Consider the following 60,948-nt stretch of genomic DNA (forward strand, 5'->3'; position numbering starts at 1 on the left):
GGCGTCGATGACGTCACGGAATCATACACACACACGGTGTGTGTGTGTATGTGTGTCGGATTTCCGACACTGGCTGCCTGTCCCCGACACAATGAATTATTATTATTGTTAATTATACTTGTCTTTCGACAGGTGGCCGGTCGACCTTCCTCCCGTACGTTCTCGCCTGTCTTATAATAAACCTGTACCATCTGTGTGTGTGTGTGAGGGCCTGCAGCCACATGTACCACCTGTGTGTGAGGCCTTCAGCCATCTATATATGACGCCTGTCGGTAAGCAATTATTTTAGATGTGCTGAACATGTCTCTTACTCCAAGTTATGCATAGACCCCAATCACTACGAGGGACTTTCAACTAGGAACCATCATCGCTACCAGGGACATCCACTGCTTGAAGGAACCACTGTCACTACCAGGGACCCCAGTGCTAGCAGGAACTACTGTTACTACCAGGGACCCCCAGCACTAGCAGGAACCACTGTCGCTACCAGGGACCCCCAGTGCTAGCAGGAACCACTGTCACTACCAGGGACCCCAAGCGCTAGCAGGAACCACTGTCACTACCAGGTACCCCCGCCGCTAGCTGGAACCACTGTCGCTACCAGGGACCCTCAGCGCTAGCTGGAACCACTGTCACTACCAGGGACCCCCCAGTGCTAGCAGGAACCACTATCGCTACCAGGGACCCCCAGCGCTAGCAGGAACCACTGTCACTACCAAGGAACCCCAGCGCTAGCAGGAACCACTTTCACTACCAGGGACCCCCAGCGCTAGCAGGAACTACTGTCACTACCAGGGACCCCCAGTGCTAGCAGGAACCACTGTCACTAACAGGGACCCCCATCGCTAGCAGGAACCACTGTCACTCCCAGGGACCCCCAGCACTAGCAGGAACCACTGTCACTACCAGGGACCCCCAGCACTAGCAGGAACCACTGTCACTACCAGGGACCCCCAGTACTAGCAGGAACCACTGTCACTACCAGGGACCACCAGCACTAGCTGGAACCACTGTCACTACCAGGGACCCCCAGCACTAGCTGGAACCACTGTCGCTACCAGGGACCCCCCCCCAGTGCTAGCAGGAACCACTATCGCTACCAGGGGACCCCCAGCACTAGCAGGAACCACTGTCACTACCAGGGACCCCCATCGCTAGCAGGAACCACTGTCACTACCAGGGACCCCCAGTGCTAGCAGGAACCACTGTCACTACCAGGGACCCCCAGCGCTAGTAGGAACCACTGTCACTACCAGGGACCCCCAGCACTAGCAGGAACCACTGTCACTTCCAGGGACCCCCAGCGCTAGCAGGAACTACTGTCACTACCAGGGACCCCCAGTGCTAGCAGGAACCACTGTCACTACCAGGGACCCCCAGTGCTAGCAGGAACCACTGTCGCTACAAGGGACCCCCAGCACTAGCAGGAACCAGTATCGCTACCAGGGACCCCCGGTGCTAGCTGGAACCACTGTCACTACCAGGGACCCCCAGCGCTAGCAGGAACCACTGTCACTACCAGGGACCCCCAGCACTAGCAGGAACCAGTGTCGCTACCAGGGACCCCCAGTGCTAGCTGGAACCACTGTCACTACCAGGGACCCCCAGCGCTAACAGGAACCACTGTCACTACCAGGGACCCCCAGCGCTAGCAGGAACCACTGTCACTACCAGAGACCCTCGCCGCTAGCATGAACCACTGTCGCTACCAGGGACCCCCAGCGCTAGCAGGAACCACTGTCACTACCAGGGACCCGTAGCGCTAGCAGGAACCATTGTCGCTACCAGGGACCCGCAGCGCTAGCAGGAACCACTGTCACTACCAGGGACCCGTAGCGCTAGCAGGAACCACTGTCACTACCAGGGACCCCCAGCGCTAGCAGGAACCACTGTCGCTACCAGGGACCCCCAGCACTAGCAGGAACCAGTGTCGCTACCAGGGACCCCCAGTGCTAGCTGGAACCACTGTCGCTACCAGGGACCCCCAGCACTAGCAGGAACCAGTGTCGCTACCAGGGACCCCCAGTGCTAGCTGGAACCACTGTCACTACCAGGGACCCCCAGCACTAGCAGGAACCAGTGTCGCTACCAGGGACCCCCAGTGCTAGCTGGAACCACTGTCACTACCAGGGACCCCCAGCGCTAACAGGAACCACTGTCACTACCAGGGACCCCCAGCGCTAGCAGGAACCACTGTCACTACCAGGGACCCGTAGCGCTAGCAGGAACCATTGTCGCTACCAGGGACCCGTAGCGCTAGCAGGTACCACTGTCACTACCAGGGACCCCCAGCGCTAGTAGGAACCACTGTCACTACCAGGGACCCCCAATGCTAGCAGGAACCACTGTCACTACCAGGGACCCCCAATGCTAGCAGGAACCACTGTCACTACCAGGGACCCCCAGCGCTAGCAGGAACCACTGTCACTACCAGGGACCCCCAGCGCTAGCAGGAACCACTGTCACTACCAGGGACCCCCAGCGCTAGCAGGAACCACTGTCACTACCATCAGAAGCTAGAACAGTTTACACAATTATGCATTCTGTGTAGAACAGTCGCCAGGCCCCCCCCCCCTCACCACACACTATTTTAACGAGTTGTTAAAATAAACAAGACGCGTTAGAACATAAAGAACAAAGTGTACAAAATGGTATTTAACATGATGCTATAGCCATAAATATTCATATTAGGAAGCTGATCACTCTATAAATCGGCTTGTGATGTGAAAGTAAAAATATATTGAGTGAATAGTTTTACATCAGTATATTATAGATATTATAGATATTATAACCCCTGATTAAGGCAGGTATTTTATAACCAACCTGACTAGTCACTTAATACAATGTGCATTATAAGTCACCAGCATTTTGAATTTACCTTGAATTTTCTCGTGTATGTATATTTATAGTATATATATATAATATATAAGAATGTGTGTGTGTGTGTCTGTCAGAGATTGGAGACCAAACCCGTAGGGTTAGCCTCGCCCAATATTTAACAGTAATTGCTTTTGGAAACATGGCCAACATGGCCGGCGTCAATGTTGGCATCAGTGAGAAGAGTGCCCCATGACACAGCACCAAGACTATCCCCACTTCTCCCCACCTCCACTAAACTTTAGGTATAATAATGATTCGACTTAAAAAATATTATTTTTGAACATTTTCTTACCATATTGCAAAACATTACACGTTGATGTCAATAAAATTAAAAAAAAAATTATATCATTCCTTGCTTGTAATTAGGTGTAAAATGTGACTGCTGGCGGGTGAGACGTGGGAGGCCATCAAGGGCAGGTTAGTCACAATATAGCTGTATCACCGCGCACCTTCACTACTAGAGTGGATATGCTGCACAATATATTAACTCCTTGACATATATCCCTACATTCAGACATACACACACAATTTAAAGTAGGTCTTTCTGTGCCAGATTAACATCTGTGATATAAGGTCAAGTTCAGAGGGATCTTGACAGTGCGTGCGTGTGCACGCGCATCAACCTCTGCTACTCTGCCGGCCGTCTTGGGCATAACGCGTGTTCACTCACCTTTGTCCTGCACTCTTACTAATAAATTTGTTTGGCAAGTGCTTTTTTTGTCATTTACTCCTTTTAGAAACACATACACACACACACCAGGGGTGTGGTAGCCTGGTGGATAGCGCGCAGGATTCGTAATTCTGTGGCGCGGGTTCGATTCCCGCACGAGGCAGAAACAAATGGGCAAAGTTTCTTTCACCCTGAATGCCCCTGTTACCTAGCAGTAAATAGGTACCTGGGAGTTAGTCAGCTGTCACGGGCTGCTTCCTGGGGTGTGTGTGTGTGTGTGGTGTGGAAAAAAAATAGTTATTAAACAGTTGATTGACAGTTGAGAGGCGGGCCGAAAGAGCAAAGCTCAACCCCCGTAAAACACAACTAGTAAACACACACACACACACACACACACACACACACACACACACACACACACACACACACACACACACACACACACACACACACAGGTATCACTTGGGAGATGAAATACTTCAAGAGTCCGAGAGAGAGAGAGACCTGGGGGTTGATATCACGCCAGACCTGTCCCCTGAAGCTCATATCAAGAGGATAACAGCAGCAGCATATGCCAGGTTGGCTAACATAAGAACGGCCTTTAGAAACTTGTGTAAGGAATCTTTCAGAACTTTGTATACCACATATGTCAGACCAATCCTGGTGTATGCGGCACCAGCATGGAGTCCATATCTAGTCAAGCATAAGACTAAAATGGAAAAGGTTCAAAGGTTTGCCACCAGACTAGTACCCAAGCTGAGAGGTATGAGCTACGAGGAGAGACTACGGGAATTAAACCTCACTTCGTTGGAAGACAGAGGAGTTAGGGGGGACATAATCACCACAATCAAGATCCTCAAGGGAATCGACAGGATTGATAAAGACAGGCTGTTTAACACAAGGGGCGCATGCACAAGGGGACACAGGTGGAAACTGAGTGCCCAAATGAGCCACAGAGATATTAGAAAGAACTTTTTTAGTGTCAGAGTGGTTGACAAATGGAATGCATTAGGAAGTGATGTGGTGGAGGCTGACTCCATACACAGTTTCAAGTGTAGATATGATAGAGCCCAATAGGCTCAGGAATCTGTACACCTGTTGATTGACAGTTGAGAGCCGGGACCAAAGAGCCAGAGCTCAACCCCCGCAAGCACAACTAGGTGAGTACACACGCCACCTTCCCCGGAGGCCGCCATCGTCACGGTGGTCCTTTAAACTCCTGTACATGTTCTATGCCAACTGCTGCTGATGTGTCGACGTTCCTTTGTCATTGTGGACGACTGGCAGTGTCCCCCCCCCCCCCTCCCGTGGGTCTGGAGTCATGGAAAACTCTCTGCACCCTGGAGTGGTCAAAATCCAATACTGGCTGTTTATTATACAACAACAATACAATAAGATACAGCATAAAATACCCGTTGGGTGAGGTTGAAGTAGATACAGCTGAAGAGAAGTCGGCGTGAGGAAGCTCTGAAGTTGAAGAAAAACTATGGATACACCGAGCTGCAGAGTTGGGAGCGTTATGATGCTGAATGTGAGAGTTATTGGTGTTTGGACACTAATACAAATGTCCTCAGTCAGAAAGGACTGTGCCAGCCAGGACGTGAAATGGCGGGTGTGCAGCTTATACTTTAAAACTGCAATAAACGGCGGGAACCACCGCCAGAGTTCCTAAACAATGGGACCCTTATCCACTAAGTCGTTAAGCTCCTCAAATGCTTAGGGCAATCTTAAGGGTGCTCACGGGTTCTCACACCAAGTTTGATTTGATGTGTGCGGCTATGAATCTGGTTCGGATCCAGAAGAAGGCCTTCATTAAATATTACAAGAAAAGAACAGTTCAATATGTTGCAGCCTGGGTGGGACAATAATATTGGAAAGTATTGGCATAAAGACAATTTTCTTTTAGCAACAATTTATTCATAAAGAACTAAATTTAATACAAGGCACAAGAATCTTAACGTTACGTTAATGTCCTTAAGCGATATTAAAGACGGCTCTCCAGACAGCAGTATAGCACAGAATCCGATCTGTGCCACTTCAGGCTGATATAGTGAACTAGACTGAACATTACGGGTGCTCACTTACCAGAACCAGCTGTGGCTAGGCTACATACCAACCACACAACAGTACCAGCTGTGGCTAAGCTACATACCAACTACACAACAGTACCAGCTGTGGCTAGGCTGCGTGAGTCTTTTTTTTCTTCCCAATATCTCTGAGTCACGTTATTTTTCCCGGATAAAGTCCTTGGTTAAGCCAATGTCTTTTGTCGTGTGTATTTTTGCTCTCGTATTTACATACTGAGGGATATTTAAGACCTTTTGTTTATACAGTGACACAGACGGTGCTAAATAGTCTTTTCGGCTTGGTGCCTTTTTTATATTTACTTATTTGTGCACTCTGTGTTGACCAGGAGTAAGTGTTCTGTCACTCTTGGGCTTGATGTTAAGCGGCCAGATCTGTCCTGGGTAAGACGTTAAAAGGCCCCGTCAGTCCTGGGCAAGACGTTATATAAAAGGTCCCGTCTGTCCTGGGCAAGACGTTAAAAGGTCCCGTCTGTCCTGGGTAAGACGTTAAAAGGCCCCGTCAGTCCTGGGGTAAGACGTTAAAAGGTCCCGTCTGTCCTGGGCAAGACGGTAAAACGTCCCGTCTGTCCTGGGCAAGACGTTAAAAGGCGCCGTCTGTCCTGGACAAGACGTTAAAAGGCCTCGTCTGTCCTAGACAAGTCGTTAAAAGGCCTCGTCTGTCCTAGGCAAGACGTTAAAAGGCCTCGTCTATCCTGGGTAAGACGTTAAAAGATCCCGTCTGTCCTGGGTAAGACGTTAAAAGGCCCCGTCTGTCCTGGGTAAGACGTTAAAAGGCCTCGTCTGTCCTGGGGTAAGACGTTAAAAGGCCTCGTCTGTCCTGGGCAAGACGTTAAAAGGCCTCGTCTGTCCTGGGCAAGACGTTAAAAGGCCCCGTCTGTCCTGGGCAAGAAATTAAAAGGCCTTGTCTGTGCTGGACATGACATTAAAAGGCCTCGTCTGTCCTGGACAAGACGTTAAAAGGCCTCGTCTGTCCTGGACAAGACGTTAAAAGGTCCCGTCTGTCCTGGGGAAAGACGTTAAAAGGCCTTGTCTGTCCTTTTAAAAGGAATGCAAGACCTTGATTGTCCTGGGAAGAGCAAAAAGGCCACGTCAATCCTGGGCAAGATATCAGGATTTACCAGCTACGGACAATATAAAAGTTTAAGAACTCTTGAAAAGATCCTTTACCAGTTCTGGATACCAGCTGCATCACTCCTGGACATAGTAAAAGATCTCACCAATATTGGTTTAGAACATAAGACCCCAACAGGGCCAGATTCACGAAGCAGTTACACAAGCACTTACGAACCTGTCCATCTTTTCTCAGTCTTTGGCGGCTTTGCCCCTCCGTGGTGCCTCCTTGCCGTGGTGAGGGGCTCACGTACACCTCCCTGGGACCGGTGTGGGTTGCCTGTGCCCCCTCTCCTGCCGCCTCTTTGGGTGGTGTACGTGCTGAAGGGCACCACGTAGGGGCGTTGTGAGCCATCAGACCACCCGCTGGAGGGGTCGCCTGTGAGGGGCCGCCCTGAGGGGATGGTTGGGTGTCCTGGTTGGGGCAATAGGGGGAATAAGGTCTTAGCACCAGTATGGGAGAATGGACGATGTAGTAGGACTCCCCTGTTGAAAAGGGGGAGCACCGCTGAGGACGACGCACCCTTCCTGCACTGACCCACGCTCGGCCTCCCTGGCTACCCTGGTAGGTGGTAGCCCTTGGTTCCAGGTCCCATTCTTTGGACCAAGTTAAATTTTGCTGCATGGATGACGACACGACTTCTCTTACTCAGGCTCATGGGGTGGGCGACCAGGCCCCTGAATCGGACCGTCCTGGAAGGCCGGGATCTGTAGCCCCCACTACTGGGGCCCGGATTAGGCCCAGACCGGACTCTTTCTCCCTGCTCCCCTCCCTCCTCTGTGGTTGGGTCGAGCCCCAAGCCTGCTGTGGTGACCGTCTCGTCCCCTTGCACGGCTCCGTCTCTTATTGTGACTACTGCGCCTTTTGACCCGTCTCTCTCTAAAGGTTCTCATCACCGTCCCCGCCACGGCCGCTCTCGTATGCTCCCTTCCCATACTAATTCATACCATGCTTTGTTTGGTCCTGCTACGTGGACTAAGTACTTTGACCTCCATCCTTTAGATTCAACTCCTCCTGACGATTTTCCCCTTCATAGGCATCTTGTTGATTCCGTAGATGCCTCTGTCACCTTCAACTCCACCCGTCTTGGTACCCGTGTCGTTGCTGCAGCTCCTCAGGATGCGACCACCCACTTGGCCGCCTTATCCTGCCTTGGCGAAACCCCTGTTCGGGTCTCAACGAACGCTCGGTTGAATGCCAGTGTTGGCACTGTTCTCCTCCCGCACCATGTTGCGACTGGTGTTAGGAATCTAAAGGACTGCCACGAGGATATCAAGCATATCCTCAAGGCCCAGGGTCATTCTGTCCTCCAGGTGGATACGTTTACTCGTCCCCCCGTGGTCATCGCCGTCTGCCCCTTCGGGTTGTGAAGATTACCTTTGATGGTAGGACCCTTCCATCCTCTGTCATTCTTGCTGGTGCCAAATGTTCCGTTCAGGAATATATTCCCTCTCCGAGGCTCTGCGGTAAGTGCTGGAGGTTTGGTCATGGTGCCCTCAAATGCTCTAATCCTGTCTCTCTCTGTCCCATGTGTGGAGGCGAGGGGTCACTCTAAGTTGGAGTGCACTTCTCCCCAGGCCCGCTGCCTCAATTGCAGTGAGGCCCACCTTACCTTCTCCCGGGCGTGTATACATTACAAACTTGAGGCGGCTGTCCTCAACTTGAAGCACCGGGATCGTTTGTCTTTTCCTGAGGCTCGGCGCCAAGTTCATCATCTCCCATCTTTTGCTGGCGTCTCCTATGCCCGCGTGGTGCACACTTCCTCTCCTCGTACTTCCCACTTTCCTCAGTCTCACAACCGTTTCCAAGCCTTAGACCTGGACACGCCCACCACCACCTCCCGTTTCCCTCCATTCTGTCCCAGAGGGTCCCCCTCCTGGTTCTCTGTCTAGGGCTCCCCTTCTTTCTACCCAGTCTGTCATGTCTCCTGTATCTTCTTTCTCCTCTCCCTCTGGTCCTCCTTCCCGTCATTCTCCTCCGTCTCTTGGCTCTCCACGCTGCCTGACTGTGCGGGCCAATGTCCATCGCGCTCCTGGTAGTCATGTTGTTCGCTCTCGCTCTTCTTCTCCTATCGAGACGCTGGAGTCTGTTGCCCAGTACATTGCTGCTGAGACGCCTGTCTCTGAGTCAGAAGCGGAAACCTGGCTGGCTCTTCTCCTTCCTCCTCCCCGGTCGGTAAGAAGGCTTCGCTTTCTTCTTCGCCCCCTATCTCTGATTCTATCGTTCCTTCCCCTCCCGCTTCGGTGGTGGAGCCCCCTGTTCCTACTGTGGGGGTTTCTTTTGCCCCCGGTTCCATCTCGGTTACTACCCTTGCTGAGGTGCGCTCCCCTCTTTCTGCCCCTCCTCCTCTTCCAGACCCTGCTTATCCACCTCTGGTCTGTCCTCCCGCTTCTTTCCCTCCTTCTTTACTTAGTTTACCCATGCCCCCTAACCCTGACTTCACTGATGCTGACCCTGATCCTGACCCTGTGCTTCTTTAACGTGCTGTGTTCCTTTTTCACCTTTGTTTCTTCTTTGCTCTCTGTTGCTCTCCTCTCTCTTTTTGCCCATGTCTATTCTTCAATAGAACATCCGTGGATATTACGCCAATTTCCTTGACCTCCAACTTCTAATTTCACAATTTTCTCCCCTTTGTGTCTGTGTCCAGGAGCCGATGCTTGGTCCTCGTCCTGGTATCTTCCTCGTCCTGGTATTCTTTTCTCCCCTCCCCCAGCTGTTGCTGGGGGAGGGGAGAGAACTTTTAAGAGAAGAGAGAACTTTAACTTTTACCCCTGTAGCTCCAGTTCCTCTTCATCGTCTCCCTCTTTCTGTTCGGTTATCTCGCTTACAGGATTCTCTTTCTGTTCATATTTCTAATGTTTCTCCTCGTATTGTTCCTTCCTTGCCTCCGTGGAGGCAAGGAAGGAACAAACTTCTCGATAACTTTTGACTATGTAATGCATTCGTTATATAATGTATGTGATGTAACTATAACTCGTCCGTGGAGATTCCCCCTTCGCAAGTTTTGTACGTCCTTGACTCATATCACTAAAGCCTTTACCCCTCCTATGATTCTGAAACGCCTCTTCCTTGAGCACTTTTCTTCGCACTCCCACTCTATTTCCGTCATCACCGATGGGTCTAAGTCTGCGGACAGTGTGGGCTACTCTGTTGTGTTGCCTCCCTTCGGAGGCTAGTGTCTTCACTGCAGAACTTTATGCTATTCTCTATGCTCTCCGTCTCTTGTTTTCTCATTGTCATTTCTCCTTTGTGGTTGTAGTTGACTCTCGTAGTGCCCTCATGGCTCTAGGGTCCTTTAATCCTGTCCATCCGGTGGTCGTCAAGATTCAATGTTGGCTGTTTCTTATTTCTAGTAAATTTAAATCAGTAGAGTTTTCCTGGGTTCCCAGCCATATTGGTGTTTCTTTAAATGAGCGCGCGGATGCTGCCGCTAAGGAAGCTATCCACTCGTCCCATCTCCCGTAAAGGTATTCCTTATTCCGACTTTTATCCCTTTATTCATTCCTCTATCTTTGCCCGTTGGCAGGGTTGTTGGTCCTCTTTAGTTAGTATCAAGCTGCGTACTCTCAAACGTAGTGTGTCCCCGAAGCCTTCCTCCTACCACCGTGACCGGTGGTGGGAAACTGCTTTGGCAAGGCTGCGGATTGGCCATACTCGCTTAATCCACGGTCACTTAATGGATCGCGACCCTGTTCCTTTTTGTCCAAATTGCGTTGTCCCTCTTACAGTTGTGCATATCCTAGTTGAATGTCCTGACTTCCAGAACGAGCGTGTCTTGCTTTCCGACCATCCCTCGCGGTCACTTGACCCTCGATAGAATTATAGGTGAATCGCATACTTTTGATATCGTTCGCTTATGCGTTTTTGTTCTCGTATTGGCATTCTTGGTGATATTTAGCGCCCTCTGATTAATTCGCACTTTGATGGTGCTACATAGCCTTCCCGGTTTGGTGCCTTCTTTTGATAATTACCTTACCTCTGGCGGCTTTGTTTACAATTATTAAACAGTTAATGACCTCCGAAGCACCAGGAGGCTGTTTATAACAATAACAACAGTTGAATGGGAAGTTTTCATGCTTCAAAACTGTTTAATAAATGAGCCAAAGCCGTCAAAGATTGAGGAAAGATGTACACGTTCGTAAGTGCTTGCATAACTGCTTCGTGAATCTGGCCCCCGGGTAAGACAACAGAAGGTTCTGTCCTGATCACATATGGCAGACGACCCCATCATTCCCTCAAGAACAATTCCTCAGACACGAGCAAGACGTTATATCCGGCTCAGGGTGACGAGACTCCATCAGGACAACGGCAAGGTGCGACAACAATTTAACTTCACAAAGCTCCTTAAATATGGTGAGTGTCACTGAATCCTCAACTGTGCCTTTTCTGTTGTAGATAAAGAATGTTGATAAGTGTTGTAAAGTCATGACTAAGTCTCCCCTTCTTGTTTAGTTTTAAAGTCCCACTCATATGTATTCTTTGGATCTGTGTTGTAGATTTTCACAGTAAAGAATTACTATAGTTTAGACTTGTTCTTTTGCCTGAGGATATTATAGGAAATTTGTCTTATTAACTTTGTCTTAGACGGACCATCTGTGAGACGACCAACGCCAGCAGCCGCCACAGCGCGTTGTACCAACACCAGTGCAACTACCCTCGTTTGTGCAACCACCCCACAGCCTAACACCAATTACGGGCAGCCGCCACAGCCGCCGCCGCCCACACAGCAGCAGACGCCGCCCACTCAGCAGCAGACGCCGCCCACTCAGCAGCAGACGCCGCCCACTCAGCAGCAGACGCCGCCCACTCAGCAGCAGACGCCGCCCACTCAGCAGCAGACGCCGCCCACTCAGCAGCAGACGGCGCCCCTCAGCAGCAGACGCCGCCGCCACAGCAGAAGCAGCAGCAGCATGAAGAGACTCCAGCCATAACCATTGGAGCCAAATATCAAATATTGTAAACAACGAGCTCTTGGGCGCGTTGGGAGGGCCACTTGTGATGGAAGATGCCTTGTTGCTGCCTGGAGTCTCCTCCTCCTGCTGCTGCTCTTACTCATAACATTACTACTAGTACAAGTACTACTATCAGTAATACTAGCACCACTGGCAGTAGTAGCAGTTTTAATTATTAATAATAATAATAATAAATAATAATAATAATAATAATGATAGACTGGCGGTGAGTGTATTTTACAATCTCCTAAAAAGACACGCCACAAACTGTTCTTTACAGTTCCTTTAAAGAACAGACCCGAGTTCTTTCTACAGTTTCTTCCCTCATCAGTAGGACACAACACAAGGGTCCACCTGTGCGCCAGGCATTGTTCCTTTTGCATGTAGGTTTGTTGCACGTATTATCCAAACTGCGAACAGTTATGGAGCGTGTTGCTGCGCCAGTTTGGCAACCAAAATGTTCAGTCACTCTTAGTTAACTGAACATCTTGTAAATTTATTACTAATAACACAATAGTTTTCAATAAATTGCAAGTATCCCCGCACTACTACACATAATGTAATAGTCGATATATGTGAGGTATTAATATGTAGCCTGATCCTTGGGTGGTGTACACGCCGCCTCCTCGAGAGGGACCTCACACAACGCACATATTGGGTCTCGATAACTTCCCAACGCGCCGTGATTTTGAAAGTTTTAGTAATGTGATTTGCGTTCTGTGTGGTCTCTCTTGGAAAGATAATCGTCCAATCATTTGCATAGATCCGTGGCTCTAGAATTGTCTTCAAGATGGCGTTGAAGTCACCTTCCCCCCCCCCCCCTTTCCCATATGGCAAATATGGGTATGTTTGGGACAAAGGAATGTTCCAAGCAGAGTGTTGTAGTCTAAAGCTTCCATGCTATGATCAGCAGATCTTGAAGAACCTCACATTTACATAACGCCTGTTTTGACACACCAAGACATTAAGTTGATAGCTGTACACATGTCAGTTGATAGCTGTACACATGTCAGTTGATAGCTGTACACATGTCAGTTGATAGCTGTACACATGTCAGTTGATGGCTGTACACATGTCAGTTGATAGCTGTACACATGTCAGTTGATAGCTGTACACATGTCAGTTGATATCTGTACACATGTCAGTTGATGGCTGTACACATGTCAGTTGATGGCTGTACACATGTCAGTTGATGGCTGTACACATGTCAGTTGATGGCTGTACACATGTCAGTTGATGGCTGTACACATGTCAGTTGATGGCTGTACACATGTCAGTTGATGGCTGTACACATGTCAGTTGATAGCTGTACACATGTCAGTTGATAGCTGTACATATGTCAATTGATGGCTGTACACATGTCAGTTGATAGCTGTACACATGTCAGTTGATAGCTGTACACATGTCAGTTGATAGCTGTACACATGTCAGTTGATAGCTGTACACATGTCAGTTGATAGCTGTACACATGTCAGTTGATAGCTGTACACATGTCAGTTGATAGCTGTACACATGTCAGTTGATGGCTGTACACATGTCAGTTGATGGCTGTACACATGTCAGTTGATGGCTGTACACATGTCAGTTGATGGCTGTACACATGTCAGTTGATGGCTGTACACATGTCAGTTGATGGCTGTACACATGTCAGTTGATGGCTGTACACATGTCAGTTGATGGCTGTACACATGTCAGTTGATGGCTGTACACATGTCAGTTGATGGCTGTACACATGTCAGTTGATGGCTGTACACATGTCAGTTGATAGCTGACCCTCAGCTATCAAGTACATTTAGCTATCAAATATTCCTTCATTGACTGTCACCAGAGTAATGAAAAAACACTTTTGTATTCCCTTTTCAACATAATGTTCAACGTATATATATATATTTCCTATAACTTCTTAGATTTAAAATCAGATTTTTTTGTATACAGTAAATATGTTGGGATATTTATACATATTGTGTATTACGTGACATATGTCACTAAGACCCGCACAGATAACAGTCCCTTCAATTGTCCGGACAATACCACCTAAGTGTCCAGTTCTTCCCCTCGAATATCTGGCCCACTGGTCCGGTTCTTGACGGTGGTACAGTGGTAGAGTATACAGCGGGCAATGTCTTGGTCGCGGGTTCGAGTAGCCTCACTGCCCCAGTGGATTTTCTCATTGATGTATATCGCGTTAGTGTGATTTTCTCTATTATTATTATTATTATTATTATTATTATTATTATTAAACTTTAAATATTTTTAACTAAATGACCAGCAAGAGCAATGCCAGTCACAAGTGGTTCACACAATTATTGTTACTAGGGTGTGTGTGTGTGTGTGTGTGTCTGTGTGTGTGAATGTATGCGTGTGTGTGTGAAAATGAGGACCACACAGAGGACGATTTGCTAATTCTAATATGTTTATATTTCTGCTACCTTCCCTGCCCCGGCCTGGCCCTACTGCCACCCCCACAGATCCCAACGCCCCGCTGCCGTCCACGGAGGCGCCCTTCACCTTCCCGGACGCCGACGTCCTCAGTGAGTACCGCCGCCACCTCCACTACCTATAATAACAATCCCAATAATGACAATATTTTATTTGTAATAAATCTTTAATATGTGATTCTCAATAATACGGCCGGCCCGTTCAAACATACTACCATGCACACACACACTGCTGTACTGTAGTCTGGTAGAGCGGCTATGGCTAGTCTCCTCCAGGGTGCCGCGGCCAGGTTACAGTGGAACCCAGTGTGGCTCGGCTCCGTTCATATCCGCTCCTCATGAGGCGGCTTGGCACTAGTCTCAGGGCGAAGCCTGGCGCTCGTACAAAATGGCGACAACCAAAGCTAGCGTCTCTGTCCCTCACTGGGGCCGAAATTTCCACGAATTTCAAGGGGAAACCTGCCCTGAACACTGGCAAGATATTCCCAGGTCTCTTCACTGCTAAGTGACGCTAGCAGGAGCTTGGACGAGGGTGTGAGTGATGGCTGGAGACGGGGATGCAAAACTGTCCATTACTCCTGCATGTGTGTTTACCCACTTTTCACTTCCAGTTATATACACTTCTCAGAATACCCACAAATTTGACGAATTCCTGGATTCTGCAACCTTCCCTACGGACACGTCGAAGTTGCGAGTATATGAAGACGTACAAGAAGCCACTAGAGACATAGAGACAGTAGTTTCACTTGGCTGGCCGACGAATTGAAGTCCACGCCCGACAATGATAGTACCAGGGTAGAGCGGCGTCCTGATTCCCGGGCCGGCAAGGTGCCTTCTTCACCGGTCCTCCTCAAACTAGCCAATCAGAGAGACACGCACTTAGGGCCTATACCCCTTGGCCAATCACAGTCTACTTGCTTGGAGCGCAAAATGGCGTCCCCAAGGCATCTTAGCCTTGGTGGCTATCGGAACGGCTCGGTGGTGGCTGGTCCCTCTCAGCTTCCCTGCCGCTCCTCTCTCGCTTCTCTGTCTCCCTCAATCTCTTGCAGTTGTAATCTGCTACACGCTCGGTTTCCACAACATTTGTGTACCTATTTGGCTTCTCTGTCTGCTGCCTCCCTCACTCTTGTACAGATAAAGCTGCTCCTCGCTCGAACTCTTTCCACAACTGTGCTACAACGGCCATTGTAACATATTTGGAATGCTGATGACCCAGACTATTCAACGAGCCTAAACACTTGATGTCTCGTGCACGGGTTAGCAAATCTAGTCCGAGTGCACGGCCATTTACATGCCCGGTGCACGCCGAGCCTCACGTGCCCGGTGCACGGCCAGCAACACGTGCCCGGTGCACGGCCAGCCACACGTGCCCGGTGCACGGCGAGCCTCACGTGCCTGGTGCACGGCGAGCCTCACGTGCCTGGTGCACGGCGAGCCTCACGTGCCTGGTGCACGGCGAGCCTCACGTGCCTGGTGCACGGCGAGCCTCACGTGCCTGGTGCACGGCGAGCCTCACGTGCCTGGTGCACGGCGAGCCTCACGTGCCTGGTGCACGGCGAGCCTCACGTGCCTGGTGCACGGCGAGCCTCACGTGCCTGGTGCACGGCGAGCCTCACGTGCCTGGTGCACGGCGAGCCTCACGTGCCTGGTGCACGGCGAGCCTCACGTGCCTGGTGCACGGCGAGCCTCACGTGCCTGGTGCACGGCGAGCCTCACGTGCCCGGTGCACGGCGAGCCTCACGTGCCCGGTGCACGCCGAGCCTCACGTGCCCGGTGCACGCCGAGCCTCACGTGCCTGGTGCACCCCGAGCCTCACGTGCCCGGTGCACGGCGAGCCTCACGTGCCTGGTGCACCCCGAGCCTCACGTGCCCGGTGCACGGCGAGCCTCACGTGCCTGGTGCACGGCGAGCCTCACGTGCCCGGTGCACGCCGAGCCTCACGTGCCCGGTGCACGCCGAGCCTCACGTGCCCGGTGCACGCCGAGCCTCACGTGCCTGGTGCACCCCGAGCCTCACGTGCCCGGTGCACGGCGAGCCTCACGTGCCCGGTGCACGCCGAGCCTCACGTGCCTGGTGCACCCCGAGCCTCACGTGCCCGGTGCACGGCGAGCCTCACGTGCCCGGTGCACGCCGAGCCTCACGTGCCTGGTGCACCCCGAGCCTCACGTGCCCGGTGCACGGCGAGCCTCACGTGCACTCGACACTAGTAGAAGTATGGTTTAGGTTTAGGGTTTTCACCAGGTTTAGCTGGTGAAAACCCATAACCCTATTCATTTATATCTATCCACCCATGTATCTATCCTTCTGTTCATCCATCTATCCATCTAATTCTAATGTTCACATTATCTAAAATATATTCAGTAACAGAGGCAATATCCAGAAGCAGTGGTAATCACATATGGACGCCTTTCTGTTTTGAATTCTTCATTCCACCCTTTTGCTGTGTCTGCGCACACGCACACGCGCACACAGGCACACACACAAAGGAATTGGATATAATTAAGTGAGCTTCAAGGTAATGTACTCAAACATCGATGGGGTTACCAACAAAGCAAGTGAACTGGCAGAAAGGGCGCAGGAAGAAAACCCAGATGTAATAGGACTCACAAAAACAAAATTGTCAGGAGTCATAACAAATGCTGTGTTTCCAAAGGACTTTTATATAGTAAGGAAAGAAAGAGACGGGAGAGGAGGAGGAGGAGTGGCTCTGCTGATAAGGAAGGACTGGAGCTTTGAAGAGATGGAAATTCCGGGCTGCGACGGATTCAGAGATTACATAACAGGAACTATGACAATGGGTTGACCTAAGATAATAGTGGCAGTCATTTACAACTCTCCATTAAATGACAGAAGACCCAGACAAGAGTTCGACAGAAACAACATGGCTACCATTAACATAATAGAGAGAGCAGCTTCAGTTGCCTACAGGAATGGATCCAGACTCTTAATCATGGGCGATTTCAACCATGGAAAGATAGACTGGGAGAATGGGCACCCACATGGAGGTGAAGACACATGGAGATCTAAACTTTTGGAAGTGAGTACAAGGAACTTTCTGAGCCAACATGTCAAGGGGCCCACAAGAATGAGAGGAAATGATGAACCAGCTGGACTCGACCTGATTTTCACCTTAAATGACTCAGAAATAAGGGAAGTCAAATATGAAGCCCCCATAGGAATGAGTGACCACAGTACGTTGATATTTGAGTATCTGGTAAAAGTAGGGATAACCTATCCAAGGATGGGATTAGAAGGAAAAAGACTAAATTACCGAAGAGGAAAATATGACGAGATGAAGAACTTCCTAATGGGAATACCATGGGAAACAGAACTCAGAGAAAAGACTGTACAGGATATGATGGTTTATGTCACTCAGAAGTGTCAGGAAGCTGCAGACAGGTTTATCCCAGTCCAAAAAGTGAAAAATGAAAGTAACAGAAGAATCCGTGGTTCAACCAGGAATGTGCGGCAGCGAAGCAATTGAGTAAAAGAACATGGCGGAACTACGGGAACAACAGAACACCAGAGAGCAGGGAGAGATACCAGAGGGCCAGAAATGAGTACATCAGAGTGAGGAGAGAAGCAGAGAGGCAGTATGAAAATGACATCGCGAGTAAAGCTAAGACCCAACTAAAACTGCTCCACAGCCACATCAGGAGGAAAACAGCAGTGAAGGAACAAGTGATGAAACTGAGAAAAGGGGAGAACAGATACACAGAGAACGACAAGGAGGTGTGTGAAGAACTCAACAAGATATTCCAGGAGGTCTTCACAATAGAACAAGGAAAGGTCCCTGCACTAAATGAGGAGGCAAACCGAACAACCTTGGAGGAATTTGACCTCACCAGTCATGAGGTCAAAAGGAATCTGTTGGAGCTGAATGTGTCAAAGGCTGTTGGGTCTGACAGAATATCACCGTAGATTCTAAAAGAAGGTGCAGAAGCACTAAGTGTGCCACTCTCTATGGTGTATAACAGGTCACTGGAAACTGGAAACCTTCCAGAAAGCTGGAAGACAGCTAATGTAGTCCCAATTTACAAAAAGGGTGACAGGCAAGAGGCAGTGAACCTCACTAAGGGCCAGTTTCCCTGACTTGTATACCATGCAAGGTGATAGAGAAGATTGTGAGGAAAAGGCTCGTAGAGCATCTGGAGGGAAACAGCTTTGTAACACACCACCAGCATGGGTTCAGAGATGGTAAATCGTGCCTCACAGGCCTAATAGAATTCTATGACCACGCAACATAAATTAGGCAGGAAAAAGAAGGGTGGGCAAACTGCATTTTCTTGGACCGTCAGAAAGCCTTTGATACAGTACCTCACAAAAGGCTGTTACAAAAGTTGGAGCAACAGGCAGGAGTTAAAGGTAAGGTGCTCCAGTGGATAAGGGAGTATCTAAGCAATAGGAAACAGCGAGTAACTGTGAGGGGGGAGACATCAGAGTGGCGAGATGTCACCAGCGGAGTCCCACAGGGCTCAGTACTTGGACCCAGACTGTTTCTAGTATATGTAAACGGCCTTCCGGAGGGTATAGACTTATTCCTCTCAATGTTTGCTGATGATGCAAAAATTATGAGAAGAATCAAAACAGATGAAGATAGACAGAGACTACAGGACGACCTGAACAAACTGGAGGAATGGTCTAGAAAATGGATGCTGAAGTTCAACTCAGGAAAGTGTAAAGTAATGAAATTAGGCGAAGGAAGCAGGAGGCTGAACACAAGGTACCATCTGGGAGGTGAAATCCTGTAAGAGTCAAATAGAGAGAAAGATCTGGGGGTCGATATCACACCGAACCTGTCCCCAGAGGCCCACATCAAAAGGATATCATCAGCGGCATATGCTAAACTGGCCAATATAAGAACTGCCTTTAGAAACTTGTGTAAGGAATCGTTCAGGACCCTGTATACCACTTATGTAAGACCAATCCTGGAGTATGCAGCTCCAGCCTGGAGTCCATACCTAGTTAAACACAAGACGAAGTTAGAGAAGATTCAGAGGTATGCCACCAGACTGGTCCCGGAACTGAGAGGAATGAGTTACGAGGAAAGGCTATGGGAGCTGAACCTCACATCCCTGGAAAACAGAGGAGTAAGAGGAGACATGATAACCACCTACAAAATTCTCAGGGGAATTGACAGGGTGGACAAAGACAAACTCTAGCACGGGTGGGACACGAACAAGGGGACACAGGTGGAAATTTAGTACCCAGATGAGCCACAGAGACGTTAGAAAGAATTTTTTCAGTGTCAGAGTAGTTAACAAATGGAATGCATTAAGTAGTGTTGTGGTGGAGGCTGATTCCATACACAGTTTCAAATATAGATATGATAGAGCCCATGTAGGCTCAGGAATCTGTACACCAGTATATTGACAGTTGAGAGGCGGGACCAAAGAGCCAGAGCTCAACCCCTGCAAACACAACTAGGTAAGTACAACTAGGTGAGTACACACAAACACACACACACACACACACACACACACACACACACACACACACACACACACACATAGTCCCGATATACAAGAAAGGGGATAGACAGGAGGCACTGAATTACAGGCCAGTGTCCCTAACCTGCATACCATGCAAGCTGATGGAGAAGATTGTGCGAAGAAAGCTAGTGGAGCACCTGGAGCGAAAGAACTTTGTAACACAGCATCAACATGGGTTCAGGGATGGCAGGTCCTGCCTCACAGGGTTACTTGAATTCTACGACCAGGCAACAAAAATAAGGCAAGAAAGAGAAGGGTGGGCAGACTACATATTTTTGGATTGTCAGAAAGCCTTTGATACAGTGCCACACAAGAGGCTAGTGAAAAAGCTGGAGATGCAGGCTGGAGTGAAAGGGAAGGTACTCCATTGGATAAATGAGTACCTAAGTAACAGGAGACAACGAGTCAGTGTGAGGGGTGAGGTCTCAGATTGGCGAGACGTTACGAGTGGAGTTCCGCAGGGGTCAGTCCTTGGACCTATACTGTTTCTGGTATATGTAAATGATCTCCCAGAGGGTATAAAATCGTTTCTCTCAATGTTTGCCGATGATGCAAAAATTATGAGGAGGATTGAAACTGAGGACGATAGTAGGAGGCTACAAGATGACCTAGACAGACTGAGTGAATGGTCCAACAAATGGCTGTTGATGTTCAACCCGAGTAAATGCAAAGTAATGAAACTAGGCAGTGGAAACAGGAGGCCAGACACAGGATACAGAATAGGAGATGAAGTACTTAATGAAACAGACAGAGAGAAAGATCTAGGGGTTGATATCACACCAAACCTGTCTCCTGAAGCCCACATAAAAGAATAACGTCTGCGGCATATGCGAGGCTGGATATCATCAGAACAGCGTTCAGGAACCTGTGTAAGGAATCATTCAGAATCTTGTACACCACATATGTAAGACCAATCCTGGAGTATGCGGCCCCAGCATGGAGCCCGTACCTTGTCAAGCACAAGACGAAGCTGGAAAAAGTTCAAAGGTATGCCACTAGACTAGTCCCAGAACTAAGAGGCATGAGTTACGAGGAAAGGCTGCGGGAAATGCACCTTACGACACTAAAGACAGAAGCGTAAGGGGAGACATGATCACAACCTACAAAATCCTCAGAGGAATCGACCAGGTAAACAAGGATAAACTATTTAACACTGGTGGGACGCAAACAAGGGGACACAGGTGGAAACTGAGTACCCACATGAGCCACAGAGACGTTAGAAGGAACTTTTTCAGTGTCAGAGTAGTTAACGGATGGAATGCATTAGGCAGTGATGTGGTGGAGGCTGACTCCATACACAGTTTCATATGTATATATGATAGAGCCCAGTAGGCTCAGGAATCTGTATACCAGTTGATTGACAGTTGAGAGGCGGGACCAAAGAGCCAAAGCTCAACCCCTGCAAGCACAAATAGATGAGTACAAATTGGTGAGTATACACACACTCACACACTCACACACTCACACACACACACACACACACACACACACACACACACACACACACACACACACACACACACACAGTGGTGACACGAACAAGACATGTAGTAGTGTGGAGGAGTGTGGTAATCATGTAACGTGGTGTGGTTGGGTCGGCAGCTCAGGCCTATGTCAACACCACCAACTTCCACGTGGGGGAGATGGCGGCCCTGATGACCAGCGTCAGCGGCGCCGAGAACAACTTCGAGCGCGTCTCTGGACCCTTCAGCTTTGCCTACGGCGTCAGGTTGAACGCCAATAATAAACAGGTATTTCCTTGTATATTTTTTGTGTACTCGCCTAGTTGTTGATGCGGGGGTTGAGCTCTGGCTCTTAAGTCTCGCCTTTCGACCCTCATTAGTTCAATTCCGTGATTTTTTTCACTTTTTTTTCTTATATTTACATTTAAAACTGCGCATCGAATTAACTAAAGCAACTTCCTCATCTAGTCCGTTCAACTTGCTTCTATATCAACTTTTTTAATCCCCTCATGTACTCACCTGTGTGTGTGTGTGTGTGTGTGTGTGTGTGTGTGTGTGTGTGTGTGTGTGTGTGTGTGTGTGTGTGTGTGTGTGTGTGTGTGTATGTGCGTGCGTGCGCGCGCGCACAAATATTACCATACAATATAGTATAAATAACAAGGCATTGAAATTCTCACAGGCAATATTACTAATAATAGCAACTTTACTCCATGTATTATTACTATTTATTATTATAATTACGTTCTCATTTTTCTTTTCCCTGACCTGGTCTGTCCCTCTTCCTGTCCTGGCCTGTCCATCTGTCCTGTACCCATGCCGGGCTGTCTCCTGTGGTTACTCAGTGCCTGTCTATGGTGAACTTCGTGAGCAACACCTCCTGCATATACGACCCCAGCAAGTGCACGCAAGGCCTCAGCTTCAGCATCTGGGAGAGGAAAAACTTTTCTCTACAAGAGTTCCTGGGCGCCCGCAACTACTTGTCGTACCCCATGCAGTACCTCCTGTCCACCGGTACGTCCACCAACACTTGTTTTGATGATCTGATGTTCGTCTTTCGGATGCGTAGATGATCTTGACTACAATATATCAGTTCGAAGGTTGATGGCTGTGTGTCAGATGGAGGATGAGACCAGTCTTTGTCCGGAAGGCTCCCCCGCACACCGACACGTGTGGGTGGCGGCTACTGCAGAGGTGGAGGTTGCTCTAGCTTTGCACGCGGGGCATTTCCTCTGGACCTCTGCAGTCCCTCTATTTTCTGCCGGATGATCCCTGTAGGACTTTACTTTTCCAAGTTGGACGATCCTGAGCAAGTGACTCCCAAGTATTGATGTTAATGTCCAGGTCTTTGAGGGTCACCTTGAGGCAGACCTTGAATCGTTTCTTTTGCCCCTCAACAGAACGAGTGCCCTGGTATAATTCTCCATACAGCATTTAGGCAGTCGGCTGTCAGTCATTCTGACAACGGGGCCTGCCCATCCGGCCTGAGTTTTCTGTAGGAGGGTGTAGATGCTGGGAATAGCGGCCCCTTTCAGGACCTCCGTGTCCGGGATTTTGTCCTGCCACTTGATGTGGAGGCAGCTCAAGTGAAAGTGATTTAGTTGTTTGGTGTGTGCTTTCGACAGTTCAGGTCTCGCTGGCGTAGAGAAGGGTGGTGAGTACCACTGCAGGGTAGACCTTCAGTTTGGTGGCAAGGCTGAGGCCCCTCCTTTGCCAGATATTCTCACGGAATCTTCCAAAGGCGGCACTGGTCTTGGCGATCCAGTTGTTGACTTCTGCATCAATGTTCTCTTGAGAGAATGGGGCCAAGATATGTGAAGTTGTCAACTGCCTACAGGTTCTGCCTCTTGACAGTAATGTGCGGTTCTTGGTAGGGTATTCTGGTGTGGATTGGTACATGACTTTAGTCTTTTTGGTGCTGATGATGAGACCAAAGTTGTCGCAGGCTTGTGAGAAGCAGTCCGTTTCGTTCTACATCATTTACTCTGGGCTGGCGTTGAGGGTGCAGTCATCAGCAAACAGGTTTCCTTGACCTTTGTAATGGCCTGTAGGTGCCTGAGGTTGAACAGCTCACCGTCAGTCCTGTATCTGATGGATATTCCATCCTGGTAATCATGGAAGGCGTTAGTGAGCATGGCCGAGAACTTGCCAATCACAGTGAACTTGCCGGGACAGCCAAACTTCTCTTATTTTCCACAAGCCATCTCTGCTAACCGTATCGAAGGCCTTGGTTAGGTCGACGAAGGTCACGAAGAGGTTGTTATGTTGCTCTTGGGATATTTCTTGGAACTTGCGTGCAGCAAATATCATATCGACAGTTCCCCGTTCTGCGCTGAAGCCGCACTAGCTTTCTGGAAGGAGACCCTGCTCAAGGGGTTGATGGAGACTGTTGAGCAGGATATGAGCCATGATCTTCTCGGCGATGGACAGGAGTGAAATTCCCAGTGATTATCGCAAGACTGTCGGTTGCCTTTCCTCTTATAGATGTGAACCATGCTGGCATCTTTAACTGTTGTGGGACCTACCCTTCATTCCACATGGACTGGAAGAGCTATGTCAGTTTCTCCATCATGGCCGGGCCTCCTGTTGTGTATACTTCAGCAAGGATTGCATCTGATCCTGGCGCCTTGCCACAGGAAAGCTGCTTGATGGCCTTCCTGACTTCTTCTGTGGGAGGCTTATTAGGGTCCAGGTTGATCTCTACTTGAGGTAGGCGAGCAATGACCTCATCGTTGAGGCAGGGTGGTTAAGGACTTGATCAACTTGTTCAACCCATCTGTCCAAGATCAGCTTTTTCTTTGTCAACAGTTGAGTCTCGTCTGCACTGAGGAGAGATGTGGAGCCAGAGGGCTGTGGTTCAGTTACAGCCTTCAGAGCGTCATAGAAACGCTTGGTGTCGTGACTGTCTGCATAACCTTGGATTTCATCGGCCTTCTTGCTAAACCATGCATCCTGCATCTCACGGAGTTTCCTTTGCACCATTCTTTGGGCACTGGCAAAGGCATCTTTTTTCCCTTGTGATGTAGGGTCTTTCTTTGGTGCATCGAACAGTGAGTTTTTTTATAGCAATACCTGTATCTCATAGTTTTCGTCGAACCAGTCCTGGTTTCTGTGGGTTGCTGGTCCGAGGTACTCGAGGGCAGTAGAGTAGACGGCATCTCTGAATAAATAATATTTCTGAATATAATGACTCTGCATCTCTGAATATAATGAATATATACTAAACGAGGCTAAATGTGTGAAGGTAATTGGTGTTCTCAATGTGAAGAGAATGTGATGCGACAGGTCAGCTAGAGAGCATAGTGTCAAGTATAGGTTGTACCGTGAAGTATACTGAATGTGGTGTGTTCGGGTGTAGGTGGGGACACCGACGGGCACCCTGGCGTGGCACTATACAACCAGGGCCTCTTCCTTGTGGCACTGGTGTCAACCGGCAACATGTACTGGAAGGAGAAGGTGGTGGGGTCAGTGGGCAACTTCACCTGGACCAACATTGGCATACGATGGGATCCCACTAACGGTATCGAGGTCAGTCTTCCTTCATTCTAAACATATCTTTTATCTCTTTTTCTTGAATGTGAGCATAATGGCAGAAGGAAAACTTTCACTTTAAAGGTTTTCTTGTCCTATCATTCTACCACTGGCAAGTGTGAAGTCTCAATTCCGAGGCTTATAAATCCTTAATGATCATTTTAAATCCCATTACCACTTGACTACATCAGAAATCTTCTGCAACATGTAACTTGCATCCTACATTCTATTATAACTGTATTTGTGTAGTATAGTCAGTGTCGTTGTCCATCATAACCGCCCACAACACTCCCCCTCTCACCCACAGGGCTTCATCAACGACAGAAGTGTGTTCTTCAAGAAGACTGGCGTGGCCAGCACCGGACAGACGACCCTCAATCCTCCAGAAGTGATGATCGGGTGCCACAAGGATGCCACCAACCTCGACTACCGCTACTATGACACTGGAGACTTGGACGAACTGGCCTTCTGGGAGAGACGCCTCGCAGACAACGAGACCGTCTATTTCCTGGGCGGCTACGGTCAGATCTGCCTGCCTGACTCTTCCTTGTATACATATTCTTTCCTCAGATTATGATGGCTTAAATTTTAGAAAAGCTTAACATGTCAGGGCTTTTAAGTCGTGTCCCTTTACTAATTACTAGTTCACAGTCAGGCATTTAACTGTCACTCGATCAGATAGTTCTTGACACCTCAAGCGTTAAATTGTTCCTTCGTCAAGTAGTTCCTCACACTCAGGTGTTTGACTGGACCTCTGTCAGGTAGTTCCTCACACTCAGGTGTTTGACCGGACCTCCGTCAAGTAGTTCCTCACACTCAGGTGTTTGACTGGACCTCTATCAAGTAGTTCCTCACACCCAGGTGTTTGACCGGACCTCCGTCAAGTAGTTCCTCACACTCAGGTGTTTGACTGGACCTCCGTCAAGTAGTTCCTCACACTCAGGTGTTTGACCGGACCTCCGTCAAGTAGTTCCTCACGCTAAAGTTACTGTCTGCCCCACAGAGGGAGAGCAACAAAACATGTCGCCCGAAGAGTTTAGCAAGCTGCTGGACTCGCCGGACTCCATAGACCTGAGTGACCCGGTGCAGCAGCAGGAGGCGGTGGGCGCCCTGGAGGCCATGACCGACCCCGACTACAACCCTCCCGTCGTCCTCACCAACAATACTCAAGGTACCAACACCACCGCACAACACCGCAACTTGTCCACAACCGAATTCCCTTAATTATGATATTTTGTCGATAATTGTTATCTGACGCACTGATAGTTACGTTCAGCTTAACTGTTATGGCATACATTTTGTATATTTTAAGTCAAGCCTAACTTAGCAACGTGACCTAAACTAAATAAGCCTATTTTCCTATAGGCTTGTGCAATATGAACCTAATTTAGTAAATATATTTACTACCCTAGATGTAAAGAGTCAGATGTGTCTCATAACTTCTCTGGGAGTGTGCAGCTTTAGGAGTAGAGAAAGTGGTGGGTTTTTAGCAGATCACTACACATCCCTCCCTAGTGACCGCTGTCCTGCTGCCCCGGGGGGGGGGGGGGGGGCGGCTTGGTGACACATCCCTCCCTAGTGACCCCCGGGGGGGGGGGAGGTGCTTGGTGACACACCCCCTCCCTAGTGACCGTTGTCCTGCTGTCCCCCGCGGGGGGGAGGGGCGCGGTGATACACATCATGCGGATCTTGCAACACGATTTCCTATTTATTTTTTTTACATGCAAGCATGCGTATAAATACAATAAAACGAGAACAAAACAAACAGAACACAAATCACAAAGCAGAAAAGTACAAACTTACCAAGACACTAAATACCGCCCTGACGGACCAGCAACAATACCGGCCTGACGGACCAACAACAATACCGGCCTGACGGACCAACAACAATACCGGCCTGACGGACCAACAACAATACCGGCCTGACGGACCAACAACAATACCGGCCTGACGGACCAACAACAATACCGCCCTGACGGACCAACAACAATACCGGCCTGACGGACCAACAACAAAATCCAACAAAAAAAGTACAAACATAATGCAAGACATTACAGAAATAACAACAGGAAAATCCATAGTACCCAAACCCGCTCCCAACAACCCAACAACCCAACCATCGAAACACAATACAAAAGGAGCCTACCGGCCCAGGGAACCACACACGGAGAGGCACAAGACATAATGACAATAAGAAGAAAGGAAACATAAAAATAAAACACATAAACAAACAGAAATTAACATCGGCAATTCATGATAATGGGAACAAAAACAGTCACGGCCACACAAGCAGCCCGAAGGACACGCAACCACTCCACAAATAAGCGCACACCGGAACTCACAGATGCCGAAGAAATATAAGAAAATTCACTTTTGCAAACAGAGTGGTAGACGGTTGGAACAAGTTAGGTGAGAAGGTGATGGAGGCCAAGACCGTCAGTAGTTTCAAAGCGTTATATGACAAAGAGTGCTGGGAAGACGGGACACCACGAGCGTAGCTCTCATCCTGTAACTACACTTAGGTAATTACAGGAACCGGAAAGATCGAACACGCAAGAACCAGGAAAACAAACCTGGCTTACACACACACACACACACACACACACAGGACACAGGATTAGTGGGGGATGAGTTAGTGAGTGTGGTTGGGATGGGGAATCTCCAGGGGACGGGCTACCAGCATGACAGTGAATTACTAAAGAGAAGGACCATTATAATACTATGAATGTAACAACTCTTGTATATATCTAAAAAAAAATACATGGATTATTCAAATCTGGGGCACCAACAAAACAAGAAAAGATAGAGACGGAATAATATGAATTGCATGAGATACTGAGATGTATTGGAGCATTAATGGCAGGAAACGAGGTGGACATCAGCCGCCGGGTTGTACCTTACAATTGTACCAAGAATAGACCTGTTCTGGTGCAATTCTCCAATGAGGAGGCTGTGGAGTACATAATGAGGAACAAGCATTTACTCAGAGGAAGTGAAACCCATTACAATGTGTTTATTGAAAAGTTTGTGGCGAAAGATGAGCAAATAGCCCACAAGAATAGATGGCAAGCACGACACCGTACCCCTAGCCTCTCAGGTAGCCTCACCTCCCAGGTCACATCCTCCCCAACTCAGCCCTCCTATACCTCCCACCTGCCTCAGCCCCCCAAAACCCCCCCTGCCCCTTCCACATTTGCACCTCCCCAACGATTCCCCTGCCCCTGCTACATCACACCTGTCAACGACCCCAGTGGGTCAAGCCATGCCCTCCCCAAACTCACCTTCCCATCCCCCCTCCCCTACTATCCCTTCCTACTCCCCTGCCCCTTCTACCCCATTGCCTTCACTTCCATCTACTCCATCCCAGCTTCCACTGCATCCCTCTTCCACTCACCCCCAAACCCCACCCAACCCTCACCCCTCCTATGCCCCTCCAGCCCACATTTAACCCCCTCACCTTGTGACCCCCTAACACCTTCCCCCATCTCCCTCTTCCCCTCTTCTACCCCAAAACCCCCACCTACCCCCGATTCCCCCCTAACTAATACACCCTCTCTTCCACTCCCAGCACCCATGCTCCATTCTCCTCTCAGCCCTCTGCCCTCAATATCCCTCCCCCCCCCCACTTCCCCAACCTCTATCTGACTCTCAGTCTCGCTCTACTTCTCAACTCCCCTATGCAATTCAGACCCTAACTTTCAGACCCATTATGCCCTTCCTACCCCCCCCTAGATGCCCAGACCCCATTCGCCTACCAGGCACTCCCAGGCACCCTCCTAGCACCCCCCCCCAGGTAACCCTCACAGCCCCCACTCACCCCCCCCCCCATCCCCCCTCCAGACCCCTGGTGAAAGGGGGAACTCTGACACCAGAGTTTCCAAGAAGAGTCTCAAGGTTTGGTACACCAATGCTGATGGGGTATCCAATAAAGCAGAAGAGATAAAAGAAAGAGTTAGTGAGGCAGACCCAGACATAGTGGCAATAGCGGAAACTAAAATAAATGGCATGATCTCGGATGCAATCTTTCCAGAGGGTACCAGGTGATAAGAAAAGAAAGGACACAGAGACAGGGAGGAGGAGTGGCACTCCTAATAAAGCGGAAATGGAAGTTTGATGAGATGGAAAATCCGGGTACCAGTGAAAGCACAAACTCAATACATGGAAATCTGACAGTGGATGGGAAGCAGATTGTAATCTTGATACTCTACAATCCCCCACCAAACAGTAGAAGGCCCAGGCAGGAGTATGAGGACAGCAACAAGACATGTATAGATGAACTGCAGAGGGCAGCAACTATAGCGCATAGAATGAGAGCGAAGCTGCTGGTCATGGGGTACCTAAATCACGGAGAGATAGATTGGGAAACGAGGAATCCCCATGGTGGGGAGGAGACCTGGGGAGCGAAGCTGGTAGACGTTATTAACAGGAATTTCCTAACACAGCATGTGAAGGAAGACACTAGGGAAAGAGGAGGGGATACGCCCAGCCTATTAGACCTCGTTTTCACCCAGAATGTAGAAGACATCGAGCATTTGGAACATGAAATACCGCTAGGAGCCAGTGACCATTGTGTCCTAGTCTTTGACTACATGATGGAGCTTAAAATTGTGACCAAAAGGCAAGAGGTCCGGGAAAGGAGACTTGATTACAGAAAAGGGGACTACAGGAGGATAAGGGACTACCTGGGAGAAGTGCAGTGGGAGGAAGAACTTAGAGGAAAAACAGTGCAAGGTATGATGAACCAAGTCATATGGAAATGCAAGGAGGCTGAAGAGATGTATTCCAACAGTAAAGGAAAAAAGCAGGAGGGAATATAATAACCCATGGTTTAATATACAGTGTCAGGAAGCAAAAGTGAGAAGCAGGAGGGAGTGGAGGAAGTACAGAAGACAAAGGACAGAGGAAAACAGGATTAGATGTAACAGAGCTAGGAATGATTACATTAACATAAGACGAGTGTCGGAAAGAAATTATGACAATGATATTACAATCAAAGCGAAAAAGCAACCTAAATTACTACATAGCCATATAAGAAGGAAGATGTCGGTAAATGACCAAGTGACAAGACTGAGGAAAACAGAAGGGGCATATACAGAAAGCGACAAGGAAATCTGCGAGGTACTGAATGCAAGTTTCCATGGAGTGTTCACTACCGAGCCAGAGTGGCTCCCATTGTTAGAAGAGATTACTCCACCCCCCCCCCCCATACTCTAACATCACATGAGGAAGCTGCCACCCCCCCCCATACTCTAACACCACATGAGGAAGCCTCCACCCCCCCATACTCTTAACACCACATGAAGAAGCCTCCACCCCCCCCCCCCCACAGCCACCAGCGCGAGGCTCCGCTGGTTCAACACGACCGTCACCAACATCAGGAGAGTAGCTGACCCGGACGACCAACCCGCCTGCATCAATATTGCTGATGCTTCCAAGTCTTTGGTGAGTATTGATGTCCATTGTTGGTCATTGATGCGTGTGGGTGTTGGAGAATACATGCATGTATACGCTCATGTGTGTGTTTGTATATGGGGATTAGTTGTGTTCTTGACAGGAACGGGTAACTGAACAGGAACATGGGGTAATGCATTATGGGAGTCTTGGGCAGGCTTCCTCCACTCCCCCATTACTGTAATTGTCTCATATATACCCATTTTCTGCCTGCGTCTTCCAGGACCTGATTGGGACGATGAGCAACCTGATGGACTCGAACAGGAAGGAGGACTGGAGCCTCTACCTCAACGCCACAGGCAGAGATGCTCTCAACCTCTGCGACGATCTTGAGTCTCACTTCGACACCATCGCTCAGAGTCTACAGTGTAACAATGTCACCGGGTTCACCGTCATTGTCACCAAGGACCACGCCAGTAAGTGTTGGGTCATGGTCACTGGTGGGTCCTGGTGACTGGTGGGTCCTGGTGGGTCCTTGTTACGGCCCTAATGGGACGCAACCGGGTTCTTTTCAGGTGGTACTAAAGTTCTGGTATCCGGCCCCAAGTTAGTAGAGGCTTTCAAGGGGTGAGCTCAGTAATGCAGGTAAAACAAAAGGGGAGGTACATTAAATACACCAGTTCATCACTTTATCCATATATAATTATTTTTCCCATTACCATTTATATATAAAACTCTTAGACGGAAGTATTACTACATTATATGTACAACAATGTCTCTCTATGAAGACACTAAACACTCGGCGAAGCTCATTCGTTGCAGTCTTGTACTGTGTTTCCTCATCCGTGGCCTACCCTCAGCAGGTACCAGGAAACAACGATGAGTCCGCCCTGGCCACGGGCCAGCCAAACCACAAATCCGCTAAGTGCCTCTTCATGAAGGCCCACAACCACAGCCCAGCCTGTTGCTGGCAGGTACCAATCAGCCTCGCTGTTGGGCCACTTCACTTGCAGATACTAGGGTAGCGAGCCCTAGGCAGGAGCGTCGTGCAACTCGCTGGTTACTCTCCTCTTCAGCACCTTAGTCAGTTGTCTCTTCTACCAGCCAGCCCCGGATACGGCGAATCCCGTCACTGCCACTCCACAGGCAGACAGTAGAACACTTCACAGTCCTCTTCCAGCAGCGGCTCACTGCTTCCTTAAAACAGACTGGTGTAGAGACCTTGGCTGCCCTGGGTAGACTGACTGTTCTTGTATCACAGCAGCCCTACGTCGACTCTGTGAACACAGACACGTCATCAGTACACTGGAACAGTACATGGGAAAACTAGGACATATCACTTACTGGCTTAGACACAAACGTACACCTTTTCACTCAATAGATGGCGCTGATTGTCTAAGCGTCACCTCACCAGAGGTCAGCACCGGCTGCTTCTCGAGCTACCAGGACAAGAATCTAGTATTTCTGGCTTGTATAGTCTTGTCACTACTAGATGGCGTTGTCCATGTTGTGGGGGTTTCGGGAGCGGACTCACAGATGGCGTTGACGTCACTGCTCCGTGCTCCGACGATGAACTTGGGTTCGAAACAGTCCTGGTGACTGGTGGGTCCTGGTGACTGGTGGGTCCTGGTGACTGGTGGGTCCTGGTGACTGGTGGGTCCTGGTGACTGGTGGGTCCTGGTGGGTCCTGGTGGGCCCTAGTGACTGGTGGGTCCTGGTGACTGGTGGGTCCTGGTGACTGGTGGGTCCTGGTGACTGGTGGGTCCTGGTGACTGGTGGGTCCTGGTGACTGGTGGGTCCTGGTGACTGGTGGGTCCTGGTGACTGGTGGGTCCTGGGTCCTGGTGGGTCCTGGGTCCTGGTGGGTCCTGGTGACTGGTGGGCCCTGGTGACTGGTGGGTCCTGGTGACTGGTGGGTCCTGGTGACTGGTGGGTCCTGGTGACTGGTGGGTCCTGGTGACTGGTGGGTCCTGGGTCCTGGTGACTGGTGGGTCCTGGGTCCTGGTGACTGGTGGGTCCTGGTGACTGGTGGGTCCTGGTGACTGGTGGGCCCTGGTGACTGGTGGGTCCTGGTGACTGGTGGGTCCTGGTGACTGGTGGGTCCTGGTGACTGGTGGGCCCTGGTGACTGGTGGGTCCTGGTGACTGGTGGGCCCTGGTGACTGGTGGGCCCTAGTGACTGGTGGGTCCTGGTGACTGGTGGGCCCTAGTGACTGGTGGGTCCTGGTGACTGGTGGGTCCTGGGTCCTGGTGACTGGTGGGCCCTGGTGACTGGTGGGCCCTAGTGACTGGTGGGTCCTGGTGACTGGTGGGTCCTGGTGACTGGTGGGTCCTGGGTCCTGGTGGGTCCTGGTGACTGCTATCAGTGTGATATTCATGTCATTAATAATCTGTATATATTAACATATCAGTGGTCGTAAGCCTATAAACAGTTAATTATTAATCATATCAGTACTCGTGTATGTTATCTGTGGCCTTCACACAGTAAACTGGTGGTCACTTATTGTATAATATAGGATAGACTGGTCATCAATCCTTAACTGTACCACACAGAAATCACATTAGCATGATGCATCAATGAACAAATCCACAAGGGCCGTGACGAGGATTCGAACCTACGTCGGAGATCATCCCAGATGCTGCCTTAATCGACTGAGCTACGACATGGTCAAAAGAGTTGAAACCAGAAGTTCTACCTTTTTTTCTTGATCCTGCAGCCTCTCCGAGAGAGAACTCAGGGTTTTACACAACTCTCCCATGCACTCGAGCTATGTCAATAGTCCATTCTAACTCTTCGCCCTTACTTCATTACACATAGTAACTCTTTTTACCATGTCGTAGCTCAGTCAATTAAGGCAGTGTCTGGGATGCTCCCGGACTTAGGTTCGAATCCTCGTCACGGCCCTTGTGGATTTATTCTTAACTGTTGCCTCTGTTCACCCAACAGTGAACGTGTACCTGGTTGTTGAAGGGTTTGGCGGGTCACTCGTATGCGTTACATAAGGCAAACAAATTTTGTACCAGAACATGAAAGCGGCTCGTGAAAACAGAAAACTGTCCCGTTTTCTGTTTTGCGTCCTCTGGTAGGTTAGGAGACCACACTTTAAATTTACCGTTTTCTGGAGGTTGGGAGACCTTAGGAGGGCGGGCTGGCCATGGTACAGGCCATGTACCTATTTCTAGTTCCTCTAGTGCTAGTATTTTCTAGTTTACCGCTAGTGTTAGTTCACCAGTTTACTTCTATTGTAAGTTCCTTTGCTCACTAGTGTTGGTGTTATGTGATTCACCTGTGTTGTTGTGTTCTTCAGATCTTCAGATGGACAAGATTCCGGTGCAGCAGCTGGCGTCTGCCCGCAAGCCCTTGTCCACTCCCAGCTACGTCAACCCCTCCCAGCTGGCCGACACCTGGGGCAACCGTGCTGAGAAGGTCGAAGGTGGGCCCCCCCCCCCCCCTCTCTCTCCTCTCTGTCTCTGTCTCTGTCTCTGTCTCCTCTCTCCTCTCTCCTCTCTCTCTCCTCTCTCTCTCCTCTCTCTCTCCTCTCTCTCTCCTCTCTCTCTCCTCTCTCTCTCCTCTCTCTCTCCTCTCTCTCTCCTCTCTCTCTCCTCTCTCTCTCCTCTCTCTCTCCTCTCTCTCTCTCTCTCCTCTCTCTCTCCTCTCTCTCTCCTCTCTCTCTCCTCTCTCTCTCTCTCTCTCTCTCTCTCTCTCTCTCTCTCTCTCTCTCTCTCTCTCTCTCTCTCTCTCTCTCTCTCTCTCTCTCTCTCTCTCACATACATACATACATACATACATACATACATACATACATACATACATACATACATACATACATACATATATATATATATAATGTTGACCCAGTGTTGTGTACAATAAAGTGTGTAATAGAGAAGTGTTGTGAGTGAGACACGAGAGTGAGGTGGTGGGTGTTGACTCTTGCAGTGCCCAACAAGCTCTTCTCTGACCCCCGCTGTAAGACCCGGACCATCAACGTAGTCTCCACCTTGTACAACAACTACCACAACATTTTGTCACTACCACTCAACCTTAGTGCAAGGTGAGTCTCTACCCCTTGTTTGGCCCTCACTCACACGTCCACCTCCCTCACTCACTCGGCACACTCCCTCACTCACCCGGCACACTCCCTCACTCACCTGGCACGCTCCCTAGTAGTGTAAATTGAGACTACGACCGTGCACAACACCTGTGCAGGTGAGCCAATTAGGCCCCTGCAGAGGTGTTGCACACGTCCGTAGTCTCGTGGGGTTCAAACAGGTAACAGGTACGACCGTCAAACAGGTAAGGCACCCGAACGCTCGCTCCCCCACCTATGTGGTATGTAGCATAACTCATGCCCTATGTGGTGTGACATGGCCCATGTGGTAGGTATGTGGCACTCCATTCTGGTCTAGGCTGAAGGGTAAGGGAGGGGAGGGAGGGGTGAGGGGGACCTCCTTTGTTTACAAAAAAATATTATGGGTGCTTCGATCACAGCTCAGTTGCCGGCGGGACATCCCAATGTGAACACACTCGTGTATGATACGAAAACTAATGGGTCCTCTTAGACCAAGTGTTGAAGGGTTAGGACCAGACGCTGAGATGATAACGGTGCTGGAAGCTATGGTAAGAAAATTATACGTTTTTGGTAAAATATACACACTTCACTCTGCCATTTACCCTTTCCTACATACAATAGACATATTGTTTAAAAAAAACGAGTGTGTGAGGTGCACTACCACTCCCAGCCAAAGCTCCTGGGTGGTCCTCTTCACTCCTCTCCCCCCTCACCCCTCACCTACTTCACACACGCTTCCCTAACCGAACACCTAAAAAACTCGTCCTCCTAGGCTCGTCTTCCCATGGGAGGGTGCCCCCTTCTCCGCCCTCAACATATCCTTCTCCTTCCTACATACTTTAACTATATATCCACATATCATGCTTAACTCTGTTACATACTCATACACATTCATATTACATCTACTCACATGCACACCTGTTCCTATACTTACACTTTTATCCACACGACTCAACCCCCAATGAGACAACGACCCGGTGTGCCCAGCCACCCTCTGCGACCCATAAACACCCCACGCGACAACGTACGCGCGCCCCCGGGGATCCCCCGAACCCCAAGAGACTACGGACGTGTGCAACACCTCTGCAGGGGCCTAACTGGCTCACCTGCACAGGTGTTGTGCACGGTCGTAGTCTCAATTCACGCTACTCTCCCTCACTCACCCGTCCCCCTCCCTCACTTACCTGTCCACCTCCCCCAACAGGGTGTTCAATGCTGAGGCCAAGTACAAGCTCCTGTCCCGAGTGATTGGGGTGACACTGTCCACTGACCCCATCCTGCTGCCCAGTGGGGTCGCTGACCCCAAGATCCCCCGCTGTAACCCTGACCCCAGCGTGCTCACCGTGTACCCCATACTGGTCACACTGCTCCACCTCGATCCCACCGTCATCCTCAGGAAAACTCTATTCCACAATGATGAAAACATCGTATACGTGAGTATTGCGTCTTGTGGTTAGTGGCGTGGTTGTGGTTAGTGTTGTGGGCAGAGAGGTGAACAAATATCTATTAATACAGAGATTTGTTATCATTAGGTTAGGCTACAAATAATACTGTGTTGTAGAAGGTATTACGAGCACCGAAACCAATCAGTGTTTTTCGCTGTAATAAATTATTTCATTGTAAACTAAATTTGGAACTTCTCGGCAGATGTAGACGATGAGTCACAATAACGTGGCTGAAGACATGATCACCAAACACACCAGAAGATCCAAAAGAGACGACGTTTTGGTCCGTCCTGGACCGTTATCATGTGTGATCTTAAAAATGGTCCAAGACGGACCGAAACGTCGTCACTTCTCCATTTTCTGAGGTGTGGTTTGGTCGTCATTTCTCGCCAGAAATCCGAGAACAGCGACTTGCTTCTGCTAGTGACTTTTTCCAACACCAAACTCCATGAAGGAGGCTACGCTGGCAAATCAACCATGTTCCTTTTTTAATTTCCTTTGTTACAGTAGATTTCTGGAGTAATGATTGTAGATTGTTGTTTTTAATTATTAAGTAATTCTACAGTTTTAAATTAATAATTTTAATTCGGAAGATCTCGGATTTTTATTTAATTTACAGGGTTTTTTTTTAATTGACTCAGGGAATTAAGTTGAGTAATTCCAACAGCCTAAGACCACGTCATGGTAAAAATAATGCAATCTGGGACCCGACTGAAACCTCTAAAGTTCCCGAGGCTTACACTGCCTAACCAGGCCAGGAGGAGCCGACTTGATAAGGGGATAGAAACCTCGTGGTTTCTTAATTTTCTGGTATGTGGTTTGGTCATCCATATATAGCACATATTGATCATATGGTCATCAATATATAGCACTTATTGATTATATGGGCATTGTGACGGTAACGCGTTGGTGTTCGGCTGTTCAAAGCTAGGGGTATGGCCTCGTCACATAGAATAAAAAAAAATAGAAAATCTGGAACTTTGTCTGTGGTAAGGTAAGGAGAAGACACACAAAACACAAGTAAATTTTAACAATGAAATTTTAATTACGTTAGATAAACAAAACATGAATAAAATGGACATACAAATTCGTATAAAAAAATCAATCAAAATAATAAGAATAATTAAATGGCAAAATGAAAAGTTACGTTAAGACAAGTGAGCAATAACAAGCTGTGCAATATACAATAAAATGAGAGGTGCGGGAATATTGGCTTTAAGCTATCACCTCTCTTAGTACACGTAAGCCAAAGCTCAGTCTACCAGGAAGAAGTGTTAACCGTATGAAAGCACTGAATATTCTGAGGACTGAGGTCGTGGCGGCCCCAGACATCAAGTAGTATGGTGGGTGGAGTGCAGTTGCAGCCAGACCGACGGCCAATCAGCGAGGAGCCGGCAACAAGACAGGTAGTTTGGCGGTTTGAGGCTGAGCAGGTATTCCTGGCTGCATACGTTTTGCTCTCTGGCAAACCTTGGAGATGTTGTTGTCGTTGTTGGACATTTCTTCCATAGTAGTTTTATATATTTGTAACGACGTATTTTTGGAGTGAAGAGCAGGCTCAATCTCTTGAAGGAGATTATCGTCACAGCATCCATATATATCATGTACTATATAAGACCAAGGAATGCTTAAGTTTGAAATTTAGCTTTATTTCTGACCTCTAAAAATTTAAGTACAAAAGATAACTTTTTTGGTGGTCCATCACTGCATATTGGTACTTTCTGGTGGTCCATCACTGCATATTGGTACTTTCTGGTGGTCCATCACTGCATATTGGTACTTTCTGGTGGTCCATCACTGCATATTGGTACTTTCTGGTGGCCCATCACTGCATATTGGTACTTTCTGGTGGTCCATCACTGCATATTGGTACTTTCTGGTGGTCCATCACTGCATATTGGTACTTTCTGGTGGTCCATCACTGCATATTGGTACTTTCTGGTGGTCCATCACTGCATATTGGTACTTTCTGGTGGTCCATCACTGCATATTGGTACTTTCTGGTGGTCCATCACTGCATATTGGTACTTTCTGGTGGTCCATCACTGCATATTGGTACTTTCTGGTCGTCCATTGTAACATGGGGGGGGGGGTTATCATCTCTGCTCTTCACTTCAATCCCCTTCACCCTTACCCGTATTCTATTTACTTCTCTTCTACCGAGGGACCCCAGAGCTACTTTAAGCCGAATCCTACGCCACTTGGTCTTAGCCGTTTTGACCGGCTAAGATTCTACAGCCTCACGATGTGGTACTAGACTCCTAGCCATCCCTAGAATCTCCTTCTGCTGCCACCACCAGACCATTAACACGAAGCGCAATAACCGGGGTCTGGACCGATTAAGCACTCAATAAACCTTGGGGCTTGATCCTCAGTTATTTGGAATAGGAGGGAAGAATCTACGTTAAGTGTGGGGAATTATAGCAAACAAAGGGATAGCTGAACTCTTACGCTTTGTTAGGCTTGCGGCCCAACTAAACTCAGCCTCGTGGATGCCACGTGACAAGGACATGAGACATGGAAATAATGAAATGCAAATTACAACTAATTGGTTTATTTAATCAAAATCTAAATAAAAGCACTCCCTATAGTTAACACTCCCTAGAGGCATGATATGAACTATTTTCCTATACAAAACTATAGCAGACTACCTTTTACTGCAACCAGCTAGATGTAATGCTGATCGTGGGGGGAGAGGTGGAGTTGGGGTACCTCTCCCAGTTGTTGACTGGCCCACACTGAATCTCCCTCGCTCTGCCTGCCTCACTGAAGCCAGAGCTAGGGGTATTCCTACGCCAGGCTCACGAAGTTTACTAGCAGGGTTTAAGGTGAACAACTAATCTCTGTTGCACTGAACAACCCAGATGGTTGAACTCCTTTTAAACTGAAGGTAATTGCACGGGCATCTTAGGGATAGGCTATTTCCAGTTACAAAATGGCTATTTGACCTTTGAGTATTACTAAATGTGGAAGGCTTTGGTGACCTGTGACCGCGGGGTCATTAAGATTGCTCCGCGTCCGAGGCTAGTCCCGGCTAGTGACGTCACTGATGGTGACTTACTCAGTATCCCGACTCTTGAGAATACTTTTGATACTTTAAACAGGAATACTATTGAATACAATTTGAATGAAGACTTGAATTTCTCTAAATTACTGAATTCTGTAAAATAATTCATTATATGTTGCTTAAGACAAAGGCGCCGGCCATTTTGTGACCTAAACTGCTAATCCTAGGAGAGATGCTTTGTGCTTCCAGAGTCAGCTCACTACCACTTGACTCCAAACTTTCCAAACCCCCATCTTGAGATGATTACACGTAGATTTCCCAGTCTATGAGAAACCATACTGAATAATTCTTACAACAAACCTAGTTTGTTACACCATCACGGCATATTGGTACTTTCTACTATATAGTTACTATGAGTACTATCATTGGAGGAGGATGGGTTGCTCAGGTTACAGTAAGGGATATATTTATACTAGAAGAGAGCCTGTCTGTCTGTTCAAAGTTGGAGGCCATACGCTTGGGGCGAGCCTCACCTAAAATGGCAGAGTTCATCCCTAAATGTTCATCCCGTCTGGGGTACGGGATGAACATAGGATTATCGGAGTCACCAGAATTCAAAAGGGAACAGAGTGCCAGGGCCACATGTAGTTCACCATGATGATTTTTGACACTGACCGCCAGCTACACTGCTAAATATTTTCAAAAATAACTTTTGAAAACACTGTTCTCAAACGACGATCTATGACTCAGCTGTCGAGGGGAGGATCTTCCTTTCCTACAACTTGCGATTGATAATGTGTCGTCTTGGGCCACCAATCATGGCTTCAAGTTGTCTTCGCCTAAGAATTGTGCTTTTACTCGGAAACAGGTCATTCGTCGGCCGCCATTGTTGCACAATTGTTCACTTCTGTGTAAAAACTCTGCTAAGCCCTTGGGGTTGAACTTTGAACTTTGGTCATCCTATATCTCTTACCTCCGAGTCAAATGGTTTAGGTCCCTTACATTACTTAGTGTCCTATCCCATACTTGCTGGGAAGCTGCTGGACGCACACTCCTAGAAGAGCTGTCTAAACTGGATTATGGTTGTCTCACCATCTCCCGTGCGTCTCCTTCTCACCATCTCCCGTGCGTCTCCTTCTCGCCATCTCCCGTGCGTCTCCTTCTCGCCATCTCCCGTGCGTCTCCTTCTCGCCATCTCCCGTGCGTCTCCTTCTCGCCATCTCCCGTGCGTCTCCTTCTCGCCATCTCCCGTGCGTCTCCTTCTCGCCATCTCCCGTGCGTCTCCTTCTCGCCATCTCCCGTGCGTCTCCTTCTCGCCATCTCCCGTGCGTCTCCTTCTCGCCATCTCCCGTGCGTCTCCTTCTCGCCATCTCCCGTGCGTCTCCTTCGACTCCTCACCGTCCTGATGCTCTGCACAATGCTGGTTTACGCCTCAGCTCTGGTGCCTTTCGTTCGTCCTGTATCCACAGCTTGTATGTTGAAACCGGCGTCTTGTCGTTACAAGATGGTCGGCATGGTTACTGCCTTCGCCACCTCACACGGTCTGTGAAACATCCTCATTCTTGCTTTTGCTGTGTTTTAGCTGTTGCCTCTCCTGGAGGCCCTCTACCCTTTCACCACCTTCCTTTTTCTTTAGTGATGTCTGGCTTACAAGCCTCCCTTAGTGTTTGTGTTGACAATGTCGCTCCTCGTGTCCTTCCATCCTTGCCCTCCCCCCCCCCCCCCCCATGGAGCCTCCCATTTGCACAGTGTTGCAAGACTTTGACCCACATGGTAAAAATGTCTGCCATTCCTATTGTTATGAAAGGCCTTTTCCTTAAACATTTTTCTTCGCCCTCGTTGGCCTGTTCAGAGTCTAAGTCTGCAGATGGTTTTATCTATTCCGTAGTCTTTCCAGACTACGGAAATGCCGCCTATACAATATACAAATACTATAGAGATGCCTATATGCCGCCTGCCTCCGGAGGCTAGCAGCATTTTCACGGCTGAACTCGTGCGATTCTGTATGCTCTTCTACTGCTTCTCCCGCGTCAGCGATCCTTTGTCCATGTGTTTGACACTAGCAGTGTTATCATGGCTCTGGAGTCAATTAATCCTGTGCATCCTGGTAGTCCAAATCCAATATTGGCTGTTTCTTATCTTAGTAAATTTAAAACAGTTATGCAGGCTTCCAGCCGTATTTGTATTACCTTATATGAGGGTGCGGACACTGCCGCTAAGGAAGCTATCAATACGTGTCCTGTTTCTGAAAAGACGTTCTTTATTCAGATTTCTACCCAGTTATTTATTCATCAATTCCAGACCATTGTCCGGGTCGCTGGTGTTGTGTTCCAGGCAACACCTGTGTGTTCTAAGGTTACCCACATGTTGAGGTGAACAGTAATATCAATATGACATTACTGACACGAACGCGGGGAGAGTCGTGAACTGGAACGATATTCAGTACAGATAAATGCCAGGACCTGAGCTTGGTAAATTATTACGGCGCCGTCTGGCAGGTCAATGATGCAGATTTAGGCAAAGCGGATTCGAAAAGAGACTTCTTGGTTCAAGTTAGAGTAAGTTTATGCCCAACCACTTGGGGCTGGACGGTAGAGCGACGGTCTCCCTTCATGCAGGTCGCGTTCAATCCCTGACAGTCAAAGTGGTTGGGCACCATTCCTTTACCCCCGTCCCAACCCAAATCTCATCATAAAGTCGCTTCATATCCTGAAAAGTCTCCTAGACCCTAGGTGAATGGAATTCATTCCTCATCTCTTCAAAGTGCCATATAATCGAAACTGGCGCTTTCTGCTGATAACCCCATTCAATTCTATTCAAGTAAGTTTAATATAGACAAATACATCCAAGGATAGAGTAGCTTAGGCGAGTCCTTCCATGTTGGTTGTGACTGGCGGAGTGCCGAGGCCACAGTGTGCCAACCAGTAACAAAGCAAACACAATATTTGAGTTTATAACGAGTTGTATCACCAATAAACGTACACACATCACAATGCAATTATGGCCCAGGTGAGGCCACGATGTATGTCATGGCACGCTGTTTTGTTCACCGTGTTAGAGTGGACAGTGGTTCCTTCGAGAGAATCCAACATAGCATGAAGGGTGAGGCCGTGTTATTGACGCACTACCGCACGGGGAGAGGTTAAGGAAGCTTGGCGTGCATGGCTCCGTCATGTCCAGGGGTCGTCGGTGGACTACGTGTACCACTCGGCCAGATAGAAGGAAGGTCTGAAGCTATGAGACTAGATCAGAGCCTGTAATAATCGCTGTAAGGTGAGGAAGTTTAGTTCAGTACGAATATTTGGAAACCTGTGTTACCAACATGGTGGAAGCATCATCACAAAGTATTGTACTATCATGTAGCCAGTTTTCTTACACTAACCTCTGTAACCTTAGTAGAATGGCCGTAGAAATGCGGGTGTACCTATTTATGTTAATTACAAAAGTAGCAACTTGAGCTGACGGCACTTTGCTTGCAGCCGTCGATCCGTCACTGTGTGTGGTGGAACCCGGAGCTGAGCGGCTGGGACAAGAGCGGGTGTCGAGTCTTCACCGGCGCCGACGACTACACCAAATGTAGCTGTGCCCAGGCCGGCAAGTACGCCATCCTCGCAGAGGAGGTCGAACCCGCGGTATGTATAGGCTGTGTAGGGCCTACCTCTTGCATCCCAACACCTGCTGGAGATATCCTGCGGTTACTACCCTACCCCGTGCTCTCATAACTCATCCAGACATCACTTCTTGTATATTGATCGAACCACTCCTGTTCTAAATCAACCCCCATACACTAACCTCTAACCTGTGGTGCCATAGTCTAACATGATGTAACCTGTGGTGCCGTAGTCTAACATGATGTAACCTGTGGTGCCGTAGTCTAACATGTAACCTGTGGTGCCGTAGTCTAACATAATGTAACCTGTGGTGCCGTAGTCTAACATGATGTAACCTGTAGTGCCGTAGTCTAACATGATGTAACCTGTGGTGCCGTAGTCTAACATGATGTAACCTGTGGTGCCATAGTCTAACATGATGTAACCTGTGTAACCACTGGTGTAAACATGTTGTTAACGCTGCTCTGACCTTGGGGCAAAGGTCATAACGGAGCTTAAGGGGAATAACCGCCATACCCTACACTCTGGAGGCATAAACAATCAGAAATATCACTTACTGCCCCTAGGAACAAGAGCTGATATACTGTGCTCATATATCAGTGGGGTTCTTTCTCCTATAATGCTTGGTTAATAGGCTTAACCCATCAATGTATATTGTAAATGCAATAATATATATAGTGATGTAGAAAGGTTTTGTTGACCAGACCACACACTAGAAAGTGAAGGGACGACGACGTTTCGGTCCATCCTGGACCATTCTCAAGTCATCGATTTGAGAATGGTCCAGGACGGACCGAAACGTCGTCGTCCCTTCACCATCTAGTGTGTGGTCTGGTCAACATACTTCAGCCAGGTTATTGTGACTGGTCGCCTGCACAGGAAGGTATTATAATGGAGGTAATTCCGCAGGTGTTGCCGGCGGAGGCGTCCTGGATGAGGCTGTTACGGTACGTCCTGTACGGGGTCTCGGCGCTCTGTCTCCTCCTCTTCATCCTCGTCGTCGCCTTCTCAGGGTCAGCCGCCACTTATTTGTATATTTTCTCCCACATACGTGGGCCAACCACTTGGGCTGGGCGGTAGAGCAATGGTCTGTTTCATGGAGGTCGGCGTTCAATCCTCGACCGTCCAAGTTGTTGGGCAACATTCATTTCCCCCGTCCCATCCCAAATCCTTATCCTGAAGCCTTGTCAGTGCTTTATAGTCGTAATGGCTAAAACCTTTATATATATATATATATATATATGTTTTATAGATTACTTATATTACATTTATAATATAAATATATAATGTGTCTTTATTACACCACTTGTGTTGTGCTGTCACCTCCTCTTTACTGCAACTTCCTTATTTAACACCTGTTTAACTCTCGTGTAATCAGTTTATTAAACAACTCTTATGTTTTGTTAATGTGTGTTGCAAGGTGTTCGTTGCACTCTGGTGTTGCAGGTGTTGACGACACTGTATGTCAACACCTGCCACTTGCACTCTGGTGCTTCTGGTGTGAGAAACCTGTAGAAGGTGTACTTACCACTTCCACTCTCATTATCTCAAACATCTAACACACCAAACACACTCTAGTTGCAACTCAAAGATACACTTAGACCTTGAGTAACAGTCAAGCAACACCTTGAGTAACAGTCAAGCAACACCTTGAGTAACAGTCAAGCAACACCTTGAGTAACAGTCAAGCAACACCTTGAGTAATAGTCAAGCAACACCTTGAGTAGCAGCTAAACAAGACGATAAAAATCCCAAGGTTTAAGTAGCACTTGTCACCTGTACAGGGACCTGAAGGAGCAGTTCCACCTGATGGGGATGACCCTGGCGGGGACGCTGCTGGTGGCCAGCCTGTTCATGGTGCTGAGTGACCTGCCCTCCGTCAGGGACGGCAGGCACATGTGCACGGCCTTCGGCACCGTCCTCCACTTCCTCTACCTGTGTGCCGGGGCCTGGGTGGCCATGATTGGCCATGCTACCTTCAACTGTATCACAGCAGGTCAGTGTATGCTGGGGCCTGGGTGGCCATGATTGGCCATGCTACCTTCAACTGTATCACAGCAGGTCAGTGTATCCTGGGGCCTGGGTGGCCATGATTGGCCATGCTACCTTCAACTGTATCACAGCAGGTCAGTGTATCCTGGGGCCTGGGTGGCCATGATTGGCCATGCTACCTTCAACTGTATCACAGCAGGTCAGTGTATGCTGGGGCCTGGGTGGCCATGATTGGCCATGCTACCTTCAACTGTATCACAGCAGGTCAGTGTATGCTGGGGCCTGGGTGGCCATGATTGGCCATGCTACCTTCAACTGTATCACAGCAGGTCAGTGTATCCTGGGGCCTGGGTGGCCATGATTGGCCATGCTACCTTCAACTGTATCACAGCAGGTCAGTGTATGCTGGGGCCTGGGTGGCCATGATTGGCCATGCTACCTTCAACTGTATCACAGCAGGTCAGTGTATGCTGGGGCCTGGGTGGCCATGATTGGCCATGCTACCTTCAACTGCATCACAGCAGGTCAGTGTATATGAATGTCGAGTGAATACTACATACTGAATTACAATTGAATATATTTAAATGTTTGATGATGTTGGTGGGGGTGTGACAGGTATCATCGGAGGTCGCCTGGGGTGCTACGGGTGCCTGAGCGTGGGCATCACACTGGTCTCCGTGGGTCTGGGCTACACCTTCTTCCTCCAGGACCTGGGCACCGACCCTCGCTGCTTCATCTCCTTCAACAACTTCCCCAAGTTGCTGTTCTTCAGCCCACAGGTGGCCTTCTGCTGCGTCGGCCTCTTCTGCGGCGTCGTCATCTTCTTCAACATGCGCACTGCTTCCCTCAGGTGAGTCTGGCTGTGTACATGTTGACTGCTACAGTCCTTCAGGCTTCATGACAACGTCTGCCCAAATTGTCAATAATCTTAAAAAAATTGTATGTCGTGTGCCCAGAGAATGGTAACCCGCAAATTATACTGCGGTTTAGCATTCTTATTATTACTTTTGCATTTTACCATTTTTATGGAGAAAGAAAAGAAATGCTTGAAATCACTGTTAAAGTCTTTAAAATCTGTTTAGAGGACTAATAACTTATTTTTATTGAAATAAATAGAACAGCTATTAACAAAAGTATAACATAGATTTAAATAAATAAAAGCCTTTTAGAAACCCCTAACAAAAAATGTAAGTCAAATTTTTAACAAGATAATTGAAAAATAACAATTTATAAATAGTAGTTTAGCAACAAATGTGAACGTGAAATTATAAGTTTTGGTTTATATTAAACATAAAAAATGAACTGTTGGTGCCCCGACGATGTCAGGATGTCTCACATGAGGCTCGTGTGTGTGTGTGTGTGTGTGTGTGTGTGTGTGTGTGTGTGTGTGTGTGTGTGTGTGTGTGGTGTTGAGAGCTGTGTTGGTGCCCCGAAGATGTCAGGATGTCTCACATGAGGCTCGTGTGTGTGTGTGTGTGTGTGTGTGTGTGTGTGTGTGTGTGTGTGTGTGTGTGTGTGTGTGTGTGTGTGTGTGTGTGTGTGTGTGTGTGTGGTGTTGAGAGCTGTGTTGGTGCCCCGACGATGTCAGGATGTCTCACATGAGGCTCGCGCGTGTGTGTGTGTGTGTGTGTGTGTGTGTGTGTGTGTGGTGTTGAGAGCTGTGCGCGCTGTATCAGCTGCTTCAGCAAGTGTACTCACAGGAAACAATAACTCGTATAAATATGTCGATGAATATACTGTTTTTACTGTTATTACGAGATTTCCAGACAGCCAATAATTACAGAAATAGATTTGCAGAGTTACAAAACTTAATTTTCTGTAATTTTGTGCGTTAGTCCAGTTTCTAGCCGATCTTTGTCAATGTTGTCCGGGGCAATTCTTAAGTCGAGACATTTTGGCCACATGGTAAAAGAGAGGCTGCGGGATCCGTGTGAGGACAGTAGCACTCCCGGTTGTAATTCCTTTACCCATGTCTTGGTGCAGTCGACTAAGGCGCGTCTGGGATCATCCCGGACGTAGGGTCGAACCCTCATCACGGCCCTTGTGGATTTGATCATTTGATGTACCACGCTATTGTGATTTCTGTGTGTGTTCACCTGCTTGAGCAAGTCCTGCCTCTAGGCGCGTTATCCCCCCCCCCTCCTGGGAGGATGACCCATGTAAGATTATTATATACGAGATGACAATGAAAAAGTCCAACATGATACCACAAGAAATGAAGCATAAATATCTTGAAGAAATTTATAATCAAACCGGAAATGAATAAGATCAAATTGACAGTCTGTTTATCTAATTTCCAACACCAATAGCACGGCTGGGACAGTATACACTGTAATTTACCAGGATTTACCTGAGGGCCACTAATACTAGTGGCCTCGACGAGGACAGGAAGCCGGTGGCTTGTCAAAAGTCCCACCGCCTATTTGCCCTGATGATCTTTTCCAGCTGTATTTTAAAAGCCAGCAAAGTATTGGCGTTTACGGCTTCGGCGGGTAGGCGTTTCCATGGGTTAATAACCCTGTGGGTGAAAAATCATCTCCTGTTCTCAGTGTTACATTGTGGCTTATTGAGCTTGAACCCGTTGCTCCTTGTTTGTGTTACATCTGACCTCTTGAAGAAATTATCCGGATCAACATCCTCCAAATTATTCAGTATTTTAAAGGTTTCAATAAGATCCGTCCTGACCTGTTTGGTGTGCAGTGTTGTTAGCCCTGTCGCACTCAACCGTTCCTGGTACGGGAGATGACTTAGCTCTGGATTGACTTTTGTTGCCCGGTGTTGCACTTTCTCCAGAGCAGCTATGTCTTTCTGAAGATGAGGTCTCTGCCTGGATGCAATACTCCAGGTGGAGGCGCACCACAGACTTGTACGGTTGAACGATTACTTTCTTTTCCTTGAAGATAAATGTACTCATGATTATTCTCAAGGTCTGGTGAGGTTTTTTTTTCACTTCCGCTCCCACTTGTTGTGCAACTTTTAGTGAATGATGGATCCTGACTCCAAGGTCCTTTTCTTCACCAATCTGTTGTAATGTGGTGCTGTCAATCTGGTAGTTGTGGTGTGGGTTGTTATGCCCCCACATGCAAGCTCTTGCATTTATCGACATTAAAAAGCATTTGCCAGTCTTCAGACCATTTGTGGAGTTCATATAAATCTCTTTGTAAGGTCTCAATATCACTCTCACTTCTCACTTTACCATAGATCTTTGTGTCATCTGTAAATTTGATGATGATGTTTGTGATATTCTCATCTATGTCATTGATGTATATGACAAAAAGGGTTGGCCCCAAAGTGGACCCCTGAGGCACCCCACTTAGCACATTTCTCCCGTCAGATTCATTCCCATTTAGCACGACCCTTTGTTTTCTATGTTTTAACCCTTGTTTTATTCATTCCAGTATTCTCCCATTTATTCCATGTGTCTGTAATATTCTTGCCAGTCTCTCATGTGGCACCCTGTCAAAAGCTTTAGCAAAGTCCATGTCAGCTACATCTACTGAAAGTCCTTTGTCTCAATATCCGGTTACTATTTCCAGAATTGTGAGCAGGTTAGTGAGGCAGGATCTATTTTTAACAACCCCATGTTGCGTTGATTTTACAAGATTGTTCTCTGTGAGATGATGAATGATTCCTTCCCTTAGGATTCTCTCCATGAGCTTGCAGATGTGTGATGTCAAGCTGATCAGATGGTAGTTTTCTGCCGAGCTCTTTCTGACTTTTTTGAAATCAGAGATGACATTTGCATATTTCCACTCCAAGGTAAACTATCCCTTGGTCCATGGATTGTCTGAGGAGGAGTTTCAGTGGTGTTCACAGTACATTTGCCAGTTCCTTTACGACTTTGGATTGGAATCCATAATGTCCACACCTGGGGCTTTTGAGTCTTAGTTTGTCAATGGTCTTCCTGATTGTGTCGCGTGTAATGGGTATATCACGTAATTCATTCTCTTCACCTCCTTCAAACGTGTGTGTGGGTGATGGGATGTCGTTTAATCTTCCTAGTGTGAACACTGATGTATAGTATTTATTCAGAGTATTTGCTGCCCTTTTATCATCCAACATAACTTGGTTAGTCTCATCTTTTAGGGGAGACTTTTAGTCTCATAGTTTATATATATGTTTATATATTATTTATTTAGTTTATATATGCATAGAATGATTTTGGATCTTCCCTTATGTTTTGGCCAAGTTTTCTTTCGGAGTTTTTTTAGGCAAATCTGATTTCCTGGGTGGCTGAATTTAATGGTTTTATATATCTCATAATCCATGACGTTCATCGTAGATTTATACCGTCTCCAGAGGTTCTGTTTAGTTGTTGTTGTTTAAGATTTGCTACCTGGAACAAAAAGTCTCAAGTAGCACGGACTATGGTGAGCCCGTAGTCAGCTTAATTATTAGCGCTCTTTTTACTACTTGTGTCATCCATCTTGTTCCCTTTGTTTTCTTTTGGAACAAATCTTTGTACGAGTTCAGTAATGACCTTTTTGAAATGTTCCCATGATGGTTCCCTGCCAAGATCGCCTGTCAGCGCCCTTCGTGAGGTATTTAGCAATTCCTCTCTCATTCCCTGATAGTTTCCTCGATGGTAATGTAGAAGGTCATCATCCTGGACCTTTACGAGAGTTTCTGTAATTGTGTTCCATCTTAGAATATTGTCATCACACGATGGGGTGAACTTTCCCCCTACTTGAATGTGATCGACCATGGCCTCCTCTGATGTTAGCACAAGGTCCAGAATGCTGTTACCTGGAGTGGGTTCTATCACATGTTTTTTGAGGAAGGAGTCTTGCACCAGGTTTAGAAATTGATCTCCCGCACGTCGTAATAAGGAATAATGCCTTTCAAACCGGTAGTGAAGAAAAAGCGCGCATTGACACCTATGCTTCTTCAACGCAAGCAGAGCTAATTGCCATTGTTATGTCGTAAAGATTCCTTCAAACAAACACCAACAGTTCAGTGATCTGTACTGATTCAAAAGCAGTACTACAAAGCCTTAGGAAAAAAGACAGAAACCAAGTAATAGTCATTGAAATCAGGAGAGTTGTGAGAGAACTAACCAATCAGGGAAGGGTGATCAAATTTCTGTGGGTCCCCTCCCATGTTGGAATCTGTGGACATGAACGAGCAGATGTGCTGGCTGCTGAAGGCGCTGAAGGAGACCACATGGAATACCTCAAATACAAGACTCTTCTACAAATTAAAGGTATTATCAGGCAACTTCATAGTGACAAAGGTTACTGAGGACAGAGGATAGAAGCACAAATCAGTTAGTGTGTACGATGGTACAGTATGGTTGCAGCTGGCACTCCCAGTCATTATGGACGAAGAGGAGGAGGACGAGGGAGAGAATCAGTAATAGCGAGAATCCGTCTTGGATACAAATATCCATGGAGATTCGGGTTGGAAACAATTGTTGAGCAGCGGAGTTGCAGAATCTGTAGTGACGGTGACGGACACCGCCTTGACCACTACCTGAGAGAATGTGAACATCTAAGATACATTAGAAATGTGTAGAATAATAAACCCCACATTGTTTGAATTAGAAAAACACTATTTGTCAAATATAGATACTATTCTTTAAAGATTCCCCCCGCTTTGCACCCGCAAGATAACGTAAGTTTAGGGATTGGTAATGTTAATTCTTGTTTGATGAGCTGTTCATATGAAATAGCTAAACAAGTCCCAGCTGTGTCTGGGTACAAGTGACAACATGAACAACCCAGCGGGTTTTCTTCCTATTGGGGAGTGTTGTACATTCCTCACTCACTCACTCACTCACTCAAAGGATGAGTGGCGCTGCCCAGGAAACACGCTCTCCTTACTATAATTCCATTACTGTTGCTGCTTCAGGAACAACCCGGGCATATCAGACTACCGCTCCTTCAGCCTCGGGGCCGCTGTCTTCTCCATCTACTTCTCCCTGACCTGGGCCGTCGGTACCGTCACCTACCTCCAGCTCGGCCTCAAGGTCGACCTCTATCCTTTCTTCCAAGTCCTCAACGGCTTGATGGTGAGTCAGCTGACCCACTTGTACACCCATCCTCTATATGACAGTTGAGTAATATCCGAAGGTTTGTTGATGATATGATAATTGTATTGTGTTGAAGCAGATGGTAGCGAGTGTTGTTGTGTTGCAGGGCGTGGTGCTGCTGCTGTGTCTGGGCGCTGGCTCCTCTCGCTTCCGGATGGTCCTCGCCGGCCAGGCCAAGCGAAGGGTAAACAAAACCTTGTCTTACACCCCCGCCTTCTCTACCCCCTACCTCACACCTCCCCAGTAGCCCCAAACCCTCCCCAGTAGCCCCAAAACCTAGCTCAGGAACCCCAAAACCCTCCCCAGTAGCCCCAAAACCCTCAACAGTAACCCCAAAACCCTCCCCAGTAACCCCAAAACCCTCCCCAGTAGCCCCAAAACCCTCCCCAGTATCCCCAAAACCCTCCCCAGTAACCCCAAAACCCTCCCCAGTAACCCCAAAACCCTCCCCAGTAACCCCAAAACCCTCCCCAGTAGCCCCAAAACCCTCAACAGTAACCCCAAAACCCTCCCCAGTAGCCCCAAAACCCTCCCCAGTAGCCCCAAAACCCTCCCCAGTAGCCCCAAAACCCTCCCCAGTAACCCAAAAACCCTCCCCAGTAACCCCAAAACCCTATCCAGTAACCCCAAAACCCTCCCCAGTAGCCCCAAAACCCTCCCCAGTAGCCCCAAAACCCTCCCCAGTAACCCAAAACCCTTCCCAGTAACCCAAAACCCTCCCCAGTAACCCCAAAACCCTCCCCAGTAGCCCCAAAACCCTCCCCAGTAGCCCCAAAACCCTCCCCAGTAGCCCCAAAACCCTCCCCAGTAGCCCCAAAACCCTCCCCAGTAGCCCCAAAACCCTCCCCAGTAACCCAAAACCCTCCCCAGTAACCCCAAACCCTCAACAGTAACCCCAAAACCCTCCCCAGTAGCCCCAAACCCTCAACAGTAACCCCAAAACCCTCCCCAGTAGCCCCAAACCCTCAACAGTAACCCCAAAACCCTCCCCAGTAACCCCAAACCCTCAACAGTAACCCCAAAACCCTCCCCAGTAGCCCCAAAACCCTCAACAGTAACCCCAAAACCCTCAACAGTAACCCCAAAACCCTCCCCAGTAACCCCAAAACCCTCAACAGTAACCCCAAAACCTCCCCAGTAGCCCCAAAACCCTCAACAGTAACCCCAAAACCCTCCCCAGTAACCCCAAAACCCTCAACAGTAACCCCAAAACCTCCCCAGTAGCCCCAAAACCCTCAACAGTAACCCCAAAACCCTCCCCAGTAACCCCAAAACCCTCAACAGTAACCCCAAAACCCTCAACAGTAACCCCAAAACCCTCCCCAGTAACCCCAAAACCCTCCCCAGTAACCCCAAAACCCTCCCCAGTAACCCCAAAACCCTCCCCAGTAGCCCCAAAACCCTCCCCAGTAACCCAAAACCCTCCCCAGTAACCCCAAACCCTCCCCAGTAACCCCAAAACCCTCCCCAGTAACCCAAAACCCTCCCAGTAACCCAAAACCCTCCCAGTAACCCCAAACCCTCCCCAGTAGCCCCAAAACCCTCCCCAGTAGCCCCAAAACCCTCCCCAGTAACCCCAAAACCCTCCCCAGTAACCCCAAACCCCTCCCCAGTATCCCCAAAACCCTCCCCAGTAACCCCTAAACCCTCCCCAGTAACCCCAAAACCCTCCCCAGTAACCCCAAAACCCTCCCCAGTAGCCCCAAAACCCTCCCCAGTAGCCCCAAAACCCTCCCCAGTAACCCAAAACCCTCCCCAGTAACCCCAAACCCTCCCCAGTAACCCCAAAACCCTCCCCAGTAACCCCAAACCCTCCCCAGTAGCCCCAAAACCTCCCAACAATGCCCTCCCCACACCAACACTTCCATTAGTGAGCTCGAACGAATAGTATTTTACCTCAAACCTCGTCTCTCACCCAACCTTCTAGGATTTCCTTTACCCTCACCCAGGGGTTTACTGCCCCACACCCTGGGGTTTACTGTCCCACACCCTGGGGTTTACTGTCCCACACCCTGGGGTTTACTGTCCCACACCCTGGGGTTCACTGTCCCACACCCTGGGGTTTACTGTCCCACACCCTGGGGTTCACTGTCCCACACCCTGGGGTTCACTGTCCCACACCCTGGGGTTCACTGTCCCACACCCTGGGGTTCACTGTCCCACACCCTGGGGTTCACTGTCCCACACCCTGGGGTTCACTGTCCCACTGTGCACCAGAGGTCACCACTGTGCACCAGAGGTCACCACTGTGCACCAGAGGTCACCACTGTGCACCAGGGGTCACCACTGTGCACCAGAGGTCACCACTGTGCACCAGAGGTCACCACTGTGCACCAGAGGTCACCACTGTGCACCAGAGGTCACCACTGTGCACCAGGGGTCACCACTGTGCACCAGGGGTCACCACTGTGCACCAGAGGTCACCACTGTGCACCAGAGGTCACCACTGTGCACCAGAGGTCACCACTGTGCACCAGAGGTCACCACTGTGCACCAGAGGTCACCACTGTGCACCAGAGGTCACCACTGTGCACCAGAGGTCACCACTGTGCACCAGAGGTCACCACTGTGCACCAGAGGTCACCACTGTGCACCAGAGGTCACCACTGTGCACCAGAGGTCACCACTGTGCACCAGAGGTCACCACTGTGCACCAGAGGTCACCACTGTGCACCAGAGGTCACCACTGTGCACCAGAGGTCACCACTGTGCACCAGAGGTCACCACTGTGCACCAGAGGTCACCACTGTGCACCAGAGGTCACCACTGTGCACCAGAGGTCACCACTGTGCACCAGTGGTCACCACTGTGCACCAGAGGTCATCACTGTGCACCAGAGGTCATCACTGTGCACCAGAGGTCACCACTGTGCACCAGAGGTCACCACTGCACCAGAGGTCACCTCTGTGCGCCAGAGGTCACCACTGTGCGCCAGAGGTCACCTCTGTGCACCAGAGGTCACCACTGTGCACCAGAGGTCACCACTGTGCACCAGAGGTCACCTCTGTGCACCAGAGGTCACCACTGTGCACCAGAGGTCACCACTGTGCACCAGAGGTCACCACTGTGCACCAGAGGTCACCACTGTGCACCAGAGGTCACCACTGTGCACCAGAGGTCACCACTGTGCACCAGAGGTCACCACTGTGCACCAGAGGTCACCACTGTGCACCAGAGGTCACCACTGTGCACCAGAGGTCACCTCTGTGCACCAGAGGTCACCACTGTGCACCAGAGGTCACCACTGTGCACCAGAGGTCACCACTGTGCACCAGAGGTCATCCCTGTGCACCAGAGGTCATCCCTGTGCACCAGAGGTCATCCCTGTGCACCAGAGGTCACCACTGTGCACCAGAGGTCACCACTGTGCACCAGAGGTCACCACTGTGCACCAGAGGTCATCCCTGTGCACCAGAGGTCATCCCTGTGCACCAGAGGTCATCACTGTGCACCAGAGGTCATCCCTGTGCAACAGAGGTCATCACTGTGCACCAGAGGTCACCACTGCAACAGAGGTCACCACTGCACCAGAGGTCATCACTGTGCACCAGAGGTCATCACTGTGCACCAGAGGTCATCACTGTGCACCAGAGGTCATCACTGTGCACCAGAGGTCATCACTGTGCACCAGAGGTCATCACTGTGCACCAGGGGTCACCACTGTGTACCAGAGGTCACCAGAGGTCACCACTGTGCACCAGAGGTCACCACTGTGCACTACATGTCACCACTGTGCACCAGAGGTCACCACTGTGCACTACATGTCACCACTGTGCACTAGAGGTCATCACTGTGCACCAGAGGTCACCACTGTGCACCAGAGGTCACCACTGTGCACCAGAGGTCACCACTGTGCACCAGAGGTCACCACTGTGCACCAGAGGTCACCACTGTGCACCAGAGGTCACCACTGTGCACCAGGGGTCACCACTGTGCACCAGGGGTCACCACTGTGCACCAGGGGTCATCACTGTGCACCAGGGGTCACCACTGTGCACCAGGGGTCACCACTGTGCACCAGGGGTCACCACTGTGCACCAGGGGTCACCACTGTGCACCAGGGGTCATCACTGTGCACCAGGGGTCACCACTGTGCACCAGGGGTCACCACTGTGCACCAGGGGTCGCCACTGTGCACCAGGGGTCACCACTGTGCACCAGGGGTCGCCACTGTGCACCAGGGGTCGCCACTGTGCACCAGGGGTCACCACTGTGCACCAGGGGTCGCCACTGTGCACCAGGGGTCGCCACTGTGCACCAGGGGTCGCCACTGTGCACCAGGGGTCGCCACTGTGCACCAGGGGTCGCCACTGTGCACCAGGGGTCGCCACTGTGCACCAGGGGTCGCCACTGTGCACCAGGGGTCGCCACTGTGCACCAGGGGTCGCCACTGTGCACCAGGGGTCGCCACTGTGCACCAGGGGTCGCCACTGTGCACCAGGGGTCGCCACTGTGCACCAGGGGTCGCCACTGTGCACCAGGGGTCGCCACTGTGCACCAGGGGTCGCCACTGTGCACCAGGGGTCGCCACTGTGCACCAGGGGTCGCCACTGTGCACCAGGGGTCGCCACTGTGCACCAGGGGTCGCCACTGTGCACCAGGGGTCGCCACTGTGCACCAGGGGTCGCCACTGTGCACCAGGGGTCGCCACTGTGCACCAGGGGTCGCCACTGTGCACCAGGGGTCGCCACTGTGCACCAGGGGTCGCCACTGTGCACCAGGGGTCGCCACTGTGCACCAGGGGTCGCCACTGTGCACCAGGGGTCGCCACTGTGCACCAGGGGTCGCCACTGTGCACCAGGGGTCGCCACTGTGCACCAGGGGTCGCCACTGTGCACCTGGGGTCGCCACTGTGCACCAGGGGTCGCCACTGTGCACCAGGGGTCGCCACTGTGCACCAGGGGTCGCCACTGTGCACCAGGGGTCGCCACTGTGCACCAGGGGTCGCCACTGTGCACCAGGGGTCGCCACTGTGCACCAGGGGTCGCCACTGTGCACCAGGGGTCGCCACTGTGCCAGGTTGACTGAATCTCTTCCCACACTTGGGACCCTCGTGAAGTTTATCACCTGTATGCACTACCATGTGACTAACATGTGTTCACTAATGTAAACAGACTACTGCACAATTGCTACGTCAACTGACTCCATATTGTAATAGTCTATGCCTGTTATGCTAAAATATCAGTCACCTTTCTTGCATTCATTTGTTGATTTCCATGAACGCTCTAATTTTGTTAACCTTCTTCTCGTTAGTGTTAAGAGTTTTACCCCCCCCCCCCTCACACTTTGTTAAATTTGTTGTGTGTTTATTTTATGTTTTGTCCAAAACGCTGTACATAATAGTGGCTTCATTAGTGTGTGTAACTCCTGTCTCTACAGCTGGGCATTATTACTCTTACCTTCTGTGTACCTCGGCTCTCCACATGTCAGTTGCGTAATTTAGAAACTGTACTTGTGATCGATCTCGAACCCATTATTGATGTGACGACTTATACTGAATTTTGTACCTTTGCTTTATTCAAAAATAACACCAAAAATTACCTAATTTCCTCCTCATAGTTTCCTACCTTGTGCCTCAAACTCCCACTGAACCTTGTACTACCCACTACCCCAATATTAGTACTTAAGACATATATCCTTACCAGTGTAATCACCTCTGGCAACTTATGTTATTGTTGCTATAAACCCTTGCCACAATGGTTCATCTTGCCTGATATGTTAGGGGCCTGCGGGAAGTGCTGCGTGTTACTGGCTTGGTGAGAGTACCAGTCTTATGTGATCTCACCAACCCATTGTACCTTATTGTGAATAATTATTATTATAGAGGGAGATGCTACTGAGCTACGCCCGGAGGGGGAGTGGGGAGGACACCAGACGGTTGGGCTCCCCTGCTGACCAGAGGCGCCTGCCCCCCACCACACCACCACAGCCCCCCACCACACCCGCCGCCCCACCTCAGGTTAGTACCCCACAGGCCAGCGTCACCCGCACCTGTGGCCGGCTTCCTCACACTGGGTAAATATAAGTATTGCCAGTGACGTACGCAGCCAGCCAGCCGTGCCCATGCGGGATATTATTGGATAAGTAATTAGGCTGGCACCAGTTGGGTGCCACGGAATTTCACACACTAGGAAGGCCTAGTGTGTTATTTAAAGATATATGCTATGTGGTCTTCCAATGAGCCAGCCCTCCAGTGGCCTTAAAAGCCTGTGCCGACATGAATATTATCAGGTCATATTGACGTCACACACATTGTGCACATTTTATAATGAGTAAGCAGAGAAGGAAGTGTCTTTTAAAGTCATGTATACCAATAATGATTGAATTACATACAAAGTAAATGAACTCATGGAATGGATAAAGGAGAATAATTGCACTTATAGAAATGAAACAGTCCAGTCATCTAATACTGTTTTCCCCCAAGACTACTATGTTGTCAGGGCAGGCAGAGGAGATGTCCTGTTGATCCAAGAGGACTTGACTTTGAAGGAGCTGTCATCCCACATTTGGAAGGATTCAGTGGCTATATAACAGGAACCACAACAACGGGAGGGCTTAAGATGATAGCTGTGAACTATAATCTTCCGCAAAACAGCAGACAATCCAGGCAGGAGTCTGACAGAAATGATAAAATATTATTACTACCTTGGAAAGAGCTGCCACTGTTGCAAACAGGAATGGTTCTCGACTCCTGATCAGTGAAGACTTCAGTGACGGTGAAGTAGATTATGAGAACAAGTAACCCCATGCGGGTACCCATACGTGAAGCTAGAGCTTCTCGTAGAAGAAGTAACGAGAAACTTCCTAAGTCAACATGTCAGTGGACCGACAATTAAGCATGACGGACCTGCCAGGCTTGACCTGGTATTCACACAGTGAGTCACACACATAAAGGAAATCAATTTCTTACCCCATTTGCAAGCGAGCGATCACTGTGTGTAGTGGCACTTGAGTATGTTGTGGAAGTATAGGAATTTATTCTTTAGGAAAAATGCCATGACAAAAAGATAGCATACCAAAAGGGAGAGTATGATAAAATAAGATACCATCTGTCAAAGATGTATTGGGAGGTAAGACCTAGGCGTCCTCACAGGCATTATGGACTTATTCCACGAGAAATGCTTGGAAGCAGCTGGTAAATTTGTTCCTCTTGAGAGAGAGGAGAATGAAAGGGATAAGTCCAAAATCAAATCAAAAATCAAATCAAAATGTTTATTCAGGTAAAAGTTCATACGTAGAAGATGCGTCACAAACATAATGTTGGCTTTACAGATAGAACTAGTACATACAATACATAAAGCCACTAACAGACACACAGCGTTTGGGCAAGGGACCAGGACTTAACAATGACGTCAGGAAGCAAAGGGCATAAGGATGAAGGCGTAGAAGACTACAAGAACAACAGTAGAGAGAAGTACCAGTAGGTCAGAGATGATCACCTCAGAGTAAGTGCAGGTGAAACAGGAAAGCAGTCTGAAAATGGCATTACAACCCAAGCAATAACCCAACACAAAATGCTTCACAACTACATCACGAGGAAAACAACTGTTAAGGAACAAGTAATGAAAATGATAAGACATATGTTGACCAGACCACACACTAGAAGGTGAAGGAACGACGACGTTTCGGTCCGTCCTGGACCATTCTCAAGTCGATTCAATCGACTTGAAAATGGTCCAGGACGGACCGAAACGTCGTCGTCCCTTCAACTTCTAGTGTGTGGTCTGGTCAACATACTTCAGCCATGTTATTGTGACTCATCGCCTGATAAGACATAACTCATTCACTGAGAATGACAGAGAAGTGTGTGACAAACTCAAGAGAACATACCAGGAAGATCTTGAAGAACTCCAGGTTGTAATCCTTTTCACCATGTCTTGGCCTGAGTGTCTCGGACGTCTGCCTGGGAACACCCACCCCCATAGGTTCGAATCCTCACCACGGCCCCTTCGGATTTTCTCATTAATTATTGTGTTGTTAGTGATAATTATTGTTGTGTTAATATTAATTATAGTAATAATTACTTTGGTGTTAATATTATAGTAATATTAATTATTGTAATAATAAATACACAAAATTTAATTTTTTTTTTTTAGGCTGGTGAAAGGTCGTGGTCGAACACCTCGCTGAACCTCAACTGAGGCGTCGCCCCTGAGAGCTGTGAGGGACGGTGCAGGAGTCATCCCCTGCCCCTGAGAGCTGTGAGGGACGGTGCAGGAGTCATCCCCCGCCCCTGAGAGCTGTGAGGGACGGTGCAGGAGTCATCCCCTGCCCCTGAGAGCTGTGAGGGACGGTGCAGGAGTCATCCCCCGCCCCTGAGAGCTGTGAGGGACGGTGCAGGAGTCATCCCCCGCCCCTGAGAGCTGTAAGGGACGGTGCAGGAGTCATCCCCCGCCCCGTGCTCAGGGGTAACCCCTCTAGCACTAACTGACACAGTCTCCAGCAAGAAACACAACATTGTAGTTATATTCCATTTACTGCCACCAGATAAATATTGGACTAGGCTTCACTAACAAGAAGACTTTAGGTCCTGTTAATAATTATGAAGACGCCTGTTACTTATCCAGACAAACAAACAAGGTTGATGGCACTTCATACTTGTATCTCAAATTGATGTATAATATTTAGTGTGTTTTTTGTTCATATGATTTGGAGTTTGTCTTTAAACATAGAAAACCTTGAAGGGAGACTCAATTATATCTTTATATAAGATATATTATATATAAGGACAAGTTGGGTGATGCTCCAATTGTATAAGAACTGTTCTTATGATAATACATTTCATTCACTTAGGCACGAAGACTCGAACCGTCTGTCTCTATCTGTCTCTGTCTGTCTCTCAGACATTGTGCAGCAGTACTCTAGAGTGGAGTACTGCTGCACAATGACAGCACTTTTCAAAGCTGGAGAAATTGCTGACCTGGAGAGCGTGCAGAGATCCTTTACTGCTTGAATCCATTCAGTAAAACATCTAAACTATTGGGACCGACTAAAGAGCCTAAATCTGTACTCCCTTGAGCGCAGGCGGGAGAGATACATAATAATTTACACGTGGAAAATAGTAGAGGGGCTGGTCCCAAACCTGCACACAGAAATAACATCACATGAGACCAGAAGACATGGCAGGATGTGCAGAATAACCCCGTTGAAAAGCAGAGGTGCAACAGGTACTTTGAGAGAGAACTCTATCAACATCAGAGGCCCGAGACTGTTCAACACGCTTCTGCTACACATAAGGGGCATAACTGGCCGACCCCTCACAGTGTTCAAGAGAGAACTGGATAAGCACCTCCAAAGGATACCTGATCAACCAGGCTGTGACTCATACGTCAGGCTGCGAGCAGCCGCGTCCAACAGCCTGGTTGATCAGTCCGGCAACCAGGAGGCCTGGTCGACGACCGGGCCGCGGGGACGCTAAGCCCCGGAAGCCCCTCAAGGTAACCTCAAGGTAACCTCTCTCTCTCCAAACACGGGACGGGGCGTGTGTCTGGGATGGACAGTATGACGTAATAAATACACATTACATACCATTGTAGTCAAAATGTGATATATTATTTAAATTTTGTGGACATCAATGCGTAATGTTTAATATTATACTAAGAAAAACACAAAGAAACACATCCTAATCCAATTAATATAATCAAAGAATCGTCGTGAGGTTCCATTTCACTTATGCCGTCCCGAACCCGACTACGTTGGGCATGTACCCCACGGTAATTAAGGTGCAAAGTTGAGTGAGGCTAACCCCAAGCGTCTGACTTCAATCCTCGAGCAAACAACACAGACATTCCAATGTGTAGATGTAGATTATAAATGATGACAGCAATTTTCTACATTTTTGCTTTTGATTCACAAAACTTTTATTATGTTGGAAACTGTCCATTAATCCACTAAGACAATAATATAAGAGGAATGCCAGCCAGGTATTAGTGGTAAGCCAATAAGAGACGCACATGTGCTGCAATGTTGTCATATCAAGCTCCGTTCACGAACCTTAATGCTGTAAAATGTATATAGCTACATGAGCATAGAGAAGCTAGACTATAATAATAATAATAATAATCTTTATTTAGGTAAGGTACATACATAAAGAGATTTACAAAGTTTGTTGGCTTTATAGATAGAGCTAGTACATACAATGCCTAAAGCCACTATTACGCAAAGCGTTTCGGGCAGGCTCCCATGGCCTAGGTATCAGGTATCTGGTCTAGGTATCATCTCTGTAGCACAGTGAACTAAGGCTGCGCATGCTAGACCTGCTTGTTGTGTCTACACTCTTATTACTGCTGATAATTCTTGCCTCTCATCTATCTTATGAAGCTTTATTAGTGTGTGAATAATATATAAGTGTTGAGGCCATGGGTTAGTGTTGAGGCCATGGGTAAGTGGGTAAGGTCATATGGGGTAAGTGTTAAGACCATATGTAAAGGTTCTTTGGAAATGTTAAACTATTTTATGTGATCAGTGAGCAGCCCGGCAACAGTTATGGCTAATGGAATAAAACATGCGCATCGCTTTTCTGTTTTGTCACCTTCTTGTTTACCTAAATCCTTACATAATCACGAATAATGTGGTTAAGTTGGCATGATAAGACGCACACAAAATGTGTGTAGTTTTAAAGAGAAACAGCTCCGTGGTGTCGCCTTGCCGTGGTGAGGGACTCGCATACACCTGCCTGGGACCGGTGAGGGGCTCATATACACCTGCCTGGGACCGGTGAGGGGCTCACATACACCTGCCTGGGACCGGTGAGGGGCTCACATACACCTGCCTGGGACC

General features: G+C 48.7%; 2 protein-coding genes and 1 pseudogene across 2 annotated transcripts; all 3 read left to right on the top strand.

The window, feature by feature from the left end:
• The window catches only part of LOC138365176 (adhesion G-protein coupled receptor D1-like), a 36,024-nt pseudogene extending 32,433 nt beyond the window's left edge, over nt 1-3,591 (top strand).
• A 2,616-nt stretch (nt 3,592-6,207) lies between these two features.
• Nucleotides 6,208-12,684, top strand: LOC138365531 (putative uncharacterized protein DDB_G0290521). Its single transcript, XM_069326132.1, has 2 exons — nt 6,208-11,101; nt 11,333-12,684. Exons 1-2 carry the CDS (start codon nt 10,960-10,962, stop codon nt 11,677-11,679), a joined length of 489 nt encoding a protein of 162 aa, XP_069182233.1. The 5' UTR covers nt 6,208-10,959; the 3' UTR covers nt 11,680-12,684.
• Nucleotides 12,685-13,386: 702 nt separating this feature from the next.
• LOC123753959 (adhesion G-protein coupled receptor D1) lies at nt 13,387-60,684 on the top strand. Its single transcript, XM_045735984.2, has 19 exons — nt 13,387-14,231; nt 21,233-21,381; nt 21,936-22,104; nt 24,449-24,618; nt 24,929-25,142; nt 25,625-25,792; nt 29,951-30,063; nt 30,296-30,488; nt 33,319-33,444; nt 33,951-34,065; nt 35,288-35,516; nt 42,015-42,167; nt 43,056-43,159; nt 43,931-44,142; nt 44,754-44,988; nt 49,989-50,148; nt 50,276-50,353; nt 55,994-56,128; nt 58,266-60,684. Exons 1-19 carry the CDS (start codon nt 14,111-14,113, stop codon nt 58,308-58,310), a joined length of 2,889 nt encoding a protein of 962 aa, XP_045591940.2. The 5' UTR covers nt 13,387-14,110; the 3' UTR covers nt 58,311-60,684.
• Nucleotides 60,685-60,948: the final 264 nt, after the last annotated feature.

The sequence above is a fragment of the Procambarus clarkii genome, chromosome 1, assembly GCF_040958095.1.
Source record: "Procambarus clarkii isolate CNS0578487 chromosome 1, FALCON_Pclarkii_2.0, whole genome shotgun sequence".
Classification (NCBI taxonomy): domain Eukaryota; kingdom Metazoa; phylum Arthropoda; class Malacostraca; order Decapoda; family Cambaridae; genus Procambarus; species Procambarus clarkii.

Bases quoted from the DNA above. Each gene is read 5' to 3' on its own strand.
- LOC123753959 (XM_045735984.2), top strand. From the start codon at position 14,111: ATGTTTATATTTCTGCTACCTTCCCTGCCCCGGCCTGGCCCTACTGCC. The intron at 30,489-33,318 runs GTAAGTGTTGGG...TGTGTTCTTCAG, and splicing joins TGTCACCAAGGACCACGCCA to ATCTTCAGATGGACAAGATT. The intron at 34,066-35,287 runs GTGAGTCTCTAC...CTCCCCCAACAG, and splicing joins CCACTCAACCTTAGTGCAAG to GGTGTTCAATGCTGAGGCCA.
- LOC138365531 (XM_069326132.1), top strand. From the start codon at position 10,960: ATGGCAGACGACCCCATCATTCCCTCAAGAACAATTCCTCAGACACGA. The intron at 11,102-11,332 runs GTGAGTGTCACT...ACTTTGTCTTAG, and splicing joins CACAAAGCTCCTTAAATATG to ACGGACCATCTGTGAGACGA.